We start from the raw sequence: 64,157 nt of genomic DNA on the forward strand, positions 1-64,157 counted from the left end.
TTATAGTAAGACTGACTTAAATAAATAACACAACAGTTTTTGTGACGTCCTTGAATAAAGTATTTTGTTATTTCATTTTGAACTTTTTTATCTTCACATACAAAATCATCAAATATTACTACTTTTTGTTTTTCTGATTCAAGATTTTCACAAGGTTCAATTTGGTTGGGATCAGCTGAATATTCAAGTATTTCATTTGGATCTACTTTAATTTTTTTGCAATTTGACTTAAGTTGTTAATTAAATCTTGATATTTAGATTGTTCTAAGTTTTTAGCATATAAGTATAATTTATCATAATATTTAAGAGGTTTTCGAAGTATATGCATTAATGTATTTGTTTTTCCAGATCCAGAAGATCCACATATTAACATTCTAAAACATGAATCTGGCATTAAAGGATAAAATTGTTTAAAGTTATTGGATTTATCACTTTTTGTATCATAATTTGGAATTTCCATTTATATAATATTACATTATTTTACAATATCTTACATTATCTTACATTATTTTACATTATTTTACATTATCTTACATTATTATATAAATGCAATCAAAACTTAATGAAATGATAATAAGAAAAAAAATTAGTTGGGCAAAAGATGAGAAATCTTAGAGAAGAAATAATGAGAGAAAAAATAAGAAAAGCTACAAATCGGGATATGTACACTGAAATTTATAAACCAATTACTGAAAAAATAGAAAGTCAAAAAGAACAATTATCAAGTCAGTTAAAAGCATTACCTGGAATAAAACAACAATTAGCATTACTTCCAAAACAGTTTGCTGATAAGATACATGAAATAGAAAATCTAGAAATGGTGGAAGAGCCATCGGAAAAACCAACACGATTATTACCGCCGGAAGATGATATGGGTTTGGAAGAGCTATTCCGAGAACCAACACGATTATTACCGCCGAAAGATCATATGGTTTTGGATGATGAAGATGGTGAGCTTGAAGACACCAAAAAACCTCCCGAAGAATTAACAGAAGAATTTATAGCAAATTTAGATATAAATATCGATAAAGATATAATATCAGAATATGGATTGCCTACATTAACAGAGTTAGTAATAAACAAAAATAAAGATGATTGGATAAAAACAAGAAAAGAGGTTACCGAAAAATTAAAGGCCTTTACTCGTGATATAAATAAATATAGTAAAGAAAAACCAGATGAAATAATTGAATTTACAAATGCAGAACCTACGGCTGCAGGTGAGTATGTTTCGGAGTTAGAATTACATAGAGAAAATTTTAAAAGATACAATGAACGCTTATTAAAAATTATTAAAGACTCAAAGGTATTTGGAAGGGGAATAAAATATCATAACCCATATAAAGTTTCACCAAATGGACAATATGGTAATTTAATTATTAACTTAAGGAGGTAGGTTACCTTCATATTTGTATGTGCGCATGTCCAACCGGAAGCTAACGTGACGATTTACGACGACGTTTACGACAAACTAAATGTGTTTGTATATTCATTCTTCTGAAAACAAATCTTGAACTTGCCTTCGATCTGATGCTTTATGGTATAATAATGCAGAAATAATGAATAAATTGCCGCAGAAACGCTTCAAAACAATTTTGCCTTAAAATGACGTCATTGACGTCATGACGTTACGTGTCAGTTACCGCGCAAAATTAATAGCTTTTATCTTGAAAGTACGTAATTCTGTACATTTTCTTTATTTTTACTATTTTCAAATAACCATTATTTGCTGAAATATTTTTATGAGTCTTTTGCTCTGAATAATAATCAATATTTTGCTTCTTTTGTGTAGTTATATTGAAATATTATGCGGAATGTAAGAAAATGGATGATGGCAACCAATGTTATTTGGAATATAGTTGGGTGAAAGATTACTTGTACCGGCCATTTTCAAATAAAAAGTCTAGCAGTTTGATTTGTAATACCTATTTTTCAGGTTCCGTTGATAATTTGTTACTTTTATACTAAAACTAAAATCTAAAATTGTTCAAATTTCAGTAGAAAATTGTGGTTTCTTGAATTGAATTGATGTTACCATGGAAACGAAGCCCGTGACCTATGTATCTAAATGTAAAATTCAAAAGCGTTGACACTGGTCTATTTAAGAAACACAGCTTCGGCTTTTTATTTTCATTTCAACAATATCCATGAGAATAATAGCAGCACGCTGAACGATTTTTCCATGAAAAATGGCAGACGAGGTGTACTGCTGTACGTATTCCAAGCTGTGAAATTTGTTTGAATAAATGCAAATAACACGAAAATGTCACCTACGTTAGAAATAATATGTTTTAAAGCTACATCAACTAGAAAGATAATCTTATTCAATATGTTTTTAAAGAATTTACGACAAACAGCAAGATATAAGCTATTTTAAACATCTCTGTTGCCATGGTTACTTTAAAATTTAAGAAAAATAGGGTACCATGTAAAGTGCTTGGTATTTTGCTAATAATATTACCCAAATATTTTATGTTGGTCATTAACAAAATGGCACTGAAGCCGTCGAAAACCCCTATTTTTATACATAGTTGTTTAAAAATGAGAGAAAATGCGTTACCATGGAAACACGAGCCCCGCGACATATACATTTTAAGCTTATATTAGAAAGATAACGTGCAAACCAGTAAAATTATCAATTATGCAGACTTCTACGGATATCAATGAAACTAAAATACACTGAAAAGTGTAAAATATCCTTATTTTCCTTCTTCTTTCAATATGAAATAGCTTTGGAGGGTCATGTTCTTCGAACCTGGATGAAAATTGAACTTGAAGGGACAGAGACAAACGAAATTGAGATTGTAGCAGTTAAAACTTCATATTACACGAAATACAATAACATGCTGCGGTTCAACTAATTTGAATTTACCCTTGTAACAAGGTAACCTACCTCCTTAAATAAACTTTATGGTCAAAATAAGTTAATTGCTAAGGATAGAATAACTGGAAAAGAAGTAATTAACACTAAAGTAGATGATGATTTAATTGATTTGATTAATAAAAGATATAACAATAATAAAAAACATTCAAATCATTCAATAAAAATATTCAAAGAATTAACAGAAAAGTCAGGATTAACTATCAATAAAAGATCTATGAAATTTAAAAAAGTAATTAGGGGACAAGGTTATGACGTTTGTCCATGTAATCCAGAAGAATTGGTTAATGAGTTGGAGTTAATTTGTGGTTCAATTAATGTTGGAAATAATAATGAAGAACTAAAAAATGAAGGTATTAGAATAATTGATGAACTATTAAAAATGAAAACATTGTTACCAGAACAACATGAAATGTTTTATAAAAAATATTTTTCTTGAATTTAAACTTTTAGTTAAAGTTTTAAAACCCTTAGTTTTTAATTATATATAAATGGAACAAAAAATAGTATTAAGTTCTGAAACAGTTAAAGATAATAAAAATAAACCGAGTGATTTTTACAATCAGATTTAGTCGTTCTTAATTTTAGATAAAAATAAAACTTATGTTGTTGGGTTTTGGATAGTATTAACACTATGACCTATTCTTGGCATAATATTAGTGATGAATATGACAATAAAAAATTTTCGTTATAATAAGGTAAGGATTGGAAAGATTATTATATTTACAAATGGTTCTTACAGTTACACAGATATTAATAATTATATTAGGGAAACATTAATAAGTAATGGTGATTATGAATTTGAAAAATTTCAGAAATTGCTCCAATAAGTTGGAATTTGATTTAAGTAGTTTTAAGATTTTGATTTCAATTACAGATAATTTTATGTTGGATTTTAGAATGTCAAATTTTCATACATTGCTTGGATTTGAGAAAAAAAAATTAGACAAAAACTGAATGGGGAACTACAACACCAAATATAACTAACTCTGTGGATACAATTTACATTCATTGTGATCTTATTGATAATTCACTTGTTGATGGTAATTTCAGTGATATTATCTATGCTTTAAGTACTGCAGATTTAACAAGAGCTTATCCATTTACAAAAGAACCACAAGGAGTTGGATATTCTGAAATTAATAAATATATTATAAATTCAATTAGAATATATTACAGATGTATTTGGGTAGAATAATTAATTTAATGAGGTTAAAAACAAGTTTTACACTAATTTTAAAAGAAATTAATTAAAACTAAAGTTTTAAAACTTTAATTATGAAATTAAAAATTTTAGTTTTATATAATGTACAAGAAATGTTTATGACAAAATAAAGGAATATTTATTTATGTTGATGCTCACACAGGAGAAGAAATCATACACGGAACAGGTATCTTTGACACTTTAACGAAATTGCTTTCAAGTTCAGCCGCATCTTCAATTAGCACAGCTGGAAAAAAAGCTTTGGAAACAGCAGGAAAAGCAGCACTTGAAAGTGGAACTAAAAAAGGTTGGAACAGAAGTTGGAAATTTAGCTGCAGCTAAAATTGTTGAAAAACTTAAAAAGAAACCTGCTCCGGCAGTTGGTAATTTAATTGCTAAGGAATTACAAGAAAAGAATAATAAAAATAATAATAAAAATAATAAAAATAATAATAAAAATAATGATAATGAGGAGGATATTAATATAAGATTAAATAGATTATTGTCAGGATCTGGGACTTTAGCTCGTGCTGGAACTTCAGCTCAACAAAAACGTATTAACAGATTAATTTATAAAAAATAAAATAAAAACTAAAGTTTTAACTTTAATAAAAAATAAAATAAAAACTAAAATAAAAAAAAATAAAATAATATATAATATATACATGTTTAGAACAAAAGAATATTGCGAAAGATATGAATTAACTCCTATTCAATTAGATACAGCTTTAATATCTGTCCTGGGAAATAATGTTAAGCAACAAAAAAACGGATATCACTTTACAATTAATGATAGAAGCTCATATTTTGATTGGTTTAATGGTTATTTTGAAGTAAGTTTTAAAGTAAATAAGCTTGCTAATGGTAATAATTATGCTGATGGAGATCAAATTGCTCTAATTAATAATGCAGCTTCATTAATTGATCAGTTAGTGGTTAAACAAAATGGAAAAATTGTTTATGATTGTAATAATTTATACAAAGTAATAAATGTAAAGAGTTTGGTTGAATTGTCTGAGGATTATGCAAAATCAACTGGAACAAATGAATATATTTATTTAGATACTACTCCTACTGCTGCTACTGCTGATAATTCAGGTTTTAAATTTAGAAATGAATTAATCCAGGGTAATAAAGAGGTAAATGCTAAAATTCCATTAAATAATTATTCATTTTTTCAGGGTTTAGAAACTAATATTTTACCTCCAAGTCAAATTCAAATAACACTACAGCTGACAGATGATGATGAATTAATTTTTAGAGCTAATGCTGCTGATCCAGGTAGGGTAATTGTAACAAAATTAATTCTATGGGTTCCACGTTTAATTTTTAATGAATTTGGGTTTGATCTAATTACTACTGAAAGATTTAAAAAAGCAAGATGGTCATACCTTAGGGAAATGGTGACACAATCAACTGATACACAACAAACTAATATAACCTTTAGAATAACGGCTGGTGTAACAAAACCACAACATGTATTTGTTTATTTACAACGACCTGATAAAAGTAATTCACAAGAACATAATCCACATTTATTAGATACATTTAAAATTAATGCAGCAAATGAAAATTGCATTTTGAGCTCCTGTCGTCTTGAAGTTGGTAATGGTGTTTTTTATCCAGAAACAGAATACACAAGTATATCAAGAATATATGATGATGTAATTAATTATTATTATAAACAAAATAACAAAACTACTGGAAGTCTCTTAAATAGATTTAATTTTAAAAGTTTGTTTGGATTTATTCATTTTAACTTGGAATATAAAAAGGAAGTAACTACAGATGACCCTAAGCATATTACATTAACAGCTAAATTAAATATTCCACCAGCAGCCAATATTCGTGTTTACGCAATTGTATTATATGAGGAAACAGTTGAAATAAATACTATTGGAAATGAACTTGTTATTGTTTAAATAAAATAAATATAAATTAAAATAAATATAAAGTATATAATGTCATCAAATTATATTGAATATAAAGTTAACCTAACAGATGGACAAAAGAAAAATGTAGCACAAGCTTATAATAATAAAATTCCACATACTTTTAGATTAAAACATGAACAATTACGTGGAAACTTCCCTTTACTTTTAACAAAAACACAAATTAATCAAATTAAAAAAGCTGTTGCAAATAAGAAGGGATTAGAAATTACAATTTCAAAAAAACAAATGTCCAGTCAAGGTCAAAATGGTGGATTTTTAGGAGCTTTAGCTGGTTTGTTAGGAAAAACAATTCTTCCAATGGCAGCAAAAATAGCTCCAAAAATATTAGCCCCTCTAGGCATTGGCGCTTTGTCTGGACTGGCCAGTACTGGTGTTAGTAAAATACTTGGAAATGGTATGATTTCAGTAGCTAATGATAAGAGAAATATGATATCACCATATCTTACACCTAATCAAAGAAAGCAATTAGTAGGATCTGGAGTGATTAAATTAACATAAAAACAAAAACAAGACGGTGGCTTTTTAGGTATGTTGGCTGCTAGTCTAGGAATACCTTTGATTACATCTTTGTTAAGTGGGAAAGGACTACAGATTGATTCTCAACGGAGACCTTACAGACGAATTCCTATAGTAAAAAAAAATAAAATTTATAAACAAACCAATATCTAACTTTGAGATTGAACAATGGGTAAAACAATTAAAAATTAAAAACTTTAGGGGTGTATTTAGTAGAAATAATTTACCAAGAGTGAAACTCTCGGAGACCACAGGTCTACCAAAATTAAAAGAAAAGGCTGAATGTGGAATTATAAATTTGGACGACTCTGTTGGTCCTGGAACACATTGGGTTTGTTATATTGGTAAAATATACTTTGACCCATTTGGACTTCCTCCACAAAAAGAAGTAATTCAGTATATACCAAATGTAAAATACAACAATGTTCAATATCAAGACAAAACAAGTATGCTTTGCGGATATTATTGTTTATTTTTCATTAAAATGTTACAAGATAAAGTACCGTTGTATGATTTATTGTATAAAATACTTAAAATTAATAATCAAAGAGTAAATGAACAAACTATTATAAATTATTTTAACTAATAAGGACATTTATTTAACTGGAATAATTAATATAATGGGAATATTCAATAATATAAATGAAAAAGTAAATAAAATAGAAAAACAAATAGAAAGGCAATTAATAAGAAAACCTCCATTGTTTTTAACAAGTTATACCCAAGATACTGATGGTGGATTATTTCAATGGAAAACTGTAAATGCTAGTCCTGGTTTAGTTCAAAAAGGTAATAATGTAACAATTAATTTTAATTGCATCTTAATTATTCTTGTTGATGCAATTAAATTAGATAAAGGAGAAGCTAAATTACAATTAAAAAATAAAGAAAATGTAATTCTTCAAAGTTAAGATGTAAAAAATAACAGAAAAAAATGAATCTATTTCTATTAATTATGCTAATAAATTTAAAGTAAATGATGTTATTTCTATTAATTCTTTAAACGTTAAAAATATTCAGTTAACAATTTATGGTTCTATAATTTAATAAAAACTTTAATAAAAACTTTAATAAAAACTTTAATTAATTTAAGAATAAGCTAATGTATCAATACCATTATCAAGAATATATATTTTATAGTCATAACATGATAAAGATGTTTTATTTATAACATAACTGGAAAGATTGTGTTTATTAGAACGAATAACTTTAAAGGTGTGATTACTTTGGGTTGAATTAAACAAAGTATCTTTGTAATTTTATAAACTATTGTTTTCTTAACAACAAGTTTTTTAATTCCTTTACATTTTTTAATGTTTACTTCATTTTCTAATAAATAAGAATACATTTTACTCTTAATCCGACAAATTCAACAATGGGAATGCCGGCAGCTTCATCTTTAAAATTTTTCCCAATTACTTTTTTATTATTATCAAAATAAAATTTTGAGTTGTTATCGTAATCACTATTATCAAATAAATCTTTGTCCTTATAAAAATCCTCATATGCATCTTTGGTTTTTATTTCATAACATAATGAATCAGTGTCAGTGAATAGTAATTTACAATTACCCTCGTACTTTTCTTTAATGTAATTATAATGAAAATCATACATTAAATATTTTGATAAATCTAGAATGCACATTCCAACATAACAAGGTCTGTTTAATAACAAACTTTCTTTTATTCTATGAATACCAAAAAGGTTAGAGTTAAACATCGTTGAACTAACAAATGAAGGTTTGGCTATGTATTTTAATAAAATATTTTCATCATGAGTTAATTTAATATTAACCCTCTTGCGTAAATTCTCCATCGTCTTACCGAATACAGAATTGTTCATTAACTTAAAAAGTCCTTTTCAAATGAATTTTTTGCTTTAGATCTTTTTTGAGTATTAAAATCAATATACTTTTTTAACCAAGGACTTTTGTCAAAAGTTAATATTTTATGTATTTTTGTTACTTTTAACCCTAAATTGTGTATATAGTTCAAGATTTTTAAAATGAACTACAAATTTTGTTTTTTCATTAAAGTTGGAACTAATTTTTTTACATTACTTTTTCCTATTTCAAATTCTGTTTTAATATTTTTACTATAATCAGAAAGCCATTGATCTGGTATTTTAATTTTTTCAGGAGCTAAAGGATAATCATTGTGGGTTTTATGTAATTCTTTTGGATATTCAAGATCACATTCAACTATAAAGTTAGTTTTACCTTTTGCAATTAATTTCTTAAATTGTTTTTCGGATATAAATTTAAAGTTTCCAGAGGGCAAAGGTTGACACATAGCCCAACCGTAAAGGTTATTGGCGTCGAGGTACATAATGTATTTGCTTTCTTCTTTTGAATTATAATCTTTCATATATTTATTGTTTGCTTTACTGTATCTGTTTGAAATATAACTTATTCCTCCTCTCAGTCCCTTTTCAATAAAAAGATACATATCAATATCAGTTATTAAATCTAACTTAATTCCAGTCATTTTTAACATTGCATCCCAAGCTAACCCAGGACTACTAAAATAATGACAAGGATCTAATTTGTAGTACTCTAAACATAGTTTTCTAAAATTTTCGAATACATCAGCTAAAAGTAATACGTCAGTTTTTAAATATAGATCATGATATTCTCCCATTGTTTTAATTTTAAATTTATTCCAAACATTTTTAGCATGTTCATATTCGTTGTCAGATATATGTGTTTCATTTAAAATTGAATAAAACTCTTCTTTAGAAGGTAATTCTGTTTCTTTGAATTTTTTAAATGAATCCATGTAATCATATGGATAAACACCTTTTGTTTTTAATAAATTAATGCTTTCACAATCAAATTCTTGAGATAAATATTTAAATTCTGGAATATTTTTTACTAAGTTATCCAATGATTGAGACATAAATTGGAATGAATCAATAAAGACCAAGTCAGAAATCATAAATGCCATATATCTTTCCATATTGTTAGGAATAACATTAATTTCTTTTTTAAATTTCCCTATTTGTTGCATAATAAAATGACCGTCATAACCTCTTAAATTATGAAAAATAACAGGAATTTTATGTGTTAGTTTAAAATTAATATTACATTCTGAGTGAGCACTTCCTCTGAATTTTCCTGTTATATGACAATGATCCCGGACAGGATTTTCATTTTCCTTATATTCTTTTTCACAGATATGACAAAACTTTTGTTTTTTAAATTCACTTTCATCTTTTTAGACATTCTCAAATCTTTTTTTAAAATGTTCTTTAAATATTTCTTTACAATATTCCTCTTCCTCAAGCATTTTTTCATAAACTTATAAACTGCATTAGGACCTCTATAAATCTGGGTTGGTTTAGTATATTTATCGTCATAACAACAAACAACTTTATAGCCGTAACCACAATCTATATGATTTTGATATGGTTCAGTAAATGAAGATTCAGTTGATGGTAAAGCAGTTAAAACTTTTTTAGTTATTGATTCAAAATCAGCATAAATTACAAAAGGTACTGCTAAACCTTTATGATAATTTTTAAATTGTACTTTACTTCCCTCTTTTGGCATTTTTACACCTTGGGTACCGTTAATAGCTAAACAATTTGGAATATGTTCCTTAAATATTCTTTCTTGAGTAAAATGTTGTAAGCAACTTTTACAAAAATGTTTTCTATGTTGGTCTTTGGTTTTGTTAGTCATTAATCTATTAAAGTCTTTTATCCAAACATAATGTTGGACTACAGTGGCTTTAACCCTCTTACAGTCATCATCAGTTATTTTATCATTTATTTTATCATTTATTTTATCATTAGTAATTAGCAACATGTCACAGTGTTCTTCGTTTGATAATTTTGATATGTACAATGGATAAATACTATTTTCTTCATAACCAAATATATTAAATGAAATATCATTTAAAACTTCAATTTTAGGTATTTGATTTAATGTAACAGGAAACTTTATTCCAGTATAATCAAGATCGTTTATATGTTTTTTATAATTTGAAACTCTTTCAGAATTTTTTGTTACAGGAAATTTATAAGCTAAATGACACCATCTAAAACATTCGTTATCATCATTCTTTATATTTATTAATCCTTTCATTGAATTTTGTAATGGTTTTGGTAATTCTAAATAACTTGAAGCAGCCAATGGACTATACTTATATCTATTTATATAATGAGCATCAACTGACTCTATTCTCCAGCCCCTTCCTTCAGAAATCCAATTACCAATTCTATTTATTATTTCATCAAAAGCTTGATGTAAAGTTCTTTTTATTTCGTTTGTGTTAATAATTTCTAAAGCCTTTGATTGAAAATAAGCTGATTTATATATTGTATCAGTTTTATCCATTTTTGCAAAAGTTATTTTTAAAACAACGTTTAATTTTATACCTTTTAAAGTTTTAAGTTCAGATTTAAGTATTTTTATAAGAGTCGTTTATAGTTAAATATAATTGATTTTTGGATCTTTGTCTATATGTAATTTTAATTTCAAATTTCTTATAATATTGTTTTGTAGATCTCTCGATTTCCATCTAATATATTATATTTAGAAAAAAAATCACTAAGGAAAAAAGGATTAAAAAAATAATAAAATAAATAAAGTTTTAAATTATCTTTAAGATGAATTAAAATATTTAAATTTATATCTTTTTCCGCTGGTTTTTGATATTCCACTTTTAACTTGGTTTTTTCCTTTGAAGCACATTGTTATTAACCCTGAATTAATATTAAGGTCTTTGGATGCTGCATAAGTGCTTTTATATGTTTTTTCTTCATTAGTGTCACAATCGGTTGCAATAACTTTTTTAGGATTGTTTCGAATATTATTTGGTCTGGGACAATCACATAATCTTTCAGCATTTTCTTCTTCAGTTAACAGACAACCGCAGTTCCATTCAAATAAATTATTTTTTAAAAGATAAGGATCTATAACATTTTGTAATTTATCAATGACATGATTTTTATATTCATCGCTAACTATTTGATTAAGTTTTGATTTAATAACATTTCTTCTTTTAAGAACTTTTTATATGAATTTTTTGTCTGGATTCATTATTTCTCCTAAAGTGCTAGATAATTTTGGTATAATCATTCTATCTACCTTTCTATTAACCATCTATATAATATACTTATAGAAAAAAAATCTCTAAAAACGCATGTAAAATTTAATACAGCTCTTCTTCTTTTTTACTTTTATATCCGTTAAGTTTAAATTCCTTCATGTGCATTTCAAGAGGTGTTGAATAATTTTTTTCTTTCTGCATTTCTAATAGTATTGTAAAAATATCCTGAATAACTTTATTTGGATCTTCTTTATTTACTTTTCCGATCCGTGCTTTTGTTATAAGTTGTTTTATTTTGTGATGAAAGTGCTTTTAAAATAAATTTCTTGTCGTCAAGTTTTAGTCTGTTAGTAAAAAATGGTAATTACTGATGGAACAGCACCAGCAACTGCTACAAATATAGGAATAGCTGGAACAAGTGCTAATGCAGCTGAACAACCAAAGACACCTGCTGTAATATATAATCCGGTACTTACTCTCCCACAAAATTTATAACTTTTTCTGTAAGCAGCAGCTAGTTTAGTTAAGTGAATAATTAATTGATCTATTGTTTCTATTCCATTATTATTAGAAATTAGATTTTTATTGCTCATTTATATAATTAAACTTTTTATTCTAAATTAAATTTGTTCAAGATCGCTAAACGGAACCCAGCTATTAAAATTTTTCATTGTAACCTTTCCATTTTACTAAAGCTTGTTTTTCTTATAGTCTCGTCTAATAACTTTTTCTATTCTAAAAACTTCTTGTGTAGTAGGTAAAAGTTCTTGTTCATAAAATGAACCTTGAACTATTTCATTATTTAAATCTTTAATAGTGTATGTTCTGGGATTTGTATTATTAATTTTATAAATTATAAATATTTCCTCTGTCCAGTTTGGTGTATATCCTTTTTCAAAATGTCTTTTAAGTTTACTTAAGCGAACTCGATCACCAATTTTAAATTTTGCTTTACTCTTTGGTATCTTTAAATCACCATATAAATTAAAGTAAACTGTACCTTTATTTAAGTTTTACTAGCTTCGGTTGGTGTCATTTTTAAAACTAGAATGTTTTGTTTTGTTATATTTATCAACCATATCCTGCAAATTATCTAAATAAGTATAAGTATTATTTGCTGTAAAATATTTCCACATTAAATTTTTTTTAAACTTCTATTAAATCTTTCTATTACTACAGCCTTTCCTTCATTAAATGTATGGTACATGTTAATCTTATTTTTATCAAAAATGATTCAAACTTTTTATTATAAAATTCTTTTCCTTCATCTACCCATAAATTTTGTGGAATCCTTGCAGTCTTCGGGGACTTTTGTCCCTGAATTCTATCTTCAGAAATTATTTTTTCAAATGCTTCAGTAACAGATTCTCCAGTTTTATTCTTTAATGGAATAACCCCAAGCATATTTACTAAATATATCAATAACGGTTAACAAGTACTTTACTCCTTTATTATATTTTTAAAAAGCTTGCATGTCAACTAAATCAGCTGACCAAGTATCATCAATATCATTAACTATCACTCTTCGTTTCCTAAATTTCCTTTTAATTGGTTTGTGTAATTCTTCTGCTAATTCATCGCTCCAGCGGTAGCTTGGTACAGTGATTCCGGGGGTATACTCTACCCCCTTTTCCCCGTTTTTGACTTTTGTTTTTGTCCGAGACCAAGTTTGTATTTCGTTTTGATAGCTGGTTTTACAACTAAATGTTTTGCAATCTTTTCTCCAATGTTTTTGATTTAGTTTTATTTAAGTTGGAAAGCATTTTTTGTCACATTCACTTTTAAATTAGTTCTGAGTCTAGCAAAAATCATGGTCCATACATACTGCATCCAGTTCATTGACAGGGGGTCCATTATCTAGGGGATTTCCTGGCCCACAATAATTTATATCCTGGAGTGTTAAACCTTTCTTTGGTAATAAAGGTAACATTGCTTTATGGATATCTAAATTACCCCCTGTACTTTTAACAAACTTTGATTTCATCTTTCCACAAGATGAACAGGTAGCTTTTATCATTTTTCTCCCATTTTTTGTTATAACATAATGGGGGTTTATATTATCAGTAAATCTTCTTTCTTTCAAACAATATATTTTATTCTGTAAACTCATCTATATCATATGTATTTAAATTTAACTTTAAAAACTTTTAATTGGGTTTAAAACCTGTGGATTTCAAATTGTCCGGCATTGGTCAGTCCGGACCAAGGGTCAAAAGGTCAGGGGGGTCAGATTGAGCTCGCTTCGGTAATTCTAATACTACTCACAGCAAGTCTTAGTAGAGGGAAGATCATCTGATACAGCACCAGTCACTTCAGGCGTGCCCCAAGGATCAGTCATCGGACCCCTACTCTTCCTGCTCTACATTAATGACCTCCCACTCCAAGCCAAGTCCACAACGCGCCTTTTTGCTGATGACAGCTTCTTGTACAGGAAGATCAGCACCACACAGGATGCACAAGCCTTACAAGAAGACCTAGATAGACTTCAGCAATGGGAGCACGACTGGCAGATGTCGTTCAATGCATCCAAGTGCGAGGTTATACGCATAACCAGGAAGTCAACCCCTATCAAGGCAGCCTACTACATCCATGGCAGTGAGCTCCAAGTAGTGAAAGAAGGCAAATACCTGGGCGTATACCTTGACGAGCAACTCTCCATGAACACCCACGTCGCCAAAACAGCCAAGAAGGCAAACAACAGCCTTGCCTTTCTCAGAAGGTACCTGACGAGCTGCCCACAGGAAGTCAAGGCACAGTGTTACCAGACCCTCGTCAGGCCTATTCTAGAGTACGCCAGCTCTGCTTGGGACCCTCACACACAGACCAACATTGACCAACTTGAGGCCGTCCAGCGCCGTGCAGCACGCTTTGTGAAGGGCGATTACCGCACCACTAGCAGTACTAGCCAAATGGTGTCTGATATCGGCTGGCTACCCCTCCATATACGTCGCTTTAACGCCAAGCTGGTCATGACTTGAGGTTGGGTGCGCACCATAAACCGGTTTAAGCTCCCCAGTGGTGTTTTTGCCACTGACCGTTCCAAGGCGGTGCCCCACTGTGTTCCTTTGTTTGTTCGTTTTGTCCTCGTGTGTTGGCTTTGTGTGTGCGCGCGTGTATGTGTATGTGTGTTTATGGTGTGCACGTCTGCGTGCTGTGGGTTTCGTTTTGGGAAGGCTGCGATTTTGGTACGTGGCATTCCCTGTTTGATATCTGTCTTTGTTTTTTTACAGAATAGTTCATGGCCTTGTCAACATAACACCACCAGCGAGGATTTTCCACCCTACATCCATCAACACCTGTGGCCACTCCATGAGACTCTATCCTCCGTTTTGTGGCAAAGACGTCCTCCTTCACTCCTTCTTCGCCTCCGCCACCAGACTATGGAACCGGCTCCCACAGGAAGTCATCATGGCCGGCAGCGTCGAGGCCTTCAAGAGGGCCCTGGCGACATCATCCCACTAAGCTGCAACGTCGTTTTTATCTGCTTTTACTCTGCACTGTAAATAATTGAGCGCCGCACTCACCACCTTGTACATACACCATTGTACGACGTTGCCCAAGAGTGGGACCTGTACAAGAACGGAAGAAGAAGTAGAACTATCATAAGTGTTCATGTCGTTGATCAACATTCAATCGAGACAAAGATCTGCAAGCATAGGTCAGCATTCAAAGATGTTCAGGTCCTAGATCAACATTCAAAAATGTGCAGGTCAGCAAACTTAGATCAACATTCTCAAAAGTCTATTTCAAAGTTGCTTAGGTTTTAGATCTGCATTCAGGTTAGACCCAGGTCTGTATAATACTTATGCATCAACATTCAAAACTGTCCAGCTTGCAGGTTATCATGCACTAATGTTCAAGTCGTAGATCAACATTCAGTGTAGACCAGGAAACAAAGAGTAGATCAACATTCACTTCGGAAATGTCCTCGTCTTAGATTAACATTCAATGTAGACAAAGACCTACAAATCGTAGATCAACATAAAAAAATCCAGGTCGAATATCATCATTCGAAAATGTTTAGATCGCAAATTAACATTCAAATGAACAGGTGGTAGACCCCAGGAGGCCAAGGTATGCAATCAAAAAAAAAAGGAAAAACAAAGGAATTAGACATTTATAGTATTGCGTAGGTGAATCAAACATCAATTACAGAAATTTCAGACCTGTTTTTTTTTTCACGAGACCAATCGCATTTCAACTGAATGACTGGTCACACCGCTGGGTTCTGGCCCATGCTACAAAAAACTTTCGTACTTTGGAAGACATTTTTAGCAATAGCTACTCTTAAATGACCGAAACGGAGTTCGACTGTCCCAGTTTACAAGGTATTATAAAAGTTTGATAACATTTTGTTTATGTAAATATTTACATCTATTAAGATATAAAAACAGAATAGGACTCACATGTGTCCCAAGAAAAATGACGTTCTGATTTCGTTTAAGATTTTATATTCATCTCTTTTCTTGATTTTTTTTTTTTAATTAGATCTATTTACATTATTTTTTAGTTTTAAATAAATACATGTATATACTATATACTACTGCCACTTACGTAATTGCGATATCAGTTTATATAACTTAATTGCCACATGACTCACATTTGCGGGCTGCCTTCAATATAAAAATGAAATTCTCTGAAAACTGTTAAGATTCATTGATTTATGAAGTTCTGTAAATAAACAGCTGTAGACCATTCTGCCAAGGTAAATCCATTTGGGCCGTTTTTAGGCTGGCGATATTCGCCAGACCATTATAACCATATATCGAGTTTCTGTAAAGTTCAACAGGTGCTGAGACTGACAACACAAAATATAATTTCATGCGCAATTCAAATAGTCCGCCACGTTAATCAGTTTTGCCATAGAGTTGTATAAAGATTTTTAAACTTACCTGTTTCAATAGATTACTTGCGCAAACATGTTAATTATAATAATGTTTTATTTTTCTAACGGTAAATACTTGTGAGATAACATTAAAAAATATTACATAATGGTGGTAAATTAATTCGCCTCCATGAATGAAATGTCCGTATGAATGGAACTAACTCAACGTTGACCGCTTCGTTATAGATTATGACCTCGGTCTATAAGGAGCTAAGTAAACAAACGCTGGTTCCGAGAAACAATCGTCGGTATGAGTTATACTGCGCATTATTCGACGACCTGACATAACGTGGATAATAAGAAATATGAAATATCAATTAAAATGAACTTATAGTGATATGAGTTATGTCAGGTCTTATATTTAGGGCTTAAGTTTTAAGAATCTATTCTTTCAGATCATTTGTTATAGGTACTAAGGGACGTAATCGCTGCGTGATTGCCACAGTAACGTGATAAGAAACAAATGACCACATTATACCTGTTTTTAGGCTATTTTTATACTAAATTCGTTTTAAACATTCTGACGAATACTGAAAGATATAATGTAAAAAGCGCTTTGTCACCAATTTGCTTTAAGGGTGTGGGTGTAGATGTAGCGAGTTTTGTTTAAACACAGGTTTTCAACTTTTTTCAGGTTATATTAAGATAGTGGCCGGACCCGTATTGGTAATGTGTAACAATTGCACTAACTTGATACAGTCCTGAAGTTAACATATTTCAAACTGTGATTCATCTTTAAATGACTTTTACTGTGTCGTTGTTGTTTGTTTGTTTGTTTATTTGTTTTTTATTTGTAAATTTTGTATAAGTTATGTCTTTTTTTTTCCTCCAGCTGAAACAGAGACAAATTTCAAAGTGATAGCCGTTGTGCAGTAATGCAAAACGATCACAGAGAATTCATTTTACCAAATATTTTTCTAAATGAAACCTCAAAATATTGCGTAACAATTATAAAACACAAAATAAAATTGGTGATAACAATTTTTCTGGGGAGCCTCGAGTAAAAGGATTTAATCGGAAAGAAATTAAGCTCCAACTTTTGAAAATTATGGCCTTGCTCTATGCATTCATAAAGAACCATAGGGCAGAAGTAAAACCAACCTACCTACATTTATTCCAAACTTTGTAAAAATAAATGCAAAATCAAGAACTTTTATAAAAGTAATTAAGTATTTTTCAAAGATGTCTAAACATTCACCCTTCAGGTCAAATTCATTTGAAACAGCAAGAAATGACTAAGAAATGGCTAATCAAATAAAACATTTCCGCTTTTGAACGAGAGGTCAATGATAATATGTCTTAAAAAACAACAGTTAACTTACTCGAAAAATAATGAACAAAGTTTGGTCCTAGTAGGGTTTGAACCTACGCCCTCCTGAAAAATTAGTTAAAGTAATCTCATGGTAGGAATTGAATACTCTTCAAAAATACATTATTACGGGTACGTCAATTTTCCTAACCATCGTATTAAGGAAGCAACATGACTAGACAATAATCATTAACAGTCCGGTTTATAGCGGGGTTCGAGCCCAAAATTTCCCTCATACCGACAAGAAAACTAGGTTTCTCGATTGAACTTTAACTTGGATGCACAAGTTAATCAAGATCACAACAATACCCTATGCTCGCCTTAGTTTAATATGGAAAACTCATAATATCTAAGATTTTGCAAACATCTTTCCCGCACCGTTTTCAGTCAGTGTTTTGTGGTAGCCAGCCTTTCTGTACTTTCAGTAGTTTGATTATTGTTTCTCCCCTTCGCCCGGCGACAGTACGATCTTAATAGCGCGATACAATACGAAAAAGGGATAACACGATGCGAAGACACGATATCGTGTATTCGCGTGTCCGTATCATGTTATCAAACTATCGTTCATTCGTCATAGGGCTGACTTTTAGAAAGTACGACAGTGCGATGTTAATCTCGTACTCTCGCATCGTACTCTTGCATCGTGCTATCGTAACTTGACCAATAACTTTAATATTGCGATAATTCAAGGCGAAAACGCGAAAACACGATGTGGAATAACCTAACTCTCTGGCTGCATTGTTATTTTGTCTTAAATACAAGTAAATTTAACCCACTAAAATATAACGTTTTTATCTGGCTAAACTACTTTCGCAGTAAAGAGTACCATAAAATATCAATACACGAACAGCCAGCTGGAATAACTTTGAAACTCACGGATTATAGAGAAAATATATCAGAAATATGATAGAACAAACATAGGGATTGGAGCCTGTCTAGATGCGAAATATTATTTGTTTTCTATAGTGTCCTTGTGTCGCTGCGACAGAACGAAATAACAAAATGGCTTAAATGAGCCACCATAGTTTTGTTCTTTCTTCACCCAATCTCTATGATGACAACGACTTAAGCACGGACGCGATGTGTCCTAAGTTGGCTTAAGTGTCTTATTTTGTTACATATATGTATATCTAAGCCGTTTGCATAAATGTTTGGCTTTTTGTGCCACGGTGTGATTTTCCCAAATAGATGAACGTACCTACTTCTACATATGAGAGAACTATCTAAGGAGAGGCTTGAACATAATTTCTGGTTTTACCTGTCGTCATGTAGGCGTAGATGAAAGTATTTTGTAATAATGTTGTTTCTTTCTTCATATCATCCTGCGCTCAAGAGTCAGAGTTAAGATATATTGTAAAAAAATCAGAAAGAGCTATTAAAGAGGAGGTTATTGTAGAGATATTTAAAGGACTCTAACGACCGATGGCAGTCTAGTATAACAACTCTTTGTTCCCATGCTGTGTATAAAAATAAATCTTTTAGCCTCATTTGCAGAACTGTGCTCCCTGCTTTCTATGTCCAAGTAGTGGTGCGTTGCCTTTGGAAGGCTGATGTTAAGTTATTGTCTTCACGAAGCGGGCAGCGAAGTGCGCTGTAGGAACATCTTCAACAATCGAGTCTATTATCGTTTTGAATGGTTACTGTGTTTGCTTTCAAAGTATCTCAGCGGCAACGTTCACTATAACAACCATTTAGTGTCGTATGTTGACCGCTAAACGTACATGTACTTGAACAGAAAATGTAGATGATTATAATTGTCTTTTTGAATCACGAAGTCTTTTCTAAGTTCTTTGACCAACGAGGATACGATGGGGAATGGTTTTTGCATATTTCATTGCCTATCATGAACGGACTTTGCTACTCAGTTTTATCTTGATGGATATCTTATGCTTCAAGGAGATTTTGTTCAGTGTGTTTGTCAATTTGGAGGTTTTTAATTAATGTTGCTGCTGTGGGTGTCAGGAGTCAGTACTGTAGCTCGTGTGTAAGAATTATTGGTGAGGTGGTTAGCGTGAAGCCGAGTATAGTTCTCTTATAAGGAGTTCCCCAAGAACTGAAGGATAGTAAAACTGCCATTGTGTTACCAACTCTTTCTGTTTGAAACAAATTTGTTAAATGGTGCTCTACGTCATAGCCGACGAATTGATTATTAGACACCACTATTGCAGTTACAAGAGAAAAGTGGTAAGGTAAAATAATCCACTAAAGTACTCTAAACGATATAGTTAAACTATATTACAATTGAACTCCATTTGGAAACGTCGTATCTTATCTTCTAGCAAGGACCCAGTTTCTAACTGTCGATAATTCGTTTAAGCGAGTTCACCTACTTCTATACCAACGCGTATATGAGTATGGTGTACAGTAAGGAAATATTGAATATCGTGGTATGTAAATGAATTGCTTGTTACTTTTGTTTCAGTAAATTATTGAAATATAATGAAATTGTTCTGGTAAATTTACTGCGAACAAATGATGTATACGAGCGCTGTTCAGTAACTACCAGGAAAAGTGCTCTAATTAAATGTTTTAATTCTTGACAGCTTTTGTAAAGTTTGAAAATCTAATAGATCAAGGCATATTGAATACATGAATACAACCACTAGAGTGTGCAACCTACTTTTTCGACCAATCAGAGCTAGTTATTTCCAAAAAAATGAGGCTTCTTATTCCAGAAGACCAATGTGACTGTAGCAATAATTAGCGGCTCAGGTTACATTCTACCAATTCAATTTCTTATTTATTTCATATTAATAACAAAACATTCAGACTTCATTTTCAGCACTTTAGAGCATTTCAATGATATGTAAACCATATATGGTCATTTAGTATAACATATCTTCTTATCAAAAATAGAAAAGTATTGACATGTTATGTTGTATATAAGAAAAATAATCTGTTCTGAGAAACATCACCCTCTAAAAATGCCCCCATGAAAACAGCCGTTTAGCAATTACGCGTAGGTAGACATTTTCCGCAAAGAATAAAACTTATTCCAGGAAATTTACAATGAAAATGGTCTAGATCTATTCTCAATACATTAAGCAATAAACATAAGCCAAAAATTGAACTGTCATCTCCTCAAGTCACTCATTTTACCAGATTTCATCCATAGCATGGAATTACATTTTGGACTACTTCACATGTAACACTGAGTAGTCACTTCCGGTTTGGTGTAATCTGAAAAGCGTCGACCGAATGCGCATGCGTACCAATGACCACCCCTTAGTTAATATTTCAAAGGAAGCTGAGACATTTTTGTTACTTCGAGGTTTCATTTTAATGAACACGACTGACTCTGCAATTCTGAATGGTCAAACGTAGATTTCACACTATATCAGATAGAGTTTATGAAGAATTCTTCGTGAAAAAGAAACATCGTTCAACGCTGATTTTCAGGCAATGACCAAGACAATCTGCCTGCCAAATGTTTTTATGATGTCACATTTATAATTTGACGTTACTTGCGTAACGCTTACAAATCACGTGTATATTCACACGATTTAGGAAAACGTAGCTTTGAAAATAAGTTGTACGTAATGCTTTAGCGAATGTATAGTAGAAAAAGAGACAAAACTGTCGTATTTTTTTCCAATGGTATGTTATTGCAAAATGTGCAAAATTAGCAGTTTCAAAACCATTGAAAAAAAAAAACAACAGTTTGTTTTACATGACACATGTCAGTTTAAATTACCTTTCACCCGTGAACTGATCATAGTCGTGGCCGGTCACAAATTAACTTCATCACATGGTCTCTTGCTGAAAGACATCGTACAAAATGTCATTTTTAGACGTTCTTTTAATTAAACTACTAGTAACTTGCAGAGCTTCGGGTTGAGACTATAGTGCGTGTACGTTGATATGTGTTTTGTTTGTTGTTTTTTGTTTTTGTGGGGGTTAACGTCACACCGACACAGTTATAGGTCATAAAAAATATGGCGACTTTCCAGCTTTGATTGTGACGGAGGCCCCCAGGTGCCCCTCCGTGCATTATTTCATCACGGGCGGGCACCTGGATATAAAACACAGACCTTCTGTAAGGCAACTGGATGGCTTCCTCACGTGAAGAATTTAACGCCCCGAGTGCGGCTCGAGCCCACATCGATGTGGGGCAAGTGATTCGAAGTCAGCGACCATAACCACTTGGCCACGGAAGCCCCATAGATACTCTGTTTCAGTAAGCGTCTGGCAGTAGTCAATAAATGTGCTATAATGCTATAATGCTCTATATAAAATAAACAATCCTCCTAAAGTAAAATACAGAATACTCTACGATTTCAGAAGCTTCCCTGCGTTCCAGATATGAAGCATCCATACACGGGACTTTTATCCCAATGTAAGCTTTATTTGATGAATGAGCGAGCACTAGCTCGAACTCACGACCCCTGGGTTTACCACTCGACCACTGCGTCCACTTTTCATACTGATTTCTGAAATTACGTGATGTCTGTTTACATCTGTAGGTCAACCGATGACTACATCTACCGGTCATTAGAAACAACAGACTATCTATTTGTTTGCAAATGGCTGGGTACCAATATTAATAAAGAACACACTATTTGTCAACTTAGCAAGTATTATTTACATTTTTGTTAGATCGAAACATTTATTATTTTTTCTATATTTTCAGCTGGTATGTTTTGTGGGTTATGCGGTCAGTGCAGGCACTACCAGAGGAACTACGGTATATCATGAACCATCGATTCAACACAACATACGATTCACCTATGATGCTGTCCTGGTAAATTAATAACCCTGCTAAATTGCACGATATCTGCTAAAATGTACGATATTATATAGAGGGTATTTGTTTCTTTTAGTGTAAGATCGAAATATATTTCATCGAGTGAACACTATAATGCAATATTTTTACGATAGATTTAAGTACTTCACTGAAGAGCATAAAATAAATCAAAGTATGTCACTAAGTATTATCCTTATACATTTTTTTCAATTCAGAATCTATCATATAAATGAATTATGTTTACAGAGCTAAATCTATAATTAGATGTCAAGGAATAACAGTCATTTTATTAAATAGAGGATATCACATGGGTGTCTTTTCATATTAAATTTATTTTAAACGAGTTGAATAAAATAATAACATGGGCGGCTCTGCCGAGCAGTTTATCAATTTTAATCAACGAGTTTAATATATTCAATGTTGAAAAAAAAAAACAAATGTAATATTCTATTTATCACATGTAAGCTTTTGCTGCTGGAAAATCAAAATTTCTTTCTTTCTTTCTTTATCTATTATAGACCTCGTCAAAGCTTTATTACACTAGTGTATTACCAAATTAATGTAGGCCTAATGGCTTTTTTTCATCCACGACGTCAAACATGTGACAAAAAAAACTCGGTTCCAATTATTTTAAGTACATGTAGTACACATATATACGTTGTTTCATAATACATGTATGCAGTGTGTACTATTTCAAACCTAATGAATGTACTGTTAGGTAACGGTAATAAAGGTAAAGTTTATTTCAACTGTATGCAGTGATTGATCAAATTGCAGTGATTTGCAGTGATTTGCAGTGATTGATCAAATTGCAGTGATTGATAAAATTGCAGTGATTGATCAAATTTTCAAATACGAAATTCGGGTCTAGTATACCTTTAATGAGAAGTAAAACTACCATCAACATTTAGATCAGGAACTGCAGTTGAATGATGGAAGAAAATTAGCTGAATGCTCCAGAAGAAATTTTATAATAAATCATTAAGAACGCTTCGATAACAAAGGAAAAAGCAAATATAATTACTGAGACTTTTAAAATGTTATAAAGAAATGTTTAGCTATTTCATTGTGGCGTTACACCACGCGGGCAAAATGTGAATGAAATAAAAAGACGACAAGGTGATTGTTTATTCCCAAGATAAAATCTTTAGTTGTGAACTCCAGATTTTACATTTTACTGGAACGGTTAGTTACAGCACTCGTAAAGTAACTGCATCTGACGTCTACTTAAGTAGGCTGAAATATTATCTGTATAATAATATATCCTCTACGTTATATTTTCAGCACAATCTTATTGCGACAACTACTGGTACCTGTTTCATGGTTCCGCTGAACCACGATGAACTAGACCATGTCCATACTACTAGAGGAATTGAAGATCTCGAGGTAATATTCATGTAACAATTGCAATTCTCAAATGGTTTGTTTGTAAAATAAATACTGAATAATGCATCGTTACTGCTTACCAACTTACTAAATAGTTAATGTCCTTATCAACGTTAAGTAGGATCTCTCTAGAACAGTTGATTTAGAATATTAATAATGATACCATTCTGACAAGGTAATTTGTTCATCAGGTAGCAAATGTGGCATCTAGAGTGTCAACAACGCTTCTTGTTGAAAAATAGTTGACCCCATAATAAATTCTCTTAACCAGATGTCATGCAAATCAGATAGGCAATGTAGCATCTAGAGCGTTACCAAGGTTTTTATCTATATTATTTGACCTAGTGACCTTAACACCAGGTGACCAGGTTCGAAGCTGACCTATATTTCATAATTATTAACATTCTGACCACGCCTTAGTGCGTCTAGTATAGATAATGTGACATCTGGCAATGTAAATTTGTTGTTCTTTTTTATGATTTGACCTAGTTTTTGACCCTTACTGACCCACCTTTACTCTAGATTTTAAGACAACATTCCTACCAGGTTTGATGTAGATCATGTAGAGAATATTGCTTTCAGAGTGATAATAAGGTATAGCAATGTAAAATACGACACTTTTGAATAAATAAAGTACAATCACTATGGTGTTACTAAATATATAAATCTATCGTGCCTATTTGTCTTAGCTATGGTAACATTTTATGTCGTATATATTATAACTAAGCTTCCTACAGATAGTCAAGAAATATGGCTTCCAATGTTGAATAATGTGAAATGACAATTTTGACTAATTAAAGGGCAATAACGCTGATGTCACTGGAGAAATCTAGCCCATTATCAAACCTGACGGAAATCTAATAGCCGTATTCTCTGCAAGCCATACATACACTGGTACAGGGTTGCGTTTTGAGGAGTCTGCGTTCTCTGAATCTTTATTTTCGTTTCTAACTGAGATCTTTAAAGAAACATGTTATCTCTAGCGGATCAACACTAAAGTATAGAAATAAAATCTGACGGTGGGTTGTCGCCCTTGATGACATATAAAGGCGTGTTATCTACCTTTCCGTTCAATGGCATTTTTAAATTAATAGCTTCACCTTTTTGCAGATAAAAATGGTGCGAGAATGGATTGGGCAGCTCCCGGAAACCAGAATTTACCATGGTGATCCACATCTACCAGGAGACACCAGGAAATTGTGCAACGGCAAAGATATCTTTCTTCTACAAAGAGACGTCGATACGTCGTCACCGCTGTCCCCTCTAGTGACTGGGTGATTGTCTTACCAAGATTGCTAACGAAATTTTGTTCCTAAAATGAAAGTGAAATAAAATTATCAAAGGATTGAACAGTTGTTTTAGAAAACATTCATTTACCCTTATCGAATCACTATCATTTAGTGAAGCATGAAAAAAGTCCACTTTTCATTAACGCGTAACTACAAACTAAATTGTCAACTTGTTCGCGTCTATAATATAGTCTGTGCGGAAGATTTATTATCTTAGATAATATATTTCTGTCATTTAAAATGCCATGGTATCATACGGTATTCATTTTCATTTTTTCCAAGGCGTTTTTTTTATTAATTTGGATACAAAATCGTGATGCTACTTACTAAAACAAACATTTAATAAAATGTAGGAAATACACAAACAATTCGTAGAAATTCTCACATGGAAGCATGAAGTCCAACAAAGCAAATATAAGTGGCAGCCCCTGTTTGATTGAGATTGTTGAAAAACCCTTTTCAGGTATATGTCCATATGTTATTTCATATTAAATGGCAGATTACATCGCTGGATTCTGACCTAGCTTACATTTTAATTTCAAAATAGTTGCATTAAAATTCTCTGATCAGAAAACATTTTTATAGAAAAATGTATTTAACAACCTTGTTTGATCAAATTATATAATTATTATTAAAATTATTATTTTGTTATCTAACTTTCATTGACACACATAACCCTCTGTTTATATAAATACTATTACATCTAATAATTAACAAATAATCAAGGCCTTCGAATGGTTTGTTGTCTAATTTATCACGTTTCACAGTTCAGATGCGCAGGAATTGAACCACGAGGGCGTTAGCCTGATAAGCATCTGAACGATGAACCGTTGTAAATTAGACGACAAACCACAAGAAGGCCTTGATTGTTTTCATTCTTACCTGTATGAATTTGACATTATAATTGATGTCATAGGCTAATGTTCTCTTACCGGTTGTCTATCGCAGATTGTAACACGACCCGGTTCATTTTCCTATTAAACAAAGAAGGCTGAAAACAGTGAATTATTATACAACAATCCACTGTTCTGACGTCACAATTATTACGTCATTGCGTCAAACGGCATAGCGGCGCGCTGGAAAAGAAACCGATTGAAAACGGGCCAATATGTAATGAATGCCGTCCAGGATGTACTTTAAAGTCCTTGGTAACGTGTTAGAATCGTAATAATATATTTCATTTAGTGACTTGCTCTTGAATAAAATCATTGTTTGTTGTTCAGATGCGTATTATTATATCACTCGGGCTGCGCCCTCGTGATATAATTCATTCGCATCTGAACTCCACACAATGATTTATTCAGCGACAAATCACTAAATGAGATATATTATTTCTTAAATATACAGTGAGTGGTTGAACTTCTTCTTTGTTTAACTGGCAGACCAATCGAGTTAGAATTAAGAAATAATTTTTCTTGCATACCAGACTGGGATTTCTAGTGATTTCACCGGTGCTGGAAAACTCCATCTTACACCCCGGGGTGTAAGATGACTCCCGTTCTGTAAATGACGTATAACGAACTACATATGTACAGAAGATGTGTGTAGTAATAATAATGTTTTACGTAAAACGGGATAAAAATTAAATACCTTGATAGTTTCTCTTTGTTCGTTATAACATATTTCTCGATTCAAAAAACGTAATTTCACGGAAATAACATAACGTTTCACTGCAGATGATAAAACAAAACCGGAACTATTACGTTGTTTTCGTCTTTGCAATGTCATGACGTACTTCCTGTTTACGGACGTAAAGTTCCCGCGCTTTGTTAATACGCTACTATAAGAAAAAAGTGCTATAAGAAAATACCGCCTAAACAGTTGCCCTCGAGACCGGAAATTCCCATCTGCACCTACAACCAGTGAAAGAATCTTATAATAGCAAAAGACACACTGGTTATTCGGGTACCTACTCGTGTGAGCGATACCGCCCTCGTGTGATTTATGTACATGTTGGTGAACAGGAAATTCACACCTTTAACAGGTTATTATACCGTATTTAACTGAAGATTTGAAAAGTTTTAGTATTGAATGTGTAAGAACATACCTTAACTATATCCATGTAAAATATCTATCTAATATAATCTGAATAACTGTGAAAAAAATACGTTTTTTGCTGCGAAAATGAAGATATTTTAAGGCGATGGTATATATTTTCACGATTGATGATATTATTTCGGATTATATGAGGAAATTTTTGCTAGGAAAATGAAAAGCAGTCATTCTATGTGATAGCCGTTACTTTCATTTCACAAAAACTGGAATCACAGTAAAATTAGATCGATTTTTTCGGAGACAGTGTGTGGAAAAAAAGATACCTCTGACGATGTACCATGGTACCATCTTCGTTGTTTCTGTCAATCAAGCGGATACCGTCCTCGTTATTGAAATGAGCATTACATTGAGGCAGACCCATTTTCTAATTTAGCGATAACATGCAATGACCAGCCAAGATAAAGATAAAACTTTGGTCTTTTATGCCCTCCAGCTACTGGAAGCAGCCTATCCGGAGAAAAACTTCTCACATCGCTTCAAATTCGCTATCAACTTAGTATCAAGATCCATCTACACAGACACATTCTTATGTGTATTTTCAATTGAATATTGCTTCCGTACATTTTGTCTTGTTATTTAAGTTGTTACGGGGTATAAAATGTTCATAGCAAAAACAAAATTAAATTTGTTCAGAAATTCTATGTTTCTTGTCGAATATTTTATTGCGATCGACCCATGTTTCTAAGCTTCGTTTTGAGGAATAAAGCCAGTAATTCGGCCGAAAAGTAGTCGAAAGAAGCCGGTAGTAAACAGATCCTTATTTCTCCATGTTTTGTTTTTTCGAAAATTCGTATGACACAAGTGCTTTAATCACACATTTTACTGCAAGAATACATCATGCTTGCATGAAATGAGATGGTTTATGTTTATAGGCCTACACCCCACACTGCAAGTTTTGCGGATCGAAACCGAAAGTAGGGGTTTATTGTGCGGACATGAGCATATTTTAGGGTAGCAGACCACAACTGACTGGTATTTTACTAGGAACTATTACACTCCCTCTTTATTTTCATCGTTATTTTAAGTTATGATAGAACTTCCATGAAAAATAGGTGTTGGAAAAAGTGATGTTCTATTAAATTTAAGATAGGTAAAGAGGACATGAAGTTTAGCAGGTTTGCAGGTTTGTCGAACAATTCAAGCATCGAGAAATTTGCTTATTATCAAAATGTTGAAAATCAGAGCTAAAAGGATGGGAAATGAAAAAAAAAGAAAACGAAAACGACGAAAAAGTTTGGTGAACTGGGTCCACCCTATGCTTGCTCTGGGTAACTTTTTGTACATCATTTCAAAGTTATTACAGCTCGTCTGATACTTAAACTTTAACAAAATATCATCTTACTTGTCTTATCGTCTGTTACTAATTCTGTATTGCAAATGGTGATTATGAATCTAAGGGGAGTAAGTTAAAGTATAAACAAACCAATCTGCTCTTATATTGTGCCTTTGTATTGTGCCTTTGTAGATTACAAGAAAGCGTTTGATTCTGCCGATCGTGTGTGTTTATGGAATGAATTGCTGCAGCATAACATTGATGACAAAGTCTTTGAGGCTAAATATGCAATATATGATAAAGCCAAATCTTGTGTAAAGAGTAGCCAAGGTCTATCAATTTTCTTCGTTATAGCTCACTCTGGTGTACGACAAGGTGAAAATTTATCATCGATCTTATTTTCTGTTTTCTTGAATGATTCACTCTCACGTATGCCTATTTTTTTTCAGGACTAGTGGCATTATCAAACAATGTAAAGGACCTGCTAGATGATATTTCAGAAATGTTTTCAAGTTATTTTTGTTACTTTATGCAGACGATACATAGTTATTTGCAGAATCTGAAAATGATTTACAAACTGCATTAAATGTTATGTCAGAATATTGTTATATTTGGAAACTTACAGTTTATTCCAATAAAACTAAGGTTGTTATTTTTTCACGTGTAAAAATGTGAAATAGGCCTACCTTTTATTATAATAACGCGGCACTTGAAGTAGCAGATGACTTCAGTTATCTAGGAATTTAATTTAACAACAATGGTTACATCAATAAAGCTAAAATGTATTTGGTTGACCAAGCTAAAAAAAATATGTATGCTCTATTGAAAAAAATGTAGGAAGTTGCAGCTTAGTATTGATTTACAATTACGTTTATTTGAGTCTGTGGTTCAAACATTATGGATCAGATGTATGGGGTTGTGGTGATGTTAGCATTGTTAAAAGTTTTCAGCTTAATTTTTTTTTTTAAATGGTACTGAAGGTTAAAAAAGTCAAAACCTAATGTCATGTTTTTTGGCGAGCTTGGTTTATTACCAATAGATGTTATAATTAGAAATAGAATATTGAACTACTGATGTACAATTATTAATGGTAAACAAAAAAAAAAAAAAAAAAAAAACTGTATACTTTACAGTTTCATGTAGAGACTCCATCAGAAAATGTAAATTATTGTTCTTGGATTTCATATGTAAAAGAACTTTAAGAGCAACTTGGATTTGCTGAATACTGGTTGAATCAATCATTTTCACCAGTGTATTTCCGCGGTATTGTACAACAGAGGTTGAAGGCCAGTTTATTCAATCTTGGAATGAAAAAAACTTTGCAAATTTCCAGAAAATGTTTGTGTTACAGAATATTTATAACAACCTTTGAGTTTGAAAATTAGTTTAAAGTTTTACCAACAAATCTCGCAATATCCATGTGTCATTTCCGATGTAGGAACAATCTGTTACAAGCTGAAAGAGGGATATTTTTGAATATTGGGCACAATAACATGACTTGCTATCTGTGTGATAATACATCTTTAGGAGATGAATTTCATTACATTATAGAATGTCCGTACTTAAATTTAGACAGAGTAAAATATATACCAAATGACTTTCAACAGTCAAATGTAATGTCATTTCAACGTTTATTTCATAGTAATGATAGTACTCTTCTTTTTAAGTTAGCATTGTTTGTACAGAAAATACTTCAATTGTTTTGGGATAAATAGGTCTTTGTCACTAGCAGTTATCTGCTGGCCAGTTAAAACACTGTTTTCAAACCTTGTTAATTCTATTTATCTTTTAGCTTACAAAATATTTGTATCAGATCTATTATGACCGTTAAACTACTGTTTTATTTTATGTAGGCCCTTTAAGTGTTTGTTTTGTTAAATTTGTTGTTATTATAATACTGATGCCCGTATAGGTCCAGTTATAAATAAAATCTTGAAATCTTGAATCTCACAGATTTCCTCCCTTGACGTACATTCAATGTTTACAACCGCAGTGAGGAGTTTGTGAACAAACATTAAAAAGAGATTGGATCTGATAACCAGACTTCCCTATCTGCTTCTTTTTCTTCAGTTAGTCACCTGTAAGACACTTATACAGTAGTGTATATTGTATGCACTTGTAAATAAATCGCATAATTAGCACGAACTTATATAATGGAGGGTGCACCTATAATTACAAGATACGATAAAAGGCAGATTTATGAAGCCGCAGCCTCTCCCTATACGAATACATGCCAAGAGAGAGGGTCCGATTTCCCTTTCAGGAAAAAAAGGAGGTCAGTCTTAACATAAGCACATTTGCACGGTGCGACGACAAGTTTGGTCGCTTTCATAATGAGACTGGAGGAGAAAAAGAAAAACTCCAAGTAGGCAAGATGATAGAATGTGTAGAATAGAGGGTGGGTGTGAGTGAAGATTTGATATTGGTGTAATACTGCTAACTCACTTCTTTACATTTCTAATGTTAACATTCTAATCAGATAGATCTACTAAAGGCCGGGTTTCACATTTCCAGCTCTTATTTCCAGATCCTCAAGGCGATTACCTTTAATTGCGTTCATTTAAGTGTACCATATTGCGGAAGTAATCGCTACGGGGAGTTTTATAAATGTTCATTGACATAACGAGGACGGTACCCATGTGCAAACGGGTAGGTATCATTGTTTATTTTCATCCATCGTCAGAGGTACCATCAAAAACAGCGACAGGATGCATATAATTGAAATTTTATCAACAAAAATAACTTGCAGGTACACGATCCATTCGTTTTGTAGTTGAGTATGCATAGTTTTACTAAGGAGAGTGCCAAATTCAGTTATCTCAACTTCGAACAAAGAAAAATACGTCTCAAAACGTCAAATTACATGAATTTCGTTACATTTCTTCAAATTTTGTAGTCATATCAATATTATTGAGGACTGATATTTTCACCAGTGCGAATTAATGCATTTCCTCGGACGATTATGTCTTTAAAATGTACAACATGCTTAAATATGTGTAATACGTTGGTATTGTTTTTATATTCCCTATACAACCTACATGTATATAAATCACACGAGGGCGGTATCGCTCACTCGAGTAGGTACCCGAATAACCAGTGTGAAAGAGTGTTAACACTTATTTATGCACGATGGGCGGTTATACGTCGGGCGTTATAATTTCACGAGGGCGCAACCCTCGTGAAATTATTTGTAAGACGTATTACCGCCCGAGTGTATAAATAGTGTTAAAATACGGTTTTGGTATAAATTATTTCGATTCTAATATGCCCTTAATCTAAAACATAAAATATAGTAGCGCTCTTTCTTGGTCGCAACAAAAACATTGACGTCACCGCACGTTAAAGTGATTTTACTTAAAACTTGTTTAAAACCAACTGTGACATAGCGTAATTGTCTTAACTAATTCACAAATACACGGAGTTGGTTATTAGCTGTGCAGAATAATTCGCCATCATTTGCGCCATAATGGAACTATTCCGCAAGACGTACTACCATTTCCAAGCCTGGCGTGTACAAACAAGAGGGTCATGATGGCTCTATACCGCTCACCTGAGTTTAGTCGATTGCTCGAACAGTTAAAAAATTCTACTAAAAATAGAAAAAATGTACAACTGGTCAGAGTGTCATTGTTTTAGCTTAGACATAAGGTCAAAATTTCAAGATCAAGTCAACAAATGTAAATACTGAACACTGTTTCAAAAACATTTGCAAAACTGTACATCTTGTCAAAATTTCATCACTGTACCTTTCATAACATGAAAGTAGGTCAAGGTTAATGTCAAGGGTTTTTAAGGTAATTATTGAAAACTACCTGAAAAAAACTGTACAAATGGTCAAAATTTCATTGTGTACCATTAATACAAGGAATTAGGTCAATAGGTCAAGGTCAAAGTCACCGAAGGTAAATATTGCAAATTGCTGGAAGCCTTTTGCAAAATAGTAAACATGGTTTAAATCTCATCGCTGTAACTTCAAAAACAGGACAGCAGGTTGGTAGACCAAATTCATTCAAGGTGAATTCTGATCGTTTACCAAATATCAAAACTCTACGCACTGCAGTGTTAGACAAAACGTTTTCCTTATACAAGACCCAGACCTGAGAAGTGCCATTTTGACCCCAGGGGTGGAAGTTGAACAAACTTGGTAGAGGACCACTAGACAATCCTACATACCAAATATCTAAACTCTGGGCATTACAGTATGAGACAAGATATTTTAAAATTTTTCCTGTACAAGTCAGTTTAAACCATGTGCCCCCGGGGCGGGTCTATTTTAACCCCAGGGGGACAACCTTGGTAAAGGGCTACTATATGATGCCGCAAACCAAATATTAAAGCCCTATGCCTTTTTTTAAAGTTTTCCCTATATAAGTCTATGTAAACCATGTTACCCCCTGGGCGGGGCCATACTTGACCCAAGGGGCAAATTTGAATAATCTTGGTAGAGGACCACTAGATGTAGCTACATACCCAATATCAAAGCCCTAGGCCGTTTGGTTTTGGACAAGAATATTTTCAAAGTTTTTCTCTCTATATAAGTCTATTTAAACCACATGGCCACCGGGGTGGAGCTATATTTGACCCTAGGGGGATAATTTGAAAATCTTGGTAAAGGACCACTAGAAATGCTACGTACCAAGTATCAAAGCTCTAGGCCCTGTGGTTTTTTCAGAGTGTTCCCTATATAAGTCTATGTAACCATGTGACCACCAGGGCGGGGCCATATTTAACCATAAGGGGATAATTTGAAAAGTCTTGGATGATGCTACATACCAGTTATCAAAGCCCTAGGACCTGTGGTTTTGGACAAGAAGATATTCAAAAAATTTCATTTCGGTTGCCATGGCAACCAGAGTTCTGAAGTGAATTCAATTCTTTGAATAATTGTTAAAGAAAGTCATTCGTTGATTCAAGGAACATACTTGTGAAGTTTCATCAAAATTGGCCAGGTGGTTAAGGAGGAGTTTAAAAGAAAATTGCTCACCCTTGAACACTTCGTATATACGAGTAGATGCAGATGGAAACTGACTCGATTGAAGCTTTTGGCGGTAACAAAGCTCTGGCAAGTTACCGCAAAAACAGTTACCAAGAGCTAAATCTACCATAAGTGATAGATTCTTTTTCTTGCATATCGTATTCTTTAGATAACAGAAGAAAAGCTTTTCTTTTATTATAAAATATTTCATTACAGTAGCGTATGAATTTAAGCATTATGTTAAAAGTTACAGCACGAGAGTCATTTATTGAAAGAGGAATTACATACAATCATGGTTGATGCAAATGTGATTGTTTGTCTTTTTGTTAATTAAAAGAAGTGCAATTTTGAATTCAGCTCTGCACAGAAAACTCGATGCCAAATTAAATAAATGGTTTTGTTCTCTATAACACGTATCTAAAAACATTCTAAATTCCATAACTTAAAGGATAAGGAAAGCCTGACAATAAGTTAATTCTATAAGAAAGCCATTCTGAATCCTTTCATAACGCTGAAAGATTTTTTAAAATCGGATCACTAATGAAAAAGATATGGCAGTTTGAAATTTAAGAAAATGGCAGCCATTTTAGTGTGTTTATGACGTCATTTACACACTGCTGAATTCTTTATTTAGCAAATAACCTTTTAAATAGATTAATTTTCATAAGTTTCTTGAGTGTAAGGCGTAAAACATGATAATTTCTTTCATTATAGCTGGAAAAGTAGAGAAATTATTTTACAGAAATAAGTAAATACAGTTCAAATGTGCATCTAAAAATTTAACAAATCCGCCAGTTTGTTTTTTGTTGCCATGGAAACAAAATGGCCGCCACTTTGACCAAATATTTACTCCGATTTTGAAAATTCTTTCACTTCTTTAAATGATTTAAGAAATGCCAGCTGACGAAATTAACGTAAGAACAAAGTTAATTTTCCTTTTAAACTTAAAGGCAGTTTACTTGTATAGTTACACTCAATAGGCCTAAATATTGCCAATCTCTTAACAATTTGAAATTTAGCGTACGATTAGATCAACATGTTTTATTAATATCATTTCAAAATTCTCTCTCTCCGTCTCTTCCCCCCCCCCCAAACGCCCGAGATGAAATTATTGTTTTATAATACTGCACAGATATTGAACGTCTTTGTTTGATAGGGCGCAACAAGAGCGCTATTTTGTTGAGTTGAAGTCAAACGTTTTACGCGAGTTTGTAAAGGCTAGATAATTTATTGCATTTTGTTTTTTGACTTTTCAAAAACGGATTAAGTGGTAAATTGGATAAATTGATACGATGGCAAAGTTTGATTTTGTTGAATTTTCAAGACTGTGTCAAAGTAACAATGGCGAGTAATCTACATAGTATTACATTATTGTATAGAGTTTTTTTTTTAATCTAGCAGGTGTAAAATGATCACTCCGCGCACTAGCTGCAGTCGTCTAATCACGAGCGCCTGGTCTTTTCAAAATGGCAGACTTTTACAGACGCTAAATTTAATTGCATAATGTAAGATTGTATCATAATACATTGAAAGGAATTAGACTTTTGAATCTATATATATAAATAAAAGTGTGAAATGTCTTATCTTATCTTGTAGGACCCAGTTTATAAGTGGAAACACGAATATATTGTACGAGTTCAGCTATTTTCTTACCTACAGGTGTATATCAATGGCGTACACTCACGAAGTACTGAGCATCGTGGTATGTAAACTTTCATTTGTGAATTCGAGCAACTTTAGAGTGAAAAATATCAAATATATAGGTTTCGCTAGTATACGGAACTGCTAAACCATCGAGAAAAGCTTGCATTGAAAAGTGTTTGTTCAAAATGATATCAAGTGGTTCGTGAATACCAGTTTGTTCATGAATACAAGGTGGTGTTCGATCTTCGATCCTGACACAAGCAAATACTGTAATATAGTATTAACATATTTTTCAGGTGATATTTTATGTATCAATAGATTTAAACTGTTAGTAGGGTGAAAAATGATTAAGAGAGACAGGATTCGGTTTATACACGAAAGACAATATTTTTTTTCTAATAAGTGCGGATGCGACGGGCTCTATTATGTAAAGTGACAGCTCTTTTCTGAGGTGTCGACCTTTTATCACAGTTAAACCATACTCATTCTATAATTCTAAAGCCTAACACTGGAACATGCTTCAGCAAAATTGATCAGACATTTTTTTTTCTGTTTATTTGATGCTTTTTAGATGGTTTTAATATATTAGCAAGCAATAATATAAAACATTTCGAACAATTTCTGCAGATACTTACAAGTATAATTCTGATTGTCATGCATCAAACTTGACGAAACCAGGTTGATTTAGAACTAAAGAATTTCTCTCTTATCTTTATAATGAAATAGAATTTAGTTCTCAATGAAGAAGCATCAGTTTTCTGGCTTGAATAAAGCTGCTTAATAGACAGAAATAAGGGCCATTTGATATTTAAATCTAACCTATCACTCATGATGAATACTGTGAGCACTACAGCGGGTACTGTAAAAAAATAAATCAAACATTGCATTTATATGAAAGTAAAGGAAGTCTATTTTTTCTTCCATTGTGTCTGAAATCATTCGTCCTCCACCTCTGATAATTCATGTGGGGAAGTTGGCAGTTACTTGCGGAGAACAGGTTCGTATTGGTATAGAATTCAGGAACACTGGTTAGGTTTACTGCCAGCTGTCTACATCCTACATCTTATCAGATAAAGTTGGCGGCTCCAGCCGGCGGTAATGACTAAGTATTAGAGTTTTTTACAAGTAGAAGTACGCAAATACCGTGCTGCTGACAAATACACGTGACATGGGTAGTTTTAAACTCATTCAGTTCTTTCCTTTGTATAATTATTGTATATTTTTGGAAGGACGGATCATTCGTTCTTTTGTCTATGTTCGCAGCTGGTATGTTTTGTGGGTTATGCGGTCAGTGCAGGCACTACCAGAGGAACTACGGTATACCATGAACCATCCATATCCGCCGGCATACGGTTCGGCTATGATGCTGTCCTGGTAAATGAATACACCACGCTATGTTTGTGCCAAAACCTATACTAAATTCGCATTTGTATTTAAGTGAAATTAGTGAAAATATCATCAATATTAAGATCAACAACTGCATTTAGAATTTTGAAGAATAATAAAGAATATCAATGAGAAATCTTCGAGAACGCATATAAATTTCAATGATAAAGACAGTTGAGAGAATATTTTAACGTACTTAGGCTATAAATCTTTATATCAACATCGAAGAACTATTTAACGTTACATAAATAGTTGAGGGCAAAATGGTTAAAATTTGATAAATAGCATTAGAATGACCTGAAACAAAACGACGAAAATGTGCCTCTTTCAGTTGTTAAGGGTGTTTTGCGCGTTTGGTAAACCGGAAGTAATGGCGTATCGCCATTTATGCGGATAACGGACAATAACGTCTCGACCGAAAATCATTGTATGAATTAATGGCAATCCGAGACAAAATTTATTAAAACAGCAATGCCACTATCTACATAAAGATGAAATATGATAAATAAAATTTTGACAGGTTAAATAATTCCAAATGTCCTAAATTCGGCTTGAAATGTGCAAATATTTTTATTCATCGGGAAATATCTCAAAAACATTTTATTTCACCATTTCATAGACCGTGTGCTTATTTATGACTTTAAAATCTACAGTTTTGTAAAAAAAAAACATCTATTCGCGAACATGTTATCAAACTTGTGATTTTCTTAAAGACTCCTATTATGAAAACTTGTGTAAGGTTCAACATTTTCAACTCATCCTAGCAAAAACTCAAGCACACGACCCTATCTTATTTATTTTCCGAACATTCTAAGTATTTTCTTAAGTTTTACAAAACCTAAGGTTTCATGAAAATCTACATTGTAGTAAAACATTGATCCGAATGTGCAGAGCTACCTTAACAACAGATTTAACATTTTTACTCCTAGTCATAGGCATGCTACTCCTAAAGTAATTGTTGACACGATGTATACTGAAACATCTTATATTTATCTTTGCAATCAAACGCAGCTGATATTTTTTCAGCACTATCTCATTGCTCAAACGTCCGGCACGTGCTTTATGGCTCCACTGAACCACGACGAAATGGACCATATTCATACAACTAGAGGACTAGAAGATCTTGAGGTAATATATTCATACAACTAGAGGACTAGACGATCTTGAGGTAATACATTCATACAACTAGAGGACTAGACGATCTTGAGGTAATACATTCATACCACTAGAGGACTAGACGATCTTGAGGTAATACATTCATACAACTAGTGGACTATAAGATCTTGAGGTAATACATTCATACAACTAGAGGACTAGAAGATCTTGAGGTAATACATTCATACAACTAGAGGACTAGACGATCTTGAGGTAATACATTCATACAACTAGAGGACTAGACGATCTTGAGGTAATACATTCATACCACTAGAGGACTAGACGATCTTGAGGTAATACATTCATACCACTAGAGGACTAGAAGATCTTGAGGTAATACATTCATACCACTAGAGGACTAGACGATCTTGAGGTAATACATTCATACCACTAGAGGACCACTAGAGGACTAGAAGATCTTGAGGTAATACATTCATACCACTAGAGGACTAGACGATCTTGAGGTAATACATTCATACAACTAGAGGACTAGAAGATCTTGAGGTAATAGATTCATACCACTAGAGGACTAGAAGATCTTGAGGTAATACATTCATATAACTAGAGGACTAGTAGATCTTGAGGTAATAGATTCATACCACTAGAGGACTAGAAGATCTTGAGGTAATACATTCATACAACTAGAGGACTAGAAGATCCTGAAGTAATATACACGATGCTTTTGATATTCTTAAATCGTATATGTGTAAATTTGTAAAACAAAACTGACTTTGTCTAGACATGAAATAAATTAAATGCCCTTATGTTCAATACTAAATAGTGCGTAGCGTTTGCTATGCAACCAACAAAATATTTCTGCCTACGGGGTATTTGCAAGGTATTCAATTGCATAAATAAGCATCAGGTTTGGCACCTATGTAGAATTCTTATCGTGGTTTTATTAGGCAATACAAACTTGTACCCTATTGGAATTCAGATGTTTGGACGAAAATTTGACACCGTTTAAAAATAGACTCAGGGCACATGATCGAACACTCTCTCGTGCAAATAAGATAGATAATATAACATCTTGAGTTATTACATAGATGTTCTAGAGTGATTACCAAGATGCTCCTCAGATTTAACACAGTGATATTGTTTTAAACCCAGGAGTCCCAGTTTCAAAGTTGACACAGATTTCATACATATGCTGACAGTATGATGAGTATGTCAGATAACAAGATGTTACATATAACAATGTAAAACGTGGGGTTTTTAATGATTTGACCTAGTGGTTGACCCCTGTTAACCCACATTCAAGTTAGACCTAGAAGTTCAGGTAAACGTTCATCTAGATCAAGTAGAGAATTTTGCTTTAATAGTATTAGCATTGTATAGCAATGTACAATAAAATAAAGGGACATAATTCTCGTGTACTAAATCTATAATTCGATTGTGTCATTTCTCGAATCTATGTTAGCTTAATATAAAATATGACAAATGGTTAAACGACGCAATCTTTCCCATCATCAAATCAAAAAGAAATACGTTCTAAGTACAAAATTAATAAAGAATAAGGTCTATAGTGTGCCAACAGTAAAATGTTATCGAAGAACGGACCTTAGAGGATGGAGTGGTCACCCCTGATGAGGTATCTATCTTTCAGTCTAATAATAGTCTTGAAGTAACCAACTTTGCTTTTATCAGATAAAAATGGTGCGAGAATGGATTGGACAATTCGCAGAAACCAGAATTTACCATGGCGATCCAAATCTACCAGAAGATACCAGGAAAATGTGTTCAAACAGAGATATCTTTCTTCTACAGAGAGACGTCGATACATCGTCCCCTCTGTCCCCTCTTGCGACTGCACAACCATGATCACTGACGAAATATTGTTTATGTAATAGACTAAGTCCGTCAAATGGAAAATAAAAATATTAAAAAATGAAACAATGTATATACAATACCTTTTTAACCCTTAATCAATACCGTCTAGGAATGCATAAAAAGAACAATTGCTATATGTACTTTGAATTTGATTACTCCCAGTCTCTATTACTCAGGTAAAGCAAATCCTACCAAACATCGACTGTGTTTTTAACAAAGCAGAAGGGCGTTACTGCAACATAAACATAGTCCTACTGTTTATAAACACAATATTTGACATTTGCACTGACAAAGTAGTGAAGTTTCCAACCAGAGGCTAAAACATCCTCATTTATTGGAAAGATCATGCCAGTGCTGAAGTTAAGTGACTACAAAATAGTATTCACCCATACGACAACCATTGTCCCCCTCCCACCCCATCCCCAACATAAACCCGTTCTCATCCATCAAAGGTTCGTGAAAATCCTGAGAAGAACTTTCGTTTATTTGGTGAGCATGCGCACTCGTAAATACTATTAGGAGATGAGATGTTCGCCGTTGTTCGGTACGTCGAATTGAACATCCAAATATTATCTTAGCAAAGACGATACTGCATGGCTGCGATTAATTATTCCTTGTAATTGAAAGGACACGGTCTCGCTTTTTACGGCCGGTTTCGATTGGTTCGCAAAGATCTTTCGCGAAACGTGGTTTCACCTGAAATGTCACCAAACTAAAAATATCTGCTAAGTGTGCCAGAAGTTCAGCCAGCCAAACATTGACATTATGATGGATTGCCTCTGGAAATATTAGTCCTGTATCGTTTTACCACCGGCTGCCATGCTCATTATGACATGCAGAGTTAAGCGTTGGCGACCAGTCTACTTCATTTCAGTCACCTCCTCTACGAGAGGCCAACATCTTAATTACCAGGTCTCTTTTTTAGAACGGACATTTCCCCTCGAATATAAGACTTTACAACCAGGTTTCAGAGCAGCTAGCCACAAGGACTTTAGGAGAGGACTGGCAGACAAAAGTAAGACACACACATGTGCAGAATATTTTATCAAGACTTGATCATAACCTACGCAAATTGTACAACAATGTTGCAAAGGTATACTTAAGAAGAAGAAACTGAAACAACTCTCACGTCCAGTTTAGGGAATATCTATTAAAACATTTAGTGTACCCACTGATCTCAAAGAACAGAACTGTTTACAACACAAGGTCGGATATCTAGTTACCCGTATTATATCAAATATATTACATTGGTATGCTGTTCCACGTGATAGGTTAAACAGGTACATGATCTCGTTTCAGTAAACTGACCAGCATAATTATTATGTCTTTTACACGGTTACCATTCTAACGTCACAGATACCAAAAGAAAACAACTAATTTTGCATCATTAGTATACTTTTAATGCACTGTTTTTGTACATTGGTTGTAAGTAGAATATTAATGCGACGCATCAAAGGCGCCGAAAACAAGCCGATTGAAAATTAAAGAAATTCTTTCTAATATCCACTAGAATTTACTTCAAAATGTAAGACCGTTAGTTTTCTGGATTGATAAGGAAGCTTGACAAATATAAATGGCAAATGATATTTATTTCTCTTGACGCGCACTATGAGCAGTACAGCGAGAACTATGAGCAGTACAGTGAGTACTATGAGCAGTACAGTGAAAACTATAAGCAGTACAGGGAGAACTATGAGCAGTACAGTGAGTACTATGAGCAGTACAGTGAGAACTATAAGCAGTAGAGGGAGAACTATAAGCAATACAGTGAGTACTATGAGCTGTACAGTGAGAACTATGAGCAGTACAGTGAGTATTATGAGCAGTACAGTGAGTAATATGAGCAGAACAGTGAGAACTACGAGCAGTACAGTGAGAACTATGAGCAGTACAGTGGGTACTATGAGCAGTACAGTGAGTACTATGAGCAGTACAGTGAGAACTTATTTTTGTTTTGTTCTTGTTTTTGGTTTAACGCCGTTTTTCAACAGTATTTCAGTCATGTAACGGTGGGCAGTTAACCTAACCAGTGTTCCTGGGTTCTGTACCAGTACAAACCTGTTCTCCGCAAGTAACTGCCAACTTCCCCACATGAATTATCAGAGGTGGAGGACTAATGATTTCAGACACAATGTCGTTTATCAAATAGTCATGGAGAACATACACAGTGAGAACTGTGAGCAGTACAGTGAGAAATTAAGAGTAGTACAGTGAGTACTATGAGCAGTACAGTGTGAACTATAAGCAGTACAGGGAGAACTATAAGCAGTACAGGGAGAACTATAAGCAGTACAGTGAGTACTATGAGCTGTACAGTGAGAACTATGAGCAGTACAGTGAGTACTATGAGCAGTACAGTGAGTACTATGAGCGGTACAGTCAGAACTATGAGCAGTACAGTGAATAGTACGAGCAGTACAGTGAATACTTTGAGCAGTACAGTGAGAATTATGAGCAGTACAGTGAGAATTATGAGAAGTGCAGTGAGTACTATGAGCAGTACAGTGAGTACTATGAGCAGTACAGTGAGAACTATGAGCAGTGCAGTGAGTACTATGAGCAGTACAGTGAGTACTATGAGCAGTACAGTGAGAACTATGAGCAGTACAGTGAGAACTATGAGCAGTGCATTGAGTACTATGAGCAGTACAGTGAGTACTATGAGCAGTACAATGAGAATTATGAGCAGTACAGTGAGAATTATGAGCAGTGCAGTGAGTACTATGAGCAGTACAGTGAGTACTATGAGCAGTGCAGTGAGAATTATGAGCAATACAGTGAGAATTATGAGCAATACAGTGAGAACTATGAGCATTACAGTGAGAATTATGAGCAGTGCATTGAGAACTATAAGCCATACAGTGAGAACTATGAGCAGTACAGTGAGAACTATTGGCAGTACAGTGGGAACTATGAGCAGTACAGTGAGTGCTATGAACAGTGCAGTGAGTACTATGAACAGTACAGTGAGAACTATGAGCAGTACAGTGAGAACTATGAGCAGTACAGTGAGAACTATGAGCAGTACAGTGAGAACTATGAGCAGTACAGTGAGAACTATGGGCGGTACAGTGAGTACTGTGAGCAGTACAGTGAGAACTGTGAGCAGTACAGTGAGAACTATGAGCAGTGCAGTGAGTACTATGAGCAGTGCAGTGAGTACTATGAGCAGTACAGTGAGTACTATGAGCAGTACAGTGAGTACTATGAGCAGTACAGTGAGTACTATGAGCAGTACAGTGAGAACTGTGAGCAGTACAGTGAGAATTATGAACAGTACAGTGAGTACTATGAGCAGTACAGTGTGAACTATAAGCAGTACAGGGAGAACTATAAGCAGTACAGGGAGAACTGTAAGCAGTACAGTGAGTACTATGAGCTGTACAGTGAGAACTATTGGCAGTACAGTGAGTACTATGAGCAGTACAGTGAGTACTATGAGCAGTACAGTCAGAACTATGAGCGGTACAGTCAGAACTATGAGCAGTACAGTGAATAGTACGAGCAGTACAGTGAGTACTATGAGCAGTACAGTTAAAATTATGAGCAGTACAGTGACAATTATGAGCAGTGCAGTGAGTACTATGAGCAGTACAGTGAGTACTATGAGCAGTACAGTGAGAATTATGAGCAGTACAGTGAGAATTATGAGCAATGCAGTGAGTACTATAAACAGTAGAGTGAGAACTTTCAGCAGTACAGTGAGAACTATGGGCAGTACAGTGAGAACTTTGAGCTGTACATTGAGAACTATGTACAGTACAGTGAGTACTATGAGCAGTACAGTGAGAACTATGAACAGTACAGTGAGTACTATGAGCGGTACAGTGAGAACTATGAACAGTGCAGTGAGAACTATGTGCAGTACAGTGAGTACTATGAGCAGTACAGTGAAAACTATGAACTGTACAGTGAGTACTATGAGCAGTACAGTGAGAACTATGAACAGTGCAGTGAGAACTATGAGCAGTACAGTGAGAACTATGAGCAGTACAGTGAGAACTATGAGCAGTACAGTGAGAACTATGAGCTGTACAGTGGGAACTATGAACAGTACAGTGAGAGCTATGAGCGGTACAGTGAGAACTATGATCAGTACAGTGAGAACTACGGGCTGTACAGAGAGTACTTTGAGCGGTACAGTGAGAACTACGAGCAGTACAGTGAGTACTGTGAGCAGTACAGTAAGTACTATGAACAGTACAGTGAGATCTATGAGCAGTGCAGTGAGAACTATGAGCGGTACAGTGAGAACTATGAGCAGTGCAGTGAGAACTATGAGCAGTACAATGAGAACTATGAGCGGTACAGTGAGAACTATGAGCAGTACAGTGAGAACTATGAGCGATACAGTAAGTAATATGAGCGATACAGTAAGTAATATGAGCAGTACAGTGAGAACTTTGAGCGGTATAGTGAGTACTATGAGCAATACAGTGAGTAATATAAGCAGTGCAGTGAGTACTATGAGCAGTACAGTGAGTACTATGAGCTGTACAGTGAGTACTATGAGCAGTGCAGTGAGTACTATGAGCAGTACAGTGAGTACTATAAGCAGTACAGTGAGTATTGTGAGCAGTGAGTACTATGAGCAGTGCAGTGAGTACTATGAGCAGTACAGTAAGTACTGTTAGCAGTGCAGTGAGTACTGTGAGCAGTACAGTGAGTACTTTGAGCAGTGTAGTGAGTACTATGAGCAGTGCAGTGAGTACTATGAGCGGTACAGTGAGTAATATGAGCAGTGCATTGAGTACTATGAGTAGAACAGTTAGAACTATGAGGTGTACAGTAAGTACTATGAGCAATACAGAGAGATTCCTGAGCAGTGCAGCGAGTACTATGAGCTGTGCAGAGAGTACCATGACAAGTGCAGCGAGTACCATGAGCAGTGTAGTGAGAACCATGAGCAGTGCAGCGAGTACCATGAGAAGTGCAACGAGAACTATGAGCAGTGCAGCGAGTACCATGAGCAGTGCAGCGAAAACCAAGAGGAGTGAAGTGAGTACTAAGAGCAGTGCAGCGAGAACTATGAGGAGTGAAGTGAGTACTATAAGCAGTGCAGTGTGTACTATGAGCAGTACAGCGAATTCTATGTTCATAGTTCTCCCTGTACTATCATTCTGGTAAAAAATGGGAGAGAAGGTAGTATTTGATGGAGTGGACGTCAATTTTAGTATGAGTAGTATTTCCAGGTCACAGCAGAGTGATTTTGATGGGATTTTACAGAAGGCAAATGTGACAAGAGAAATCTCTCTTAGAAGATACAGGACACCAGGTCCTGGTTTTCTTTTCATTTTATGTCAGTTTCATCATAATTTTTTAAAATGAGGTAAAGATTATTTCTCTGAAATCTGGGTCTAGCTATGTTTGGCAGCTCTTTAAAAAATATCAGCTTTTATATAGAATATATAGGGAATATTATTTAGGCGTGTGTGGCCTAATAGGGATAATTTGTTTTAATATCGAAGAAGGCGCACAGTTCAAGCATTGCATACAATGTCATACTCCAGAATCATCTTTATAATTACACCCAATAATCTTTTTGGTGCAACTACATTAATATAAGCATGTTTTCCCTGAAAATAGTTCTCTTGAATATTTCAATATTTGTCCCTTAACCAGACATGGTTAATAAGATTTTGGTCAAGTAACCGGGGCTTGTTCGAAATTGTAACATCTGATCATTAACACGTGTTTGTTAGAACTTAGCACTTAATACAAGTTAGATTTTTACCAGTGATTTTTTTTCTTTTTCGTTATTTTAGCACAAGTATAAATTTGATGAACATGTTTTACCTTAAGGGATAATACAAATATAACACTTATTGTGCTATATTTTGTTAAAATGTTGCGTTAACAAATATGTTTATATAGTTGAACTTAATTAGAGAATACAAGTTTGAAAAAATATGTTTTCCTCAAATTGCCAATCTCGAATTCAGAAGGTAGACACAGTTTTTAAATGTTCTTTAAGGTTCAGCTTGTTAAACTATCCCAATATCTATCATATACAAATGTAAACCTGAAAATTATACTGAAATAAAAAGAACTGCACATTTTAAAAGATAATCATATAAGGGTTTATTACAGAATTTTATAAAAGCAATAAAACAAATATTTGTAATAGGGGTCTTACACTATGTAACGGGCCTTTTGTTCTTTTAATGAATCTTTAAAAGAATGTACAGAAAAGAGAAAAAATGTCATCAATTATTGTTTAAATTGACTGACCAATTTTGAAGCCTTCAAACCAATGTTTTGTATTTCTATGGGATTACTTTATTTACTTTTCAAATGAAAAACAAAAATGTGTAAAAATCCGTTTGCAAGATCGAGTTCTTTTTGCGATAAATGGTCGGTCTTGCCCTTTCCTATGCCACTATTTGTTGTTTATCCGCCTTTGAGCTTCGAAAAAAATACATGTCTCATCCCCCGTGAGAAGTTCATTTAACCTCCTTTCATTTTGCATTTCTATAGATGTTTAGAATTTTTTGCAACATTGCACCCTATGGAATTTTTGTTTTCTGGTCAAAAGATGGGGTACCCAAAATGTACACACCTTAAATAATATTAAGTGTTTAGTCATAATTTCATGAACACTTCCAGATGAAATGCCCAACGATGCAGCTATTTGGCAGATCTACTGTGCAGTGTAAGGACAGGATGCTCACGTTTTAGGGCGCCCTGCACACGTGCCTATAAACAGCGAATGGGGGAGGGAAGAATAAAGTAAAAAGCTGTAATTTTTTGCAGAATCTTCTTGGTTGGTCTGTCAAGAGAACAGCGCATCTTTATAGTAAGACATTTCTACCTGGAGCCTCCGTACTTACGATGAAATAACACAAGTGTATACGAGTTTGGTGTGTTAAAACGATTGTAACTCGTCTACAACAAAACTAATTGTGTTGAAACTTGCAACATTTTGTGTGTGTGTGTGTGTGTGTGTGTGTGTGTGTGTGTGTGTGAGTGTGTTTTTTTTTGTGTGTGTGTCTTTTTTTTATAATTTATTTCCCTTTTTACATCAACAGCATCATACATTCATCACAAAATTGATTTTATGTGCCAGAAAAGATATTTACATATATAATATCAAACGTAGTTGGAAAAATAAATCTACCTACATAAAGCAGAATTGTCTGAAAGTGCATAAATGTACATGTCTATACAATTAGTGAATATCATCAACTGTTTGTACACATGTTATTATGTATGGTACTGTGTATGCATGTAGTAACTTTTATTATATATCTAAATATTTAAATGTTTTGGATATTGTAAGGTAATAGGCGGATGGTTCTCCGACCCCTATTATACCAGTTACGGGGATAATAAACGGGGTTACCCTACACGGGGCCTCAAAAAAAAAAGAGAAAAAAAAAGAAACTTGCAACGTACATAGCTACTGGAACGCCAAAGAAGTATATTAAAGATCGTGTTTGACCCAATTAACAGTTTGTACGGAAGCACATTAGTCTCAACATTTTCTGAATTCCCCTCTTAAGTAAAATACAATAGCAATGTCTTTGCTTTTTATACTTTATTATCAAGTAAATACATTAGCAATGGATATTTAAGTGTCACTTAAACACATGAATATATACAAGCAATAATATTTTACACAAAAACAACAGTCCTTGCATTTTTACAGCTAGTCGTTCAAACTGTCCAAGGGACTTAGATTGTATTTTTGCCTTCAAGGAGACACGCCTCAAGATTCATTACGTCTTGCTTTGAAAAAATAAATGACAGAGCCCTATGCAGAACACATACATGCTATAGTATGTTTAGATATAGTTAGTCACGCATTAGGTCTGTGGTGTCAGATAGTAAATATTTTGCAGCACCTTACATATACTAGTAATTCTCAAAATGTATCACTGTAAATAACTTCGAATTACAATGCACGCTGATATATCTATAAAATCTGTTATTTTTATGTTCATTTGGGGCGTTGACTTTAAGTATGAAAACATTTATTTGAATGAGACGCTTTAAAATGGTTTACAAAAAACAACAGCCTTTATAGGGTATAATATTAAATACCTTTTGTCGCTCTCAAAATGATAATTTATTAACGTCAGAAAATGATTTATTCGAAACTCTCTGATTGGGATGAAGTTGTTCAAAATGTTCACTCTAACATTGAAACAGCTCCAAAAGTCAGTTAAACGTATATTTCTATCTTGATATCCCATGACACTACTCATTTAAAAAATGAATACTTTTATACTTATTTTAAACAACAACAACACAAATTATTATATTAACAAGATATAATCACAAGTTAGAGATCATTATGTAACAAAGGTTTACAATATTTTTGAGATCAACTTGAAAACAAATACACTCTACTGCACAAACAACTATTAACTCAAGATTATTCAAAACGTGTATTTCAGTTAGTTCACGTGTTATCAAAATGCCTGGCCCAGTCTCTAACTGTAATCTAGATGTTTGGCTAATTTACAGATGTGCTCAGTGTCAAAGACCTGAAACTCAGTTTAAGAATAATCCATTTCACAGCACAAGTGAATATACTGTAACGTTGTTTGATCCGAATAGAGCCTTTACCAAACTCTTTAGTAACTTTACTTAGACAACAAAATATAAATGTACAGGCACCAGAACATCGTACACCTTATGAATAGAAACAATGACTATCATATTCTCCTCTACACGGGCAAGTTTCTCTCCCATCTCCCCCACAAGAAAAGTCCAATATATATAACCAACAGTACTGAAATGTAAAGAAAGGAATTTTAAATGAATGTCTGGAGAATAATTTAAAGACTGTTTACACATATTTTTAACTAATTCAGTGGAACATTTTAATATCCATTGAGGCAATATAAAAGAATTTGCGTCTAGCTCCGTGTTTTGGTTTGGAAATTGTAAGCTTTGATTTTCACTAAAAATAAGAAAAAAATACAAGTTATATTTAAAGACGTACAGGGTAATATAATTTTATACAAGGCAGCAGTACCGAAACAAACAATAACAAATGGGATCTCAGTTTAAAAAGGGTATCACCGCATTATTTGTTTAATGTATCTACGAGTAAGCACATAATGTATGTTTATAAAATAATGTATTATATATTCAGGAGAGAAATATATGTACCTTTCGATAGACAGACAAACGAGGCGCTGCTCCGAATCTGGGCAGTTACAGGGTCATCTGTAAAAAAAAAGTATACCAGTTTTTGAAGGCATCTGTTACATGAATTGCAGCGTTGTTATCCATTAATCAAATGTCATTAATGAATTTGTTCTATATTCAGACAGAATTTTCTAAATGACATATTCTTTGAATCATGTGTCAAATTAGTCTAATTTACTGTATTGTATATGGCGTGAAATTATGCACATCCTTTCATGTTTTCATGCATTTTAGATCTATAGAGGCATCATGAATTAAGTAACTAGTTTGACGTGGACGGATCAACAGTGAAAAATACCTTGCTGGTATGATAAGTCGACATTCACTTCTATGATAGATACAGTGCCGCTTGTACTTCCACTGACCAACAGAAGTGGCTTTCCGTTTGGACTTTCTTCACCCTGTATAAACCTAAAATAGATATATATATATCATGGCTTATTATGCTTCCAAATGATCATCTTAAAGATTTTATTAACTATTACAACAATAGCTTTTAGTGCACAGCGGTGGCCGTAAAAGTCTTCACACATTCAAATTCAGTGTTTATATAATTTCTCTTTTTTAACCTATTGAGTACATACTGTTTCTGTATAGAGGATTTCAGGCATGATAGAGGGCACAAAGAATGTTGCATATTCGTTACCCCAATCAAACCGAATCTTTTATTTTTGCTAGGTTATGTTTTTTGCTTTTTTCTTCTATTTTATCTGCTGATAAGTTCTAATGATATATTGTATAAATAACAACGTATTTCACTATGAAAATATGCAAAACGCCATCATAAAAAGAAAATAAGAAAAAATATATTACGGCTTTACGTCTTGCGCTATCACTAAGAATAAATACATAAACTAAATACGCCCTGATAACGCTGTCTAGTTACGTAACGAGGACAGACTGTCGGACACAATAATCAATATTCAGAATTTGTTTGACTTGCTTATTTGTGTTTCAGAAAAAGTGGCACAATAGCCTTGTCCAAGGTACAGATTCGTTCGCACAACACATTCATCCGCGCTATTTCTTTGGCACAACACATTCATCCGCGCTACTTCTTTGGCACAACACATTCATCCGCGCTACTTCTTTGGCCCAACACGTTAATTCGCGCTATTTCTTTGGCACAACATGTTCATCCGCGCTACTTCTTTGCCACAACACATTCATCCGCGCTATTTCTTTGGCACAACGCATTCATCCGCGCTATTTCTTTGGCACAACACATTCATCCGCGCTACTTCTTTGGTTCAACACATTCATCCGCGCTATTTCTTTGGCACAACACATTCACCCGCGCTACTTCTTTGGCACAACACATTCATCCGCGCTACTTCTTTGGTACAACACATTCATCCGCGCTATTTCTTTGGCACAACACATTTGTCTGCGGTATTTCTTTTGCGCACCACATTCGTCCGCGGTATTTCTTTTGACCAATAAATGAATGATACTGAAGAATAATGTCAAAAGGGACATACCTGATGTCTTCGGGATCTAACATACTGATTTCTCTATTTTTATAAAGGTTGTCCCAGGTATCATCAGTTCTGTTGATGCCAGTTAGAAGTGTTACAAATGTCGGTGCTACCTCAGACAAACGTTCATCAATCGTGTATACGGCAATTGTTCCAGGCCTTTCATTACCAATCATCAACAAGGTTGTATCTCCAAAATGTCCCATTGTTACACTTTCTGTTTCCGGGCCCTGTAAAACGGGAAATCATTTCATTGCATGTAAATCATACAGAAAACACCCTTCAAATTAAGCAGCTAATGTAAATGGAGAATGTATCTTCTGCAGCCACTTTAAATCATAGCATGAAAATGCAAAATAAATGAACATCTCATCGTCACAATCTTAAATTAAAGAAACTAAAAATGCATTTAAATTCGTCGTCCACTTCAAATTATAGCAGTTAAGATAAAAATTATTTACGAACCTTATTATCAGATCTACTATCCATTGAGGCCGCCACCAGATGTCCCTCCTTATAGCCACTATTAAATAAATTTGAGTGCAGTAACGAAGTTTTGTGAGCGATCTCAATACCACTGTCATACACAAGTTCCATCGTGTCCGCACGTCTTATAGAAAAGCTTCTTCCACCAAATGCATAAAGTTTATCGTATTTTCCAGTTTCACGATTCTTTCCGTCCCCAGCAGCGACCTTTAACCGTCCTGTAATGGAAATAAAGTATTACACAGCTGCGACCTTTAATCGTCTTGTAATTGAAATGTAGTATGACACAGCTGCGACCTTAAACCGTCCTGTAATGGAAATAAAGTAGTACACAGCTGCGACCTTTAACCGTCCTGTAATGGAAATGAAGTATTACACAGCTGCGACCTTTAACCGTCCTGTAATGGAAATGAAGTATTTTACACAGCTGCGACCTTTAACCGTCCTGTAATGGAAATGAAGTATTACACAGCTGCGACATTTAACCGTCCTGTAATGGGAATGAAGTATTACGCAGCTGCGACCTTTAACCGTCTTGTAATGGAAATGAAGTATTACAAAGCTGCGACCTTTAACCGTCCTTAATGGAAATGAAGTATTACACAGCTGCGACCTTTAACCGTCCTGTAATGGAAATGAAGTATTACACAGCTGCGACCTTTAACCGTCCTGTAATGGAAATGAAGTATTACAAAGCTGCGACCTTTAACCGTCTTGTAATGGAAATGAAGTATTACAAAGCTGCGACCTTTAACCGTCCTTAATGGAAATGAAGTATTACACAGCTGCGACCTTTAACCGTCCTGTAATGGAAATGAAGTAACACACAGCTGCGACCTGTAACCGTCCTGTAATGGGAATGAAGTAACACACAGCTGCGACCTTTAACCGTCCTGTAATGGGAATGAAGTATTACACAGCTGCGACCTTTAACCGTCTTGTAATGGAAATGAAGTATTACACAGCTGCGACCTTTAACCGTCTTGTAATGGAAATGAAGTATTACACAGCTGCGACCTTTAACCGTCTTGTAATGGAAATGAAGTATTACACAGCTGCGATTTTTAATCGTCTTGGAATGGAAATGAGGTAATATACGGCTGTGATTTTTATTTCTGATATGATAGGTAATGTGCAAATGTTTTAAGATGCTTATGCATTTATAAACGACTTTTTTTAAAGTAACTATGTAAGCATTTTCGCAAGACAGGAAGTATTTGACTCATGGCTCCTTTTTACGTACAATATATGAGAGTACTGTAAATTTATTTAATAATATAAATATAATGAAAACTTGTCTTTTATTATCAGATTGTATATTCGTTGTTTCTTTACATATAATAAATCGCCATTATCACACATTTTTCTAAAAGAAAAAAGCAAAGCATCTTCATATTATTTTTGGAGCTGTCAAACACCTGCTATATGAACAATACCAAACCAAAATATTATCTATCCTATTCTATAAAGGATATTTGTAGGGACCTACCTAATTGTGATTTCTCTTGCATCTCACGTCTGATAGTCTCGTTGCTCTCTGAAATGTCAATGACAAAGATATTCATTATGCAGTGCGCTACATGGTCAAACGTTCTTATAAACACATTAAAACAGTGTAGGCGTATGTGTACATAAATCATTAAAAGCGGTTCTCTCTATGTATTCATTTGAAAATTCTCATTGCTCGTACAGGTAAAAAAGGTAAAATGATATAATGAGATGATGATCGAACCGTGTGCAGACCAGTAAATACAGAAAAGGTGTTCTGCTATATATACTAGTCCAGTTATTTTTCATAGGACCGGAAACATGATTAGACTTATATGTGATTTCATTTCAATAATACACACATTCTAAACTGGCAGTTTTGGAAACTGTTTCGAGTTTGTCAAAGAAATGTTCGGTTTTGCGTCCACATATGGAACATTAGGATATAACATTAATGTTGAAAAAGTTTACCAAACAATGATGAAAGTTCGACATCTTTCACTTGAATTTCCTCTGTTAAATATGGTCCATAATCTTTGGAATCACCTTCATTACCCATTATAAGGTAGTCAACGCCTTGGTGCGTGTAGTGTTTGATCGAATCTGGTTGATACATACCAAACACAGGCCAAGGTCGCATGTGTATACCTGCAATTATTAAATAGTTGCATACAAGTAACAGTAGAACACATATCCATAACTATTATTTAAATAGTTTCATACAGTAGAACACATCACTCGTAAAAATGTACGGAATCTATCCTGGATAGTCAGTTCAATTAGGCACTATATCCAAAATGATGGCAATCTATTGATTGAAAAATATGAACCAAAATAACTAATAATATTTAGATAAGCATAAATTACATAAGTAACTAATCTAGAAAAAAAAATATTTCTACACGAAAACACAAAGAAAGGATCGAATGTCCTATCAACATATTCCTTAACCGCTGCAGTAACAATATACACTGGTAAATACAAGTATTTTACATATTCTACTTCCAGTGAAGGGAAACTTAAAACTGCTCTGACTACAATTTGATTGTCACTAAAATTTTACATGCAAGCAATGGACGCCTTGCTGACTAACCTCCGTCCTTATCACTTGCGTCCATTGTATAATAATTCCAGTTTTTGAAACCAAGTCCTAAAATGTCTTCTATTTGTTCAGTTTTCATATCAAACACGGCAATTGCGTTATTCTCCTGAAATATGTTACAAAGATATGTGAACAGTATATACAGAGTTTATTCGATGTATTTAGACATTTTCACTGATACAATAATGTAGAAAACTAAATATAGTAATTAACATAAATGTTATATTAGAATCTGTGAAGTAATTGTTCAATATATGAATATTTGGGTCTGATATATTTTAATTTTCCCATAAATAATTACAACTTTGTAATGTTTGTACTGTCCCAAAAGCATAACAGAATTCTGTAAAGATTTTCTTTTATGTTATCGTTGATTGGTAGTGTTTCTATTCTACATATCTTCTACAAAATATTGTGCACGCTAATTATATCATTCTGACGTAATGGATTTAACTAAATGTATCACCTTCAGACGTAATGGATTAACTATATGTATCACCTTCAGAAGTAATGGATTAACTAAATGTATCACCTTCAGACGTAATGGATTAACTATATGTATCACCTTCAGACGTAATGGATTAACTATATGTATCACCTTCAGAAGTAATGGATTAACTATATGTATCACCTTCAGACGTAATGGATTAACTATATGTATCTCCTTCAGACGTAATGGATTAACTATATGTATCACCTTCAGACGTAATGGATTAACTATATGTATCACCTTCAGACGTTATGGATTAACTATATGTATCACCTTCAGACGTAATGGATTAACTATATGTATCTCCTTCAGACATAATGGATTAACTATATGTATCGCCTTCAGAAGTAATGGATTAACTATATGTATCACCTTCAGAAGTAATGGATTAACTATATGTATCACCTTCAGAAGTAATGGATTAACTATATGTATCACCTTCAGAAGTAATGGATTAACTATATGTATCACCTTCAGAAGTAATAGATTCACTATATGTATCACCTTCAGAAGTAATGGATTAACTAAATGTATCACCTGTAAACATATATAAGCTTTAGTTTCATCAGCATTAAAGGCGATGTATTCTGGCTCAATATCGTTAGCAAACGTGTTGTTTTCTCTGTTGATCCAACGGACCCCGGTCTTTTCCAACTCCGTGAATCTAGTAAACAGAGGGGAAATTGAAGTATATGGGGAAGACATCAAATGCCTTTAAGCAATAACACGCCAACAGTATATTTAAGTTTTAGAATTTACATCAAGTAAAAATGCATATAGTTGCAGTTTATGTGTACTACAATACTTAATTACACTTAAACTTGTAAATGATACTTTTTTTCATTAAGGTCGAATTAATTTGGGGTTTTGAAATGGGCACATAATATAAGCCTATAAGACAAACATAGAAAAGCCAACATTTTTATAATCTATACCTTGCATTGAATTTTCTAAAGTCAACCACATTGTAGCTGTAGTCTCCGGATGGGGAATCTGTGAACGTTATGACGCCAACTCCACCAGGGTTATCAACAAGTCTGTCGTGGATTGTATCAATGTATGGCTCTGCTTCAATTGCAACAATAACTTTACTGCAGTCTTTGATGGGATGAATCATATCAGGGATGTCTCCAACTGAAAAAAAACAAAAATATCTGAGCGTCGCTGTGCGAAACCAAATGATAGCACTTTGCCACGAGCAAGGCTCCAGATCAGTGTGCATCCATACTATTCGCTTATCTCCTTATCCATTCTGTTTGTTTATCCGCCATACTGTTCGTCCATCTTCATATACTGTTCGTACATACTGTTCGTTTATCCCCATAATGTTCGTTTATCCCCTATACTGTTCGTTTATTTCCACACCCTGTTCCTTTATCATCTTACTGATTGTTTATTCCCATATTGTTCGTTTATTCCCTCAATACTGTTCGTTTATCCCCATACTGTTTGTTTATCTCGACATACTGTTTGTTTATCCACAAATAATGTTCATTTATTCCCCATACTGTTCGTTTATCCCCATATATTGTTCGTTTATCTCCAAACTGTTTGTTTATCTCGTCATACTGATTGTTTATCCCCATATATTGTTCGTTTATCCCCATACTGTTTGTTTACCTCGACATACTGATTGTTTATCCCCGTACTGTTCTTTTATTCCCTCAATACTGTTCGTTTATCCCCATACTGTTTGTTTATCTCGACATACTGTTTGTTTATCCCGAAATACTGTTCGTTTATTCCCCATACTGTTCGTTTATCCCCATATATTGTTCGTTTATCCCCAAACTGTACGTTTATCCACCCATGCTATTATTTTATCTCCCCGTATTGTTCATTTATCCCCACATACTGTTAGTTTATCTCCACATACTGTTCGTTTATCCCCATACTGTTCGTTAAACCCCATACTGTTCGTTTATCTACAAATTATGATCGTTTATCCCCAAATTATGTTCGTTTATCCCCCATAATGTTAGTCTATCTCGACATATTGTTCGTTTATTCCCAAATACTGTTCGTTCATCTACCCATAATTTTAGTTTATCTCCACATCCATATACTGTTCGTTTATCCCCACAACCATATTTTTCGTTTATCCCCACAACCATATTTTTTGTTTATCCCCACATTCTGTTCGTTTATACATTCAACATTTCGTGTATCCCCACATCCATACTGTTCGGTTATCCCCTTATCTATACTGTTCGGTTATCAATTTCAATACTCTGATGAAATTGATAAGCGAACATTGTGGCTCTAGAGCAGACTGCGCGGATGTGCAGGCTGATCTGGATCTATACTAGTCGCAAATCCTTAACATGGGTTTTCGCATAGCGGCTAAATAATAATGAATTGTGTTCTATCTTTTCAGTCTTTTATGTAATTATATTGCCTGCATTTATCAACTTGTTTACTTTGTTGTAATGTTGTAAAACATGAACAATAAAACTAGATTCAGCTCTAGTTGTTTGCTTGTGACCCAGTTATAGCATTTTCCTTGTCAGACAAATAACAAACCAAACTCACAACCCCGCGATCCATAAATCTGCGCTCTCACTATCGTCTTAAGCGGTTGAGAGTAGCATAAAAATAAATGGAATTTATGTTACCAGTACTTACCAACAATGTGATGAATCAGATCTAGCGAGCTTGATGACTTGTTAAACGCTTTAAAGACATCGACAAAGCCATCTTCCCTTACAGTCTCATTGTCAAAGGCAACAAACACGTGATCTCCACATACTTCAACGTCTGTGCCATCAACATTATCATAAGACTTGTGAAATAACACTTTTGGAAAGTGCACGTCACTTATGTCAATAACGTGAAGGTTTGAGTGACCTACAATGGACATGATAAACAAGATATGTAACGGTTTTTAAACTGACCATCACCTGTGTCAATAACGTGAATGTTTTAGTGACCTACAATGAACATGATAAACAAGATATGTAACGTTATTGAAACTGATCGTCACTTATGTCAACAACGTGAATGTTTTAGTGACATAAAATGGACATTATAAACACTGATACGTAAGATATATACGAAAGTGCATGTCACTTATGACAGTATAGGCTAAATTGAATGTTCGAATGACCTGCAATAAACATGAAGAAGATACGTAACAAAAATCTCAGATAATGACGTTAAATAAACGATTCGGTAGTAATATATGATTTAACATTGTTCTGTGCTGTACGTAGACAATTACCCAGTTAATAAACCATATTTGACGAGCATGTTGGAAGGACTAATAGCATTAGTTCAGCTGGTGTCTAATTTATAGTAACATTGTAAATATAAATTGGTTCAAAGAGGAAACAGGAACGGAATAAATAAAACTTCTGTACCCGAAAATCATTCTAATTTTGAAACAAGGTCAGCTTTTAGAACAAGCTAGTCAGTAGCCCAACGTAACACTGAAAGATCTGTGAAGCACACTATATTGTTATATCATCGAGCAGTTAAGACAAAGTGGCAACTTTCATTTAGAAAGAGTCTCTCTGGGTTTATAAACTATTACTGCAAAAGCTGCTTCTCGCAAATTATTTATTAAAATCGGTTAATTATTGAGAACTTAACAATTTCTCACTTTTAAATCAAGTAGATCTCATTTTGTTTCGCCTCCTCTGATTTGCCAAAGGTTTTATTAAGTTTTAATCTCGGACTTTGATAGTTTATTTCCGTAATTCCAGATTTAATTAGGCCATATTTGTATTTTGTATTTTTCTTTAGTTAGATCAAGTGAAAAAAATCTTCTAAATACAGAAACTTTTTGGTTCAAATTACATTTTGTATTTATAGTTCACAGAAATCATTTTGGAAATCGGACAAGATTTTCGGAAACATGTAGGACGTTTCAAAAGGCTAAAAGATACTGGATAACAGTTGACATGTGCAAGAACAGGGGGAGGGGTTCCTGACCCCTAGTGTCTGCGTTATACAAAATAAAATTAAAACGAAATCTTATCAAGAACTGAGTGATTATTTTCAAAATTTCTATGAGTGTTTTAGGTACAAATAAATAAAAGTGTCTTAATAAACTTTTATCACATGCATTTTGATATACTGATCGAATTTATTCAAAATAACTTTCAATAAATATTCCTAGGAACATTTTCAAGTTTGGTCCATCTTAAACTTGCTTCTTTTAAACAACACTAAATTAGTCTAGTTCGTCATAATGATTTATGGTTTTTTTATCTTTCGTTGTTGTTTTTGTTACATAAATGTAAATTATTCCCTTCAAATATATGTCCTCCAGCAAATACTGTACAAGTTGTAAACAACGTGTTTCTATGAAGATGATACATTGTAAACAACGTTTTTCTATGAAGATGATACATTACATCAAAAGTATTAACAAACTTACAACATAAAATATTTATTGTTTTATTTCCATTTAAGAGACATACTTCCACATCATAATATACCTTTTAAACAAACAGTACTTAACGTCTATTTACAGATGTACAAGTGTCCTATTCCGGAGATCCGCCATTTTGAAAAACGTTTATTTTGCTTCGTATTTACTATTACTAACACATTAAAATGCATTCTAAAGTTTGGAGAAAAGACAAAATTTGGAGCTATGTTCCATTTATAAACTCTTATACTTGAATATACATAAAATCCCATAATTGCAGTTTTAAGCATATGTTGTTATTTTTATTATTATTATTAAAATTCCTCGATTATATTTAGATAAAATTAGATGAATCTTTTTTTATAGAAAAAAAACATCTCGACTTTCAACGCTGCTGATAATGCAAAATGCAAATTCTGATAAAGTCAAAAACAAAGAGAAATAACGAACTTACCAACTGAGTAGATGATATTGGAAACAGGATCGTATGCCATCTGCTCTGCGGCATCTTTGTCAAGCGCGTACTGCGCCGTCGGCGAATATGTAAAAGGCAGATAAACCGTCGAGAGCGTCTTAAATTCTACATTAAAACATTCAGCATAATACAACAGAATAAAAGTTACATATATCTGCTTCGAACAGCACATCTTGTCCAATTCGTTGAATTAAATAAGTAAAATTTAGTAGAAGAATGCAAATATTTCAGAAAGCTGTTTAAGATAAAACGTTTAGCGAATGCATGAGCGATGTCGGGCTGCACTGAGCAGTGATTGATAATGCGCTTATATATGCAGCTACTGAGGTCAACAGTTGTTCATCGTACCAGCTGACCTTGTTACCAGTTTTTTTCTTCAGAAACACAAAAATTTGCAAGGTCAGCAAACCAATGCGTTGTAGGTATTATACCTCTAAATTTATGTCTGCTATTTTGACAAGTGAATTGAACAAACGTGATTTATTGAGTTTGTGCAGTATTCATGGACAATACTCTAGCCGCCCAACCACTTTATATATGTTTAACCTTTAGCCTGCTGCTAGCAAATGGTTCTGCCTTTGCGACCAGATGATATCGAATGAAAATAAGTGTTGGATATTACACTGTAGTAAAAAAGGGATAAAAATGATATAGTTTTTGTTTTGTTTTTGTTTTGATTTCACAGCATTTCAAAAACGTTACAGCAGTCTACTCCCCTATGCACAGTAGATAGATGTAAGGCTAGCATAATAATGCGTCGACCATAATCAAGACTTCTATGGTCTTCTTTGTACGGTGTTCCGTTAGGGCCATCGTCTGCTCCCTGTGAACGCGAAGCGCGAAGGTACGACGGTACGATGGCGAGGCGCGACAGTACGATGGTGACAACACGACAGTGCGATGGCGAAGCGCGACACTACGATGGTGACAATCCGTCGTACTGTCGCGCTTCGCCATCGCACTGTCGCGCTTCACCATCGTAGTGTCACCATCGTAGTGTCGCGCTTCACCATCGTAGTGTCACCATCGTAGTGTCGCGCTTCGCCATCGCACTGTCGCGCTTCAACATCGTAGTGTCACCATCGTGCTGTCGCGCTTCACCATCGTAGTGTCGCGCTTCGCCATCGCACTGTCGCGCTTCACTGAAATAAATATCACCTGGCATGATGATATAAAAAAATATCATACCTTAAGATTGTTTGAAATGTATTATTCCAAAATAGGTTCGTTGATCTATGGCTATTTTACTTTGTTTACTTGAGGGATAATAAAAGCGAATACTATGCCCCAACGATAACTTGATATTTACAAACATGACTATAAATAGATTAAAATGGAACAAAGGGAATTCAACATTTTTCTAACATGTTGCAATCTAAATATTTCTAGATTTTGTACCAATTACGAATTAGCTCAGTGGCATGTTCAACAAATATTTTGCCGTGTGGGTTTGAAACTCAGCATCAACAGTCAATTTTTATTTCACTTTTGCATAAACATTAACATTCCTTCATGAGCTCTGTGAAAACACGATAGAGAGGTATCTAAAAGCGATATGGCAGATCAGAATATTTTATTATATATAAAAGATGATATTGATTAAATACATGCACTTTATCCATGCAAATAATGAAAATACTATTGTGCTAAATTAAGACATATATACAAATACAAACAATCAAAGAACAAAAATACGGAAGCAAAAATGAAAACGAATAGGAAAAATTAAAAAAAAAATCTGGAAAAAAAAAGAAATCCTCATGAGGATTCGAACCCACAAAACGATTCGCTTATATCTAATTCTTGTCTGTATTTTACCCAACTGAGCTATGTTTCCGTATACTAAATGGATATTTTAAATGAAAGAAATTCTATTATTTGCTTGTCAAGTAATGTGCGAGCATTATGCATTGTTATTTCACCAGTTATCATGAATTAGACTCGTCCTCGCGTTTCGGCGGGAATCACGTTATCATTGGGGATTAGTATCACCTAACCGAGTGTTATTTATGAACAAAATACCATTGTATTCAAAATTAACCTCCAGGGCCGGAACCAGAATGTTTTGTGTGTGTGTGTGGGGGGGGGGGGGGGGGGGGGGGGGGGGGGGGGGGGGGGTCATCAGTCTTGAAGGAATTAAAATATCACCGCAGATGCGCATAGCAAGGTATTGGAGAGGGTGCCTTTATACCCATGTTAGGGGATTCAGAGGTCTTCCCCTGGAATATTTTTTTGAAATACAGTTATGAAATTATGAAATGGTATCCTCAGGTGCATTTATTAGTGGGTGTACTCTCCACATATAAGGGTAGGTGTGGGGTCAGGGGGCTATTCCACTGGAAATTTTTGAAATACAGGCATGAAATGGTGGCCTCTGGTGTGTTTCTGGGTCTAAATTTTGAGAGAAAAAATATACCTCTGCCAAAATAGTAGGGTGCATCTCTGATGAGTATTGGTCACTTCTCAGCCAACTGGGGGGTGGGGAGCACGGACCCCCTCGGGCCGGCCCTGGATCCGGGCCTGTCCTCTCTTAGGAAAAATAAATGTTAATGTATTTACATGTAATTAATTGTTTTGTGAGAAAATGTTGTTTAATAAGCTCATATATTTCAAGCCATGAAGCGCTAAAAGTATATATTGTCAGCTAAAAATAATAAAAATACATAGTTGTATACATTTTGCTTATAAAGGTTTTGGCTATATTTTATGCAAAAGTGTTAATTAGGTCTAGACTACAGTTGTTTGTTTCCGCTTACCCGACCGACCCCGTCTTTTTACCACTGACCTTAGTTTTAATTGAAGAAAAATTGGATAAAAATTGTAGATTTATGTTAAACAAGATTATTAGTAAGTATATCCAAAGCACGTCCCTCCGTCTGACCGTACAATTCTGTACATTAAAGTCGGCCCTTAAGTAAACAGAGAAAAGTTGGCAAAGTGCAACAGTACGATGGTGACACTACGATGGTGAAGTGCGACAGTACGATGGCGAAGCGTGACAGTGCGATGGTGACACTACGATGGTGAAGTGCGACAGTGCGATGGCGAAGCGCGACAGTACGATGGTGACACTACGATGGTGAAGCGCGATAGTGCGATAGCGAAGCGCAACACTACGATGGTGAAGCGCGACAGTACGATGGCGAAATGCGACAGTACGACGGACTGTCACCATCGTAGTGTCGCGCTTCGCCATCGTAGCGTCGCGCTGAACCATCGCACTGTCGTGTTGTCACCATCGTAGTGTCGCGCTTCGCCATCATACCGTCGTACCTTCGCGCTTCGCGTTCACAAGGAGCAGGCGATGGCCCTAACGGAACACTGTATCTTTGTGTGTATTTTCAACATGTTCATCTCATCAAGATTGTTATATCATGTCTATATGAAACTGAAAAAAATGAAAATTGTGTCGAAAATAAGTGTTTGGTGCACTTCAATTTGAAATAGATTACATATATTTGAGCTGGTGCATTTTCATGACTTCAGTTTTTATAAAATATCAAAGATGTATCCGACTTTGATAATTAGAATTATGGAATATATTGGACTCATTTGACTAAACACTTTATAACCATAACGTCTTCATAAGACGATCCAATACTACTAAACGGAAACTTCAGTGTATTATAGTTCTGTAACGTAATCCTAACAGCGTTTTTGTTTTTGTATTTAATATTAATGGCAACGAAATATTTGGAACTTATACAAAACTTACCACCACGACAAGAAATAGGAAACTTGAAAACTGAAATAAATTTCACAACTTTATTTGAAATTTTCGTTACCACAATTGATATATCCATTTGCTATGTACATTAATGATTTTTTTTCACAAAAATCAATAGAAAATAATGACTTTAGTATATTTTTTTCCATTACACATATTAGGTTAAAAGCAATCCGTTATAAAGTCATTATTTTAGATTAAAACATGCGCAATTCTGAGAACAACCTCAAACAAGTCTCAGTGCAGATCTTTGAAATAGTGATATATACATTTAGAAATGTATGCTAAATAATGACAAATTGAATTCGAGCAGTAATCAAAGACACTTCTGTTGTTAGCCAGTCATGTATATTTTACAACACCTGTCAAATTGTGTAATGAAAATGCCTACTGAACTTTTCTATAGTATTCAAAGGAAATTAAATCACGCTATATCAGTTTACTAACAAACAAATAATTGTCTTGCATTTTTGTTTTGTTTAATGACTATTGAACCGATGACTGTATCGTAAAAAATAATGATATGAGCCGTGCCATGAGAAAACCAACATAGTGGGTATGCGACCATGTTCGCTTTCAAAGCCTATTGGAATTGGAGCAACTATTATTGAACAGCATGGATCCTGACCAGACTGCGCGGATGCGCAGGCTGGTCTGGATCCATGCCGGTCGCATACCCACTATGTTGGTTTTCCCATGGCACGGCTCATATAATAATTTATTCATCTGCTTTTACTCATTTAATTATTTTATTTATGTAACGAGTAACTCAATATAGATATATTTGATTAAATGTGTCAATTTGCACGTTTAAACTTGACTTTGCTTGAACTTCAGCCCGAGACGGAAAACATTGCTGTAATCTTTATGTACCAAAAGTTCAACGACCTGATAAAGTAAATAGCATGATTTACCAAATTGCTGCGTGATAGAACAAGGTCCCCTCCAAAGTCACAGCTCTCCTCAAGGTTCTAAATGTTTCAAGATCTGGACTGGTGGACGGGAATACTTTTTTTCTATTAATTTTCGGAGGATTTTCACTAAACTTTTAACATGACATAAATTAGCTTCATGCTTGATAAAATATTAAATGGCACATGCTTGCATGTATATGTTCTTTTTAGCAGTCCGGTATGATACAAGAGTAAGTTTGTTTATATTCATGGCGCAATGTTTGCGCATACGTCTATATCAAAAACTGAACAAATATTTGTAATCAAAGTGACACTGTGCTTTATAACGACAATTATATCATGTTATAAATAATAACCTGAATTAAAGAAAAGTTTAACGGATGTATGACTTCTGTTTGTCACTAGATCTTCATGTTACACAAAATCCACATATCTTTTTACCTAAATGTATACAGACAGAAAAGTTTGATTTGACTGTTTTTTATCAAAGTGGATTTTTTTACACTGTACTTGCGTTTAAAAGATGTCTACTGGTATTGATGATAAACCCGAACAGAAAATGAGGTTTTTTACCTGTAACTTTTTTATTTCTGCAAATTGTAATCAATGGTTGGTATCAAAATAAAGCTTAACCTTTACTGAAAACTTTACATGATTCAAATTTATATTTAGTAAGCAAACTCACACGAAGTGAGGCACTGAAAAGGGTATGTAAAAAGGGGACTGTATGAACGTTGACTGATGATAAATTCGAACACTTTGTCATTTACAAAATTTTCTTGGTATTATTATACTGAAACTTTCCCCAAAAAGCTGCAACAGTCATTCCTGATCAAGTAATGAAAAGTTACCAAATGTCAGGCCTTCATGTTTTGACAGTGAGCATGCGCAAAAAACACCCTCTTCCCCAGTAATTTTGGAT

At 33.9% G+C, this 64,157-nt stretch overlaps 5 protein-coding genes across 6 annotated transcripts; 4 read left to right on the forward strand and 1 right to left on the reverse strand.

Annotated features, from left to right (window-relative positions):
• The first annotated feature begins 20,034 nt into the window (after positions 1 to 20,034).
• LOC123548162 (uncharacterized) lies at positions 20,035 to 25,284 on the forward strand. Its single transcript, XM_045335393.2, has 4 exons — positions 20,035 to 20,191; positions 22,435 to 22,545; positions 23,833 to 23,934; positions 25,045 to 25,284. The coding sequence occupies exons 1-4, from the start codon at positions 20,153 to 20,155 to the stop codon at positions 25,210 to 25,212; spliced, it is 420 nt and encodes a 139-aa protein (XP_045191328.2). The 5' UTR covers positions 20,035 to 20,152; the 3' UTR covers positions 25,213 to 25,284.
• Positions 25,285 to 35,083: 9,799 nt separating this feature from the next.
• Positions 35,084 to 39,614, forward strand: LOC123548163 (uncharacterized). The gene is made up of 4 exons (XM_045335394.2): positions 35,084 to 35,228; positions 36,434 to 36,544; positions 37,583 to 37,684; positions 39,359 to 39,614. The coding sequence occupies exons 1-4, from the start codon at positions 35,196 to 35,198 to the stop codon at positions 39,530 to 39,532; spliced, it is 420 nt and encodes a 139-aa protein (XP_045191329.2). The 5' UTR covers positions 35,084 to 35,195; the 3' UTR covers positions 39,533 to 39,614.
• Positions 39,615 to 41,991: 2,377 nt separating this feature from the next.
• On the forward strand, positions 41,992 to 42,849 carry LOC123546344 (uncharacterized). Its single transcript, XM_045332546.2, has one exon. The coding sequence runs from the start codon at positions 41,992 to 41,994 to the stop codon at positions 42,847 to 42,849; it is 858 nt and encodes a 285-aa protein (XP_045188481.2).
• A 66-nt stretch (positions 42,850 to 42,915) lies between these two features.
• LOC128559359 (uncharacterized) lies at positions 42,916 to 44,175 on the forward strand. Its single transcript, XM_053550688.1, has one exon. The coding sequence runs from the start codon at positions 42,916 to 42,918 to the stop codon at positions 44,173 to 44,175; it is 1,260 nt and encodes a 419-aa protein (XP_053406663.1).
• Positions 44,176 to 47,063: 2,888 nt separating this feature from the next.
• On the reverse strand, positions 47,064 to 58,865 carry LOC123548164 (mesenchyme-specific cell surface glycoprotein-like). 2 transcript variants are annotated; one of them, XM_045335395.2, is made up of 12 exons: positions 58,574 to 58,865; positions 56,370 to 56,591; positions 54,680 to 54,878; positions 54,282 to 54,408; positions 53,246 to 53,360; positions 52,624 to 52,800; positions 52,154 to 52,201; positions 50,644 to 50,882; positions 50,182 to 50,408; positions 48,999 to 49,111; positions 48,662 to 48,718; positions 47,064 to 48,278 (listed from the first exon to the last, which is right to left on the reverse strand). In XM_045335395.2, the coding sequence occupies exons 1-12, from the start codon at positions 58,764 to 58,766 to the stop codon at positions 48,214 to 48,216; spliced, it is 1,782 nt and encodes a 593-aa protein (XP_045191330.2). In that variant the 5' UTR covers positions 58,767 to 58,865; the 3' UTR covers positions 47,064 to 48,213. The 2 variants fall into 2 exon arrangements, with proteins under 2 accessions (XP_045191330.2, XP_053408058.1); XM_053552083.1 differs by lacking the exon at positions 58,574 to 58,865 and adding an exon at positions 58,126 to 58,214.
• Positions 58,866 to 64,157: the final 5,292 nt, after the last annotated feature.

This window comes from Mercenaria mercenaria, chromosome 9, assembly GCF_021730395.1.
Source record: "Mercenaria mercenaria strain notata chromosome 9, MADL_Memer_1, whole genome shotgun sequence".
Classification (NCBI taxonomy): domain Eukaryota; kingdom Metazoa; phylum Mollusca; class Bivalvia; order Venerida; family Veneridae; genus Mercenaria; species Mercenaria mercenaria.

What these genes read in the sequence shown, in the direction of transcription:
- LOC123548162 (XM_045335393.2), top strand. Translation starts at nt 20,153, where the DNA reads ATGAGTATGGTGTACAGTAAGGAAATATTGAATATCGTG. An exon ending in AGGAAATATTGAATATCGTG is followed by an intron (nt 20,192 to 22,434) that starts GTATGTAAATGA and finishes CTATATTTTCAG; the next exon opens with CTGGTATGTTTTGTGGGTTA. An exon ending in GAGGAATTGAAGATCTCGAG is followed by an intron (nt 23,935 to 25,044) that starts GTAATATTCATG and finishes ACCTTTTTGCAG; the next exon opens with ATAAAAATGGTGCGAGAATG.
- LOC123548163 (XM_045335394.2), top strand. Translation starts at nt 35,196, where the DNA reads ATGGCGTACACTCACGAAGTACTGAGCATCGTG. An exon ending in ACGAAGTACTGAGCATCGTG is followed by an intron (nt 35,229 to 36,433) that starts GTATGTAAACTT and finishes CTATGTTCGCAG; the next exon opens with CTGGTATGTTTTGTGGGTTA. An exon ending in TCGGCTATGATGCTGTCCTG is followed by an intron (nt 36,545 to 37,582) that starts GTAAATGAATAC and finishes ATATTTTTTCAG; the next exon opens with CACTATCTCATTGCTCAAAC.
- LOC123546344 (XM_045332546.2), top strand. Translation starts at nt 41,992, where the DNA reads ATGAGCAGTACAGTGAGAATTATGAGAAGTGCAGTGAGTACTATGAGC.
- LOC128559359 (XM_053550688.1), top strand. Translation starts at nt 42,916, where the DNA reads ATGAGCTGTACAGTGAGAACTATTGGCAGTACAGTGAGTACTATGAGC.
- LOC123548164 (XM_045335395.2), bottom strand. Translation starts at nt 58,766, where the DNA reads ATGTGCTGTTCGAAGCAGATATATGTAACTTTTATTCTGTTGTATTAT. An exon ending in CAATATCATCTACTCAGTTG is followed by an intron (nt 56,592 to 58,573) that starts GTAAGTTCGTTA and finishes TGTCCATTGTAG; the next exon opens with GTCACTCAAACCTTCACGTT. An exon ending in TTTAGAAAATTCAATGCAAG is followed by an intron (nt 54,409 to 54,679) that starts GTATAGATTATA and finishes TCTGTTTACTAG; the next exon opens with ATTCACGGAGTTGGAAAAGA.